The following is a 60,948-nucleotide window of genomic DNA, read 5'->3' as shown; positions in this document are numbered from 1 at the left end:
CCCACGGTGTGGAGGCAGGGGGGAGCAGCCCGCCCGGCCACTTCCACAGAGGCCGGGAAGCACCTGTGTTCCAAGACGGCGCGTCCACCTACAACCACATGACTGGGCCGGTCTTTGCAGATAGGGGGAGACTGAGATGAAGTCACACTGGAGTGGAGGCCCTAAATCTAAGGTGAAAGGACCTTGATTTCAGACTGTACCCCCAGTCGTGAGAGGGAGCATTTCTGTGGTTAAGCTGGATGGGAGCCCTGAGGGGCCACCCCCTTCCCCTAATACCTCACTCTTTTTTTTTTTTTTTTAAAGATTTACCTGTTTATGCACACAAGAACTGGGGTACAGGCCGGAGGTGGGGGGGGGGCTGAGAGGATTCATGAGAGACAGAGTGGGGAGCAGAACAGGCAGACGGACCGAAACACAGCGCTGAGGGCAGCAGCGGGGGATCACGGTGGTCTGCTGCGCCCTGTGGGTCGCTCCCTGGCGGGGGACGGATCGCGAGCTGCAGAGGCTGCGGACAGCTTCATGGGCGGCGCCTTAACCCCTTGCGCCGCCAGGGAGGCCCCCTTCCCCTCATACCTTAGAGCCCTTGAACCGAAGTACAATGCTGTGACCTGCTTCGTTTACTAAGCCCAGTCGAGGCTGGAAGGGGCGCGGGCGGGCGAGGGATGCCCCCAGGTCCATAATGGGCATGAACTGGGGATTCGGCAGCTTCCTGGAATGCAGGGCCCGGGTGGGGTGCTGAGCTTGGCGGCTGGCATCGCTGGCTGGCAGGACACCCCCCCAGAGGCAGCCACCCGGGGCGCCCCACATTCTGTAGGTGCTGGAGCTCCCCGTGCGCTTGCCTGTCCCATCTGCCTGCCGCCGCCCCCCCAACCCCCCTTCTCAGGCACCCATGGGGGCGTCACTGCTTCCAAGAAGCCCTGCTGGAGGCGCTGCCGGCGGGCCCCGCTAGCGGTGGGGTGGGGACGGGGTGAGGGGGCACCACGCAGTCCAGTGAACATGCCAAGGAAGCTGCTTGGGCGGGAATAAACGGCAGGCGGCCCGGGGGAGCCTGCAGGAGGCGGGAGGCGGCCCCAAGGGGGGGGGGCGGCCAGCGCCAGGACAGCGATTGCGCATCGGTCACCGCCGCCCCAGAGGGGGCCCGTCGGGGGGCCGGGCCCCCGGGCCTGCTTCCGCCAGCTGGACCCAGGAGGCGGCCCCTCCGGGCCCCGCCGGGCGGCCCCGCGCAGGACGGGTGCGCTCCGGGGCCCGGGCCTCAGCCCCCCGGGCCTCAGCCCCCTCCAGAGCCGGGCCAGGCCACCAGAGGCCCGGACGCCAGGCCCCCGGGGCGGCCGCACCTGCGGAAGGTGAGACGGCGCCGCCTCAGCGCCCGCGCCCGGGGGCTGCGCCCCAACCCCGGCTCGGGCTCCGCTCCAGGCCGCGGGGCCTCGCTCGGCCCAGGCCGGGCCAGCGGGCGGGCGCGCCGCGGACACCGCCCGGGGAGCCGGCGGGGCGGGCGGGGGCGCTGCGGCCCCGGGGGGAGCCCCGGGCCGACGCCCCCCCGCGCGGCCTCCCGGCGCCCCCGCCCCTCAGCGCCAAGGGCGGGGCGCGCGACGCAGACGTCCCGCTTAATTTGCATACGGCCCTGGGTCTGCGCGAGGGGGCGACGCGGCGCCCCTCGGAGACCTCTGATTGGTTCCTGTCGGCGGCCCCGCGGCGTAGTTGACGCGCGCCAAGCCTGCCCAATCGCAGCCGGCCTTGCTCACGGAGGGTGGGGCCAGGGGACTCGGCCAATGAGAGGCGCCGTTGTTGGCAGCCACGGCGGCGCAGACCGGGGAGCGACCGAAGGCCCCGCCGCCAGTGCCGCAGGAGGCGTGAGGTGCGGGCGGGCGGCCGCCGGGTAACGGCGCGGCGCGGGGCGGGGCGGGGCCGGGCGGGGGCCGCCGGGGGCATCCGGGGCGCGGGCGGGCGCGGGCTGGGCCGCAGGAGTCCGCCCGAGGTCAGGGGGCGCGGCGCCCCGAAGGTGAAGGCCGCCCGCGGGCTCCCGCGCCGTCAGGCCCTCGGCGCGGCGGGCGGGCCCGGGCGGGGGCCGGGAGTCGGGGCGCGGGGCCGGGCGGCGGGGCGGGACCGCGCGCCCCCACGTGCTCCGCTGCTGGCCGCGCCGCGCGGGCCGGGCCGGGCGCTCCCGGAGCCGCGTGAGCGCCGTGGCGGGCGCGGGCGGCGCGTCCCTCTCGGCCGAGGGGTCGGCGGCCGCCCCCCGCCCCCCGCCTCGCTTCTCCCGGCGGCCGCGGCCCCTGCCCGGGGGGCAGCGTGTGGCCGGCGCGCGAGTCCCCGGCGCCCCAGGCCCTGCCGAGGGGGCCGCGCCCCGCGCCCTGAGCGCCGCGCGAGCCGCTCGGTTCCGCAGGAAACTTGGGGCTCCGGGCGAGGGCGGGCCTTCTCCCCGCGGCGTGCGCGCTCCGGGCCTGCAGCCGCCGTCGCCCCCGGGTGGGGCCCGGGCAGGGGTGTGCGCGTTGCCGCGGCCGGACTCGGGGCGAGAGCCTGGGCCGGCGGCTGTCTCCGGCCCGGGGATGACCGCGCCGGGGGATGAAGCGCCCGCGGGTCGGATGCGAAGGCGGGTGTTTTCCAGAGATAAGAGCCCGAGGGAGCTGCAGCAGCCTGGGGTGCCGGGACCCTGTCGGGCGGAGTCCGCGGGGCCGGGGGAGAAACCTGGAGAAACGAGTCTTCTCTGGGTGCTGGGGCTTGTGTTTGTTTTTGGAGGAGGAGAGTTTCTGCCTCCATGTTCTTTCCCTTAAAGGTTTATTTATTTACACGGGAGCTGGGGCCCCGGTCAGAGGCGCGGGAGGGTGAGAGGATCCGCCAGGCAGAGCGGGGAGCAGAGCAGGCAGGCGCACCCCAAGCGCTGCTGGGCGCGCGGCGGGGAGGCAGGAGGGGCCGGCGGGGAATCAGCCCTCGCTGCAGAGGCTGCGGCCGGGCCGCTCCCCCCGCTGCTCCCCCCGGGAGACCCTCCGCTTTCACATTTTGAAGGTAAATTATATATTCTGCGGTTTGAACGGATCAGTAGGACTTTTTTGATCAGTAAAAAGACTCTCAGGTTTCGTTTTTAGAGTGACGACAGGGACCCCACGTGCAAATAAGAGTCGTAATTATCCCAGCTTCGCTTAAGGACCTTTACTAGAATTTTAAGTTTTGCGCTAAGATGAGGATAATTATTGTGTCCAGAACTGGAATCCCGGCGGCCAGGTAGCTCTCAGCAGGCGCTGTGCAGACACCTGGGACAGCACACCGGCCGCCCCCGCCTGCCTCTCAGCCTCAGCTGTGCGCTCACCGGTGCCTTCGTCATGAAACGACACCTGGCCGCTTGTGTGTGGATTTTGTATTTTTTTTCAAAACTTACAGACTAGCTGTTGGAGAGATGGGGTGGTTTCTGAGCGTTTTTGGCTTGATGACCTTGATAGACTGAATTTTGAAGAACGGGCCTGTGTGAGGGTGTCCTAAACGTGCAGACGCGCTGCGTTGAGTTGACAGTTCAGATCAACAGGCTCTTCCGTGCGGCTTTGAGTTGAGAGATTTTTATCTCTGCAGGCGGCGCATGTGTGCAGAAGTGGACTACGGGGCGTGTTCGTCACATCCATGAATCTGTGCTTGAGCCTTCCATTGACGTGGCTGTTGGCCTGCGGGGTGTTTGGCGCCCGCCTGACACTGGGCACCTTATTCCCTGGGCCTGCGGGGCTCCTGCCGCTGGGCGGGACTGAAGTCCTTTCCGTTTTCTGTGGCGCTGTTGCTCGTCTCATATCAAACACGAGGGCTGCTGTGCTGGCCCAGGTTAGGTACTTTAAAGCTTTTCTTCTTTTTCTGCATTTTTAAAATGGCTTAAAAGAGGGTTGTTTTAAGATTTTATTTATTTTTTAAAAATTTATGCACACAAGAACTGGGGTGCAGGCCAGAGGTGCGGGGGGGGGTGTGAGAGGACTCCCCAGGGCCAGAGTGGGGAGCAGCACAGGTGGATCCACCTGCCAGTGGCTGCATAGGTTGCGTCTTAACCTAGGAAACGCCACCAGGGAGGCCCAGTTTAAAAGTTTTGGTAAACTCATGTTATACTTCCAAAAAGTTTTCTAGAAAACCTGAATTTTTTTGTTATGGAAGAATAATTCCTGTGGGCAGAAGGGTGGTTCGGTTCCTAACGGCCTGTGGCCTGGGCTGTGTGAAACAACGGCCAGAGTGAGGCTGCTGGGGCCGGGCACTTGCGTGACCGGGCTCCCCGGGGCGCTGGCTGGGAGCTGTCGTGGGCCTGCCGTCTGGGGGTGCTCCCCTGTGTTGCGGGAGAGACAGCGGTCAGGGTGAAGGGCGAGACTGCTCGGCGGCCGCGCGGTCTGCGGCGGGCTCTCTGCGCTGCGCTGCCGGGCCCTGCCACTTCCTCGCGGGGCGGATACGCGCCCCCTCCCCAGGCACAGCTGAGGGGGGCGGAGGGTTGGCCTGGGCGCTAGGGCACGACGGCAGCGTGGGCTCTGGACCCGGCCTCTGCAGAGAAGAAGCTGCTGGCCGCTGAACTTTATTTGCATTTCTCAGAGTCTTGTCAGGAACGACAGCTCGCTCTGTGGCTGCGCAGCAACGGCCTCAGGCCGCTCCGTGCCCGCTGTCTGCCCTGTCAGGCCCAGCTGCCCTCGCAGGGGCACGGAGGTGAAATCGGGGTGGAAAGAGCGGGCTGCGCTTCGCATGCAGCGGGGCTTGGTCGTCTCAGGGCTGCCGCCCATCGGTTCTTCTCGCGCGCCCCGACAGCAGGCAGCGGGAGAAGCCAGTCCGCTGGGCGCACGTGCTTTTGAGGAGAAAAGTCGTGGGGAGGCACAGGCGGGAGGGGACGCCTTGCTGGCCAGTGGGGACGCTCTGTGGAGGGTCCGCCTCTCAGGGCTTGGCAGGAGGGAACATGGCGCTTGGCTAAGAAAGGAGGCGGTTTTTACCTTTCTCCCTGGAAACCGAGCGCTTGGTCCCTATCAAGTTTCTAAAGAGAGCCCAGTGTTTTGTGGGGGCAGCTCGATGGCCTAAGCAGGCGCCGGCCTCCAGCGAGCCTTTGCGACTGTCCGGGGAGACAGGTTGGCCTGGAGCCGCCGGCGGGTTCCTGCCTCTCCGGCTTTCCGTGCAAACACAGACGCGCGTTTGTCCTTCTTTATTGCGACAATGAAACGTTCCCCACGTGCACACGGAAGCAGCGCCCCCGTACCTGATCTCGAGTCAGGCGCGGGCGTGTGGCGTGAACGCGAGAGAAGGCGCGAGCTGGACGGCTGGCGGCGTCCGGCTTCAGGGCCTGCGAGCCCTTCTCTCTCTAGGGTCCGCGTGTCAGCGCGGGGTGTGTGTGGGGGGGGACTGAGTCATTCGCGTCAGATACGAGTTCACGCAGCAGCTGGAGCTGAACCCCGGGCGGTTCGCTTGCGGCACTAAGACAGGCTGGGTCGGGGTCCCCTGGCGGGGCCCTGTGAGCCCGGACTGCGGCGCTCGCGGCCGAGGCTTGTCCAGGGTCTCCTGGGTCTGCAGTGTAGATGGGAGGTGCTTCCTCAGCCTGTGCAGAAGGAACATGACCCCGTGCGCCTGGGGGGGGGGGCCCTGCGCCCCAGGCTGCTCCAGGGCCATCTTAGGTGGATGGGTCAGCAAGAGGAGCGAGGGCCAAGCTGTCCCACTGCCGGCCTCGTTGAACTCCCCCTCCCCCCCCCCCACGAGTCCCATCTCGTCGCGGGCTCCCCCGGTGGAAACCGCGATTGGCCAGAGGGCAGCTCTTGGGGGCACCTCGCAGAGACGGAGGCTCTTGGGCTGCAACCCCGTGATGCGTGCACGTGGCCGAGGGCCGGGCCTCCGCGGTCTGGGGGCGCCTGCCTTGGCTCCCGCGACCAGGCCCACCTGAGTGCGGCGACGCTAGCACGAGCTAAGTGGCTCCCGTTAAAATAAATTTTAAATTTTATTGGATAATTTGCTAGAAAAACGCTTCCCATAAAGAGTCCTTTGAGGGAAAAACAAATGATCCCAGAGGCGATGGGGAGGCTGGGAGGGCAGAGCGCTGCGTCGTGGCGGGAGGGCCCGGCGCGCTCCTGGCCCGGAGGAGCCTGCACCCCGCGTGCCTTTTACGTTCCCGGCCGCGCTGCTGCCCGCGGCCCTTGCGCCCCGTCGCTGGCTCGCGGGTGCGGCCCCAGCCTGCGTGTCCAGCGCGCCTCGGCGCCAGGCTGCGCACTCTCCTCAGGGAGCGGCCTTCGCGGCGCCGCCTGGGCTGCCCGTCAGGTGACAGAAGGACCCGGGCGGGCGCTGCCCTTCCGTGCCGGGTGGGTGGTGGGCTTCTCCGAGGGTCCGCCCGGTTTGGACGCGGGAGGCCCGGCCTCCACCCAGGCCACCGGCGGCGTCTGCTGCGGTCCGGGCACCGGTTCGTCCTTTTCCTTCCCGTCGTTTATTCCGCTCCATGTTCCGCTTGTCCCGACTTAGCTTGGGTGGCCTCGAGCTGCGTTGCCGTCGTGACGGCGGGACCTGTTCGGCCTCAGGGGTGGCGTCCGGGGAGGAAGGGGAACCTCTGGTCTGCACCCTCATTCGGCAGCGGGCCCCGGGCGCAGGCTGGGGGTCACTGCACGGCGGGTGTCTTGGGCAGGCTGTGAGCCGCGGGGCCGTCACCTGTCCGAACAGCAGCCTTGAAGTGTTCGGCTAGAGGCAGCAGGAGGGGAGTGGGGAGGAGGGTCTGGATGGGGGGGGGCTCACGAGCGTCCTCAGAAGAAAGACGCGGGACTGATGCTGCGGACATGCTTGGCGCGCAGAAGGCCGGACTCACCCTCCCACCGTGAGCGGCCGTCAGGAGCCTCTGCCCCTCTGTGCCCGTGGGCTTGTGGCACAGCCCCTGACGGATGTGCCCCTTTGCACCACGGCCCCTAGAAGAGGCCTGTGCCCCTGGGGGCTGGCCTGTGGCTCGCGGCCATGTGTGGCCCCCACATTGCAGCTCTGCTCCTCCCCAGGAAACTCGGTTTCTGCAGACCGTCTCGCCTCAGTTTGCCTGTCTCCCTGAGTTGGCAGCCCCTGAGTCCACCTCTAAGTGGCCGGCTGACCCTAGGGCCATGGGCTCGCAGTCACACGCCGCCCTGAGAGTGCACAGTGGGGGGGGCAGCGCAGGAAGGAAGGCGGTCCCTCAGGCGCTGTCGAGGCCGCAGCGGGAGCTGGGGGCTGATGGCGGTTACTGGCCAGCGTCGCCCCGGAGACCTGCCTGCCTTGCCGTCTGTGTTTGTAGCTCGTGGAAAGCAGAGCGTGGGCGTGGGGGGCCATCGGGGAGCGGCGCCCGTCGTGGGTGCGGGTTTCTGGCTCCGCGCATGGCGGGCCGGGCCCGCGCGTGCTGCTGCGGTTGCTCCAGTTGGCACCTGTCCCTCACTTCGCTGAGCTCTTTGGAGAAAGACAGTGACATTCCCGTCGCGTTTTGCATTTTAAAAATAATTAGCGTGTTTTATTTTGAAACAAGATGACGCAAGAAGAGTGCAGTGAAGTGCAGCACGGTGGCGTTGAGGGGGCGGGCCTGTGCTCAGGCGCCCGGAGCACCCGGGAGGCGCCGCCGTCCCTGCCCAGCTGCTCGCTCGGCGGGGGCTCTGCGGGGCCGGGCTTTCGCAGCGCGAATCACAGCGGGCTCCTGTTAGGTCCGGGGGACGGGCGCTGGCCTGGAGGTGGCGCGTGGCCTTGTCTGCGTGGCGGGCGCCTCCTGAGGCCTGGGCGCGCGCGCTGGGAAGATGGGGAGCCCGGGGATGCTGTGAATGCTCTAAAGCCACTGGCCCAGAATCCCTCCCAGAAGCCAGGCGGGCGGAGCCAGCGGTTGTCATCCGGACGCCTGGTCGCAGTAGAGCTACAGGCCCCTGGGTGTCACCCGAGGGCTTTCGACCCGGGAGGCCTGTGGACGGCCGCCGTGGGCGCGCAGGCCGTGCTTGGCGCCTGGCGGCTCCGGGAAGGGAACGGGCGACGCGGTGGCCTCCGCTGTGACCACGCACTTCTCGTTTCACTTGCAGGCGAGAAGGACACACAGATGGCCGATAACAGGTAAGCCGCGCCGGCCGCGCGGGTCCTCCTGCCTCCCGCTCACGTCCCGCGGTTGCGCTAGCCCGGTCCTGGCGTTCTGGGGGCCCCCGGGGTCCAGGGGGAGATTTCGTCAGTGTCTCATCCCAAGGCCACGTCTGGTTGTGCGCAGGGTGTTTGATGGGCTTTGGTGTTGGGGGGATGGTCCTGCCTGCTTTGAAGCCCCGTGTCCGGGACTCCCCACGGCTCCTCCGGGGGCCGCCGTGTCCTGGCAGCCGGGCCGCGGCCTTCCTGCACAGTGAGCGGCCCACTGGTGGGGCCTGCCTGTTGCTTGGTTAGCGGCTGGAGCTGGCGATGGGAAGCAGCCTCGCTGAGGAGAGAGGTGGCGGAGAGGAAAACCCAGACTCTGTGCCGGGGCTGGAAATGGGGCAGCGATGTTAACTGGGGGATTTCTTTTTTTTTTTTTTTTTTTTTTAATTAAGGTTTTGTTTTTAATTTATCCATAGACTAACTACGGTGTAGGCCATAGGTAGGGGGGCGGTGAGAGGACTCCCCAGAGACAGTGAAACACACTGCTGAGGGGAGCAGTGGGGAGACGGGAGGGGGCTGCTGCGCCCTGGGGTCGCTCCCTGGCCGGGGATGGGACTCGTGCTGCAGAGGCCGCGGACAGCTTCACAGTGCTGAGACTAACCCCTGCGCACCAAGGGGGACCCCGGGGGGATGTTTTCTTAGCCCCTCTGCTAGCCCTGGCCGCCTCCCGGGTCACGCCCTCATGCTGTCTGCCTTGGGCACTTTCTTTACAACAACTTTTTCTTTTTTCTTTTCTTTCTTTTTTTTCTTTTTTTTTTTTTAAGATATATTTATTTATTTACACAAGCACTGGGTATAGGCCAGAGGCGCGGGAGGGTGAGAGAATTTGCCAGAGCGGGGAGCAGAGCAGGCAGACTGATGAAGCACACTGCTGAGGGGAGCGGCGGGCGGCAGGAGAGGTCTGCGCGCCATGTGGGACCCTCGCTGGCAGCTGGGGATCGAGCGGGCGCTGCAGAGGCTGCGGGCAGCTTCACAGCCCAGCGCTCAACCGCTGCGCCACCAGGGAGGCCCTACAACAACAACTTTTAAACATTCTGTTTCAGTTTTCCAGATGGAGCTCCTTCAGATTCCTCGGAGGCTGCTAAAAATGCAAGTAACGCAGGTCAGTTCACTGTACGGGAAGAGGGTGGTGGAGAGTTGGGATGTGGCACCACCTTACTCTGGGGCTGGGCCCCCGACATAGGCGTGCGGTCACAGGCGCTGCCCTGGGGACCTGGCCAGCATCAGAGCGTCTGAGGCAGGACTCGGGCATTTACTGAGCGTTCTAGCTCGGACACCGCAAAAGCGAGCAGCCACACACGCCCCGCGCCTGCCCTGGCCCTCGCTCCCGTCGACTGACCGCTGACCTATGTGTCCTCCCCGGTCTGCGCGCTGTTCCCTGACTGTTCTGGAGGAAGTCCCAGACGAGCTCATGGGTGTATTATTTTTCTCCCCACTGAAAAGAAAGCGGTCAGCCTTGGTGTCTGTGGACTCCGCACCTGCGGAATCACCCCTAGCCATCGGAGCTCCGTCCGTGCTGCCTGGTCAGGCTGAGGCGGTGGCGTCTGTCCTGAACGCACAGAGGCTTTCTGGTGTTATCCCTGGTACAGGCCACAGCCGCCTGCGTGGCCCAGAGACCACGTTGCGAGATATGTGCTGGTCGCACGCCAGCGCCGTGCCCTTTCGTATCGGTGCTTAGCCTCCTGGGACTGGAGTGTGTGCACTGGTCCCGGGGCCGCCACTGGCACCAAGGGCGGTGGCATCTGCTCTCCTGCCTCCATTTGTTGGGAAGCAAGAGGTGCCGTTCTTGGCTGTTCTCCCTTAAAGTGGTTTAATGTACATTTCCTGAAACCCGAGGTGACTTCTCGGCGCCGGCAGCCCAACCAGGGCCTGCGCATCGGTGGTCACCCGCACAGCCAGTGTCGCGCCTCATGTTGGCGCCGCTTCTGCAGCTGTGCCCACGCCTGGGGCTCGCCGAGCCCCTGTTCTGCCCCTGCCTGGCCTCCCCCGTTGCTGGCCCCGTAGGGCCTGCGCTGCGGAGTGGCCCAGGGGTCCCTCATTAGGCTCAGGGCTCCCACAGCAGTGGGACACCGCCTGGGTGGCGATGGGCAGGAGGTGCATGAGGCCATGGGGGCCAGGGCTGCCTGGAGGGTGCAGGCAGTGTCTGCACATTCTCCGCATGACGCTCCCTCCAGTCAGTGAGCCGGAGACGTGGGAGCGCCCAGCACCCTCGCTGGGGTAGGGAGGCCGTCAGCAGCCCTCTTCCTTCTGCGCTGCTCCTGCAGGAGATGACACTGACAAAGGGCCCCACCCCGCACCCTGCAGACTTTTGCTGGGGTTCCATCCTGCCTGTCGTCAGCGCTTTGTCGTGTGCTCAGTGCCCTTTTGAGCCCATGGGTCCCTTCAGTCTGGCTGGGTCCTCCTGCTGCTGTGCCTGCTGGCTTTGAGTCCGCCAGCTGCATGGCACAGCGTTCCCCTTGCCCCGCACTGGGGACGGCCTCTCCTGGCCCTATTCCTTGTGGTGGGGGGAGCCCAAAGTGCAGGCGCTGGGCTGGAGGAGATGTGTTGGGCGCTGAGGACACAGCTTTGTCATCGTGGTTGTGTCCAGTTAAAATTGAGGGCATGCCTGCTGGGTTCACGTCTCACAGAAGGATGAGGAGAGCCCCCGGGTGGGGACGACTTTCTGGGTAAAGTGAGTGCCCTGAGCTTGTCTCTGCCCAGGCCAGGTGCCCAGCGTCCATGCCTGGGCCAGGTGTGGGCCGCTCTCTGCTATGCGTGGGGCGCACACACAATCTGCAAAAGCGGGGGACAGGTCTGGGCAGAGGACGGGGCAGGGAAAGGTGGGTGGCAGGTGCAGGTCTTGTGCCCCCAGGGAACCGGGCAGGGAGGCTTTGCTAGGCTGTGACCCCAAGGGCAAGTGGGTGCTGACTTACCCTGAGGAGCAGTGGCCGCATCCCAGCCTTGACTCTGTACGCCCATCGCAGAGCTTGGAGAGGGAAGGGAGGTGGCCAGAGGTAGACTTCCGGACTTGGGGTCCTTCTGGTGTCCTCGCGTTGGAGATTTGTTCTGACACCACTCGGGTGCCTGACAGGGAAGCAGGTGCCCTTAAGTACATTCTGAATGCTTCAAGGCATGCTTTTGAAAGCCACTGGCTGCATTTAAAAACCTAAAGTAAGTGAGAAGAGCCGGTAAATCTGCGTGGTGACTTTGTTTATTGGCCTTGTTTTTAACTGACTAGAAAAGCTCACAGATCAGGCGATGCAAAGCCCTCAAGTGCTGGCAGCGCTACAGGAACGGCTTGACAACGCCTCCCACACCCCTTCCAGCTACATCGAGACGTAAGTGTGCTTGAGTAACGTGTGCTTGAGTAACGTTTGGTACAGCTTGGGGACCGCGGGGAAGAGGCCACTCATTGCCCAGCTCCTACAGTGGGGGCGCGCGAGCCGGGCTTTAGTGCCGCAGGCCTTGGCCGCGAGAGGACAGCGCCACCCCGTGGCGGTGAGAGGGCTGTCAGGTCTGCTGGGGGCGGGGGGCATGCCCGGCAGACTGCAGAGTGCACTGGGCTCCTGGCCTGTCTTGGAGACTGGCTTGTTCAGAGTGCTGGGTGGGGAGGCACAGCGTGTGGGCAGGAGAAGGAGCCTTTCTGCAGGCTCGGGCGTGTTCTCGGCCCATCCGCCGCTGCCCAGCTCCCACACAGGCCCTGACAAGGCTTCCCGGGCTGGTCCGGCAGCAGGGGCTCGGACTTGCAGTGTCCACTTAGCTCCTTGTCTGAGCAGCCGCGCCTGGCAGGGATGCGTGCAGGTTGGGCAGGCCGAGGGTGGGCGGTCTGGCCGGGAGGGGCAGGAGCCCAGGAGACGCCGAGAGGGGACAGGCCATGGGGTGGGTGGTGCCGCGCTGGCTGCCCTGCCCAGTGGGGCTGACGGAACGGCAGACAGCTGGTGACGGGAGAGAGGGTCCTGGAGGCTCAGGGTACGGTGTTTATTTCTTCAGGAAGATTTGAAAAGTTAAAGAATTTGAAATTGTGTAGTTAACACAGAGAAGAAGTGGCACCCGGCATTTTACGAAGGCCCTGTCCCGCTGCCTCCTTGTTTCTGCTGCCATAGCCATCCTTGAGGGGTGACTCAGTTGGTGTCTTTGGTGGACCCCGTTCCCTGAGGGGCTCTGTATGGGGCGGACTGTGACAGAGGTCCATGGGGACCGGGCCCCCACAGGCCTTTCTGGACCGTGCTGTGTACACCTGCCTCGTCCTCGCCCGTGCTGGCGGCGACCAGCGGGTGTGCGGAGGGTCTCGTGTGGGGCGCAGGCCAGTGGGGCGCCATTTGGGCCTGTGTGAGGCCCAGGAACCTGCTCTTTTGTTGAGATTGTGGGGCGTCAGGGAAACAGATGACTCTGTTGATTAGTAAAATTGAAAGGCGAGCTGTCATCTGTGGTTGAGCGTCCGTGTTTTATTTTTGTTTTCTCTTCTAGCTTACCTAAAGCTGTCAAAAGAAGAATCAACGCATTGAAGCAGCTGCAGGTGAAGTGCGCCCACATAGAAGCCAAGTTTTACGAGGAGGTTCACGACCTGGAGAGAAAGTACGCGGCCTTGTACCAGCCTCTCTTCGACAAGGTGAGCCTCCAGGTTGACCCAAGGAGTCACTGAACGTGCTCGTTTAAGCCCTAAGAACTCAGGCTGTGGCCGGGCGTGGTGGCGCGCACCTGTAGTCCCAGCTACTCGGGAGGCTGAGGCTGGAGGATCGCTTGAGCCCAGGAGTTCTGGGCTGCAGTGCGCTATGCCGATCGGGTGTCCGCACTAAGTTCGGCATCAATATGGTGACCTCCCGGGAGCAGGGGACCACCAGGTTGCCTAAGGAGGGGTGAACCGGCCCAGGTCGGAAACGGAGCAGGTCAAAACTCCCGTGCTGATCAGTAGTGGGATCGCGCCTGTGAATAGCCACTGCACTCCAGCCTGGGCAACATAGCGAGACCCCGTCTCAAAAAAAAAAAAAAAAAAAAAAAAGAACTCAGGCTGTGGATGTCCAGATGGTAGAAGCATCTAGATGATAGACAGGTGTCATTCACAAACTTGGCTCAACTCGGGGTTTCCGGCTCACTTCGCACACCCTGAGGAAGCCCCCTTTTCCTTAGAGGAGGGAGTTCATCACTGGCGACGTGGAGCCAACAGACGCGGAGGCAGAATGGCACAGCGAGGAGGAGGAGGAGGAGGAGGAGAAGCTGGCTGTAAGTTTCCTGTCAATGAGCGTGGCCTGCTGGTGGTTTCTGGTCGTTGCTGTGACGTGATGAGGGAGCGGCAGAGCTGAGTCGGGCACGCTCTGTGGCGTCTGACCCAGGGGTGTCATTTGGTGGCAAGCCAGATGCCGTCTCCCTGGTCTATCGTCTGTGGCTGCCATACAGTCATGGGGTGGCGTTTGGGGCTGGAAGGTCAGCGGCGAGGTGTGTGTGCCCTGTGGCTGCCCGCCCACCCATCAGGACCAGCAGGGGCATAGGGCCCCTGCAGACGGAAGTGTGTCTGGGCGGAAGGTGGGGTGCTTTGGCCCTTAGAAACCTTTGACGTTGTGCCACCCGCCGGATTGGGGGGCACATTCAGGGAACGAGGGCTTCACAGTGCAGAGTTCCCCAGTTACGTCCTGTGCAGCCGTCGTGTTCCTGGTGAGCTTGTTGCTTTGGTCATCGGCGTTCTCTTCTGCACGCCTCCTTCTTTAGGCAGACGTGAAAAATAAAGTCGTCGTAGCGGAAAAGGAAGCAGCACCAGCCGAAGAGCCCAACCCCAGAGGCATCCCTGAGTTCTGGTTCACCATCTTCAGAAACGTGGACATGCTCAGCGAGCTGGTCCAGGTGAGCCCATCCGCCGTGGAGCGCACCCTGCCCTGTCGCCTGCAGCTGCCTGTAGGGGCGCGCTGCTGCCCGGCATCCGCCCAGGATATGTCTGTGAGTGACAGCTCAGGTGCGCTGGACCCCACCCCGGGGGTCTCAGACTGGAGCCCGAGCCTGCGCCCGTGTCAGCACCCTGGGAAGCCCGCGGACAGGGCCCGCCCGTCACTGTGAACAGGCGGAGGGGGCAGTCAGGCCGTGGAGGAGGAGTTGAGCTGGGTGAGGAGGCTCGTGCAGTCTGCTGGCTGCGTAAACACGTCACCGACTGCCGCAGTCTCGCCCTCGCAAAACTCTTAAAAAGGGAGGAATAGCCGATCTTTCTGGCTTCGTTTGCTTTGTTAACCTTTCTGTGATGAAATGGTGGGCAGATTAGAAGGTGGCAGGTTTGCTGCTCCCCGAACCAAATTACCATTGAAGTTCCTAGAATACAGAAGTGAGTCCTGCCTGACATCTCCCTGGCTGGCCTGCGTTTCTGTTGCCCAGACAGGCCCACACGTTGCAGGGTGGACACACGCTTCCCCCGTCTGAGTTACGCGCACACCCGGGGGGTGTTGGAGCTCGCACGGTGCTGCCTCCTACCTTGTTTAATACGTGTGAAGGCAGCGCTGCGCCCCCTGCAGACTGAGGGGCGGCTCGTGCCCGTGCCTCTCCTGCCCCATCGCTGCCCAGGGAAGGTGGGGGCGCACGTTCTGGAGGTTGCTGGGGAGTGTGGACAGTCTGTGTCGGAACCTGACTCACTCTGTTAGAGTAGCCTGAGCCACTTCTGAAACCCCACAGGCTGTCGGAGCCTCCTTACCCCCAGCCTGCATGAGGGGGTGCAGCTGGATGACAGCCTGGCCAACACCCGGGCGGCTGCGGCCGGGTCTCAGCTTTCCCGGGTGGCGGCAGGCAGGCTCTGGGCCTTGGGTCTGGTGGGCCTGCAGGTCTGCATTGTTCGCACTTGACTTGATTGGGGGACCAGCTGTTGGTGGGAGAGGGAGTGTTGGGCTTCGTCCTTCACATTTTCTCCGTTGGGGGCTTGTGAGTAGCACAGTTGGACGCGTGTTAAAGGAGTGCGTCACTTTCGTTTCCCTCAAAACCTCTTCGCTGGTGTCTTGCCTCAGCAGGAAGCGTGGCTGCTCTCTGCGCAGCTCTACAGCAGCTCATCCGGTGGCTTGGAATGCTCATGCCCGGGCATGCGGGGCGCTGGGCGCCCCTGGCACGCAGAGCCCAAAACGGGCTGCATCCTGAGTTGGTCCAGATCTCTGGAACCCTGGGCCCTCCGTGCAGCGGTCAGGACGCCCACTGCAGCAGGGCTTTGAGATCGGGCAGCAGTCCCCAAGATGCTTCCATGATGGGGGCCGGCGCCCTGGTTCTGAGTCAGGGTGGAGCTGCCTTCCAGGCCTTGTGAGGGCCTCAGGGTGGTGGCTGGGTGAGGAAATTAAGAGCATGTGGCTCCTTTGCTGATTGGGGGTGATGCTGGCGGGTGCTGCTGGTTGGCAGGGGTGACCTCGGAGCTCCTGGTGTTGCTGCTGGGCGGCGCCCGCACTGGCACAACAGCCAGGTGGTGGAGGCGGGCACACGGGCAGGGTCTGCAGCTTCCCAGCCGCTTGCCTCCGGCTCTGGAACTTGGGGTTTGGCCATTCTTACAGAGTGGCCCCTTTAAAAGCAGTTGGGCTACTGCTCAGCTAGAAACCTGCTAGAGCCCATTTGGTCTCTGATTTTTGTTGTTCCTAATGTCAAAAAAAAATGTCAAGTTGGGTAGTTGGTGGTTGGCAGGCGCGCTGGGGCCGGTCCCCACGGCGGGGAAGGGGAGACGCCCGTGCAGGCGCCTGAGCTGCCGTCACTGGTCCCGCCCTCCGGGTCCTTCTCTGACTTCTCACTTGGGCTTCCGAAGGCAACAGGTGGCGGTAGCTTGGCCTGAGCAGCATTGCAGCCAGCTCTTCTGCGGCGCCCCCGCGAGGCCCTGTGGGTGCTCTCATGCGGTCACCGTGTGGGGTGGGCGCTGGGCATTGACAGCCACGGGCCGGTGTGGGGCGTTGAGGCCAGTGGCTGGTCCGGGTGTTCTCCCGACTCCTTGGAGCTGCGGGGCCGGTGTCTCGGCTGGCAGCACTCATTCCCTGTGGGGCGGCGGCAGCTCACGCTGGGCACCTCAACTGCCACCCGAGACGGGGGGTGGGTAAGCAGCTTGGGGTCCCTTCCTGGGAGAGCACAGCCGACGCGTATGGGGTGCTGGGACAGCAGGGACTCGTGAGGGCCCAGGTGAGGTTTTTCAAAAGCCTCTAGAAATTCACCTCCTCTCTGTGTTCAGGAGTATGATGAGCCGATTTTGAAGCACCTGCAGGATATTAAAGTGAAGTTTTCAGACCCCGGACAGCCTATGGTGAGTACCGAGTGCCCGGGCTGGCCCGTGAGGCGGGGCGTGCCCGTGAGGGCAGCAGCCACTGCATTTTAGCTGTGAGGGTAACTGCTGATGAGACAGGACAACCTGCTTCCCGAACACGCCGTGCTGCCCCGCAGCGCCCCCGGGGGCCACCCCTGAGCCGGTCCTCAGGGAGCACTGTTCGTGACCCGTCAGCCTGGCCGTGGCTGGCGGGTTCCATTCCAGTGCCAGAGTAACCCCCGGGACTCATGACTGGCTGGCCGGCTGGTGGCACTCAGTCTCAGGCCCTGGAGACAGCTCCTGTGGGGGGGGCGTCGCCGGGCTGGGGTCGTCTCCCTCCCTCCTCACCAAGCCAGGCCCGTGTGAGCACAGCGGCAGGTGAGAGTGGGGCGCTCCTGTGTCTGTGCCCCCCGCTTTCCCCATTTGTTCGCCGTGGGGGTGCAGGGGAGGGCACAGGCACGGCCTGGTGGCACCCGCTCGTGGGCTGGAGGCTCCTCCTCGCCTTCACTTGCCCAGGAGCGAGCCCCTGTCCGCAGCACCTGGCTGGGGCTCCAGTGCCGGCTTTCTTCCCCAGGCCTCGGGGTGGGGGGCGCCCACTGTGGGACCACAAATTCTCTTGGGGGACATGCCGCTTTAAGGTTGTGTTGCTCACACGTTGCTCACCCTAGGCTCACCCAGACTGTTTCCCCTTATGGCTTCGTTTCTCTGGCTTCGTTTTCTCTGATTAGACCCGCGTGGGGCTGCGGGCTGCTTTCTTTGTCTCGCTGGTGGGCGCGGGAGAGAGGCTCGCAGTGCACCGCCCAAGCCAGGCTTGTCCGCCAGCGCCAGATAGCTGCTTGCTGGGCAAAGCATGGGCAGCACGGCCGTCCCCAGCTCGTCGGGTCTCCTGCGGCGGCCTTGGCTTTCCCTTTACTTACCAGGAGGCGTCTGACACGTTCAGGCTACGAGGGATGAGGAAAGCGCTGAGCTTTGAGCTTCGGGGCAAAGCATGGCCCGGGCTTGCCTGCCCCTGGGCTGCAGCGCTGCTCTCCAGGGCACCCTGTTGACACCTGGCACAGCAGGGAGGGTGGAGCAGCCGCCGCAAACAGAGACCGCTGCACCCGCTGGCAGGTGTGGCTGGGTCAGCATTGCCCAGACATGTCCCCCGAGGTGGCCGAGCTCTCCGCCATGTTACTGTTGGCCGTGAGGGCGCCCCTCATGTCCCAGGCACTTGCCACCCCACCCGCACTGCACCTCTCTGCACCACTGGGCCTCCCTCCACGTCTCAGCTATCGCTTGTGAGCACGCGTGTCCCTGTGACCGCTGCCGCGTGCCCGCCCACCACACTTGGCTCTTCCAAGTCAGTGCTGCCTGTGGCGTGCGTCCTGCCTCCTGGGGGCGGGCAGGAGAGATGCTATGGGTTTTTGGGAGAGCTCCCAAGAACACTGTGGGGCTCCTTCCCCAATTAAGTCACTTGTTGGTAAGTTTGCGCCGGTGTCTATTCCGACCGAGTATCGTCTCGTTACGCAGCCGTGCCCGGAGAGCTAGTCGGCGCTGGGCCTTGTGGCAAGGACGTAGTGCCCTGCGCTGGCCGTGGCCCCTGTGCCTGTGCCGTGCGCTCGGGCAGGGCGCTCACGCTTGGCCTCTGTTCTCAGTCTTTTGTGCTAGAGTTCCACTTTGAGCCCAACGACTACTTTACCAACTCGGTCCTGACGAAAACGTACAAGATGAAGTCGGAGCCGGACAAGGCCGATCCCTTTTCCTTTGAAGGCCCCGAGATTGTCGACTGTGACGGGTAAGGACGCGCCGCTCAACTCCTCTGAGGCCAGAGCTGTGACCCTGGACCTCGACGGGTAGACAGTTGGGCATCAATAAAAGGCCTCGAATCTGTTTAAAAGGCAAAGGGTTAAAGTCAAGGTAGTCTCTGCGCTTGGGGTGGGCTGCCAGGCGCTAGGAAGTGGCTTCACAGGTGCCAGGGTTTGAGGTCGGGGCCCTGTTCCCTTATTTGCACGGGGGGGCTGGCTTCTGGCCTCCCCGGAGAGGAAGTCGTGGGGGTCGTGCTATGAACCCGGTGCCACGGCTGGTTGCTGAGTCGGTGCCCGTGGAGCTGGTTGCTGGCTTTGGATGGGAGCAGTTTTCTCTGCTATCTGGCTGCTCGAGCTCCTTGGGTGCCCTTGACTGGAACCCCAGGGGGAATATGGTTTGGAACGCCTCCCTCTTGCTTGAGACCGTTTGGGAAACGGGTTTGTTCTCACATGGAAACAGTTATCCTTACTCAGTGGGCCTGCGCGCTCCCTGTGCATCTCCCTGTGATGGGCAGGGCTGGGCGCCCGTCCCGCCGGGCTCAGTGGCCGCGGGGTTCAGCCACGATCATCCCCTGGGCCGTGGCCTGCTCCCCTGCAGTGTGTGGGCCGGGGCGCCTTCTCCCAAGCGTCCCGGGTTCGGCCATGTCTGCCCAGTGCTGCGGCGCCTGGCCCAGTCTCCTCATGGGCTGACCTGCAGGTGTGCGATCGACTGGAAGAAGGGGAGGAACGTGACCGTCAAGACCGTCAAGAAGAAGCAGAAGCACAAGGGCCGCGGCACGGTCAGGACCATCACCAAGCAGGTGCCCAGCGACTCGTTCTTCAACTTCTTCAGCCCGCTGAAAGGTGCGCGGGCGGGGCGGGGCCTGCCGGGCATGGCTCCAGCTGGGTCTGGGTGGGGAGGGGCAGGGGAGGAAAAGAGCGGGGTTCGGGGAGGAAGCCCTGACCGGCGCTTCCGCACCCTGCACTCCTGGGCGCCCGCGAGTAGTGCTCCTGCCGATGTGCGCCCGCTGGAGGGGCTGCCCACCCCCAACCCCCCGGCCTTGCCGCGCGGCCCACACGGGGGGCTTGTGTGCTTTGGGAGCGCCAGCAGCCGGACTCCCACATGGGAGCCCTCGAGACGGCGCCTCTCAGCTAGGAAGGGCTCTTCTGACCTCCCTGGCGCTGAGGGAATGAAGGCTGGGCCCTGGCGGTGCTGACCCCGAGTGTGAGGAGGCCACGCCTCGCGTCAGAATCACGGCGTGAGGTCGGGAAATGCCGACAGCTGTGGGGGCCGACGCTGACCTTCCGTGGCCCCTGGCTGCGGCGGCTCCACTCCAGGGTCTGCGCCCTCACTGACCGGGCCTCCCTCCACCAGTCCGTCGTCCTCTTCCCCTCTCGCTGTGGCTGTCTCTGAGCCGGGAAGGCGCCGGCGTGTGCCCGTTTGGGCACAGAGCAGCCACGCTCGCGCCTTTGGTCTCCCTGGGACGGCCCCTTCCGGAGCCCGGCGTCGGCTCGCAGGTTGCCTGTGTGAGCTCACCCGGACGCGCCGGCTTTGAGCTTGAAGTCAGAGGCTTTGGGAGTTTTCTCAAAGCCGGGATCTTAAACCATCAGTAGCCCTTAAAGCCAGGGCCTGAGCGTGCGCGGGCTGTAAATCACTGACGCGGCAAGAGAGCGTTTGTGGGGTGCACCTGGGGCTCTGAAGCCGCGTGGCGATGGTGGTGACCTGGAACACGCCAGCGGCGGCCGCACCTCAGCGTGGCTTTTCTTAGAGGTATCAGGCGACCACGCCAAGCTCCAGAAACACACGCGAGGGTGATGGGGCCCAGGAAAAAGCCCTCGCGGTGGCGAGGTGTCCTGAGAGGGGAAACCTGGGGTGGCTAGTCTCCATGCCCTCCTCCCGCCCGGCAGACAGGCCCCTGTGCGCTTCCTGACCCGGAACCGTCCTGGGGTGCTGGCTGCTGGGACCGCCCAGTGGCCACCGCTTCGTGGGGTGAGGTGGCGCGGGGGGTGCGCGAGAAGGCCGGCAGCCTCCATCAGACGGTGCCCGTCTGCCCGGGCTCATGCCCACCTGGTCCCTCCTGTTGCTGCCGCGGCCCTGGGAGCGCTGTCCTGGAGGCTGGCACGCCCATGGGCCGTGTGAGCGAGCCGGGCGGAGGTGGGCCCGGCAGTGCCAGCGTGCGGGCGAGCCCGGCCTACCTGCCCGCTGAGCGCTCTGGGCGGCTCTGGGCGTCTGTGTGACATCGGCGTCTGCTTTTCCTTCCAGCATCCGGAGACGGAGAGTCGCTGGTAAGATCTCGTCCTTCCTAAACGTCCCGTCTGCCCGAGGGCTCCCTCTCCCTCCCATCTCGCCCCCTGAAAGCCTGGATCAGCATCGGGCGGCCGCGCCTAGGGTGAAACGCAGCGTCTGACCCAGGGTGGCCTTGGGAGGCGGGCCCTTGCGTCCTGCTTGCCCGGAGGCCGGGGTCCCGCGTGGGGGTGGGGGGCGGCGCTGCTTTTCCTGCTGAAACCGACCTGTGCTGTCTCCTCCCAGGATGAGGACTCCGAGTTCACGCTGGCCTCTGACTTTGAAATTGGACACTTTTTCCGTGAGCGGATCGTCCCGCGGGCGGTGCTGTACTTCACCGGGGAGGCCATCGAGGACGATGACAATGTACGTACTGGCCCGGGGAGCCCCGTCCGCGCTGCTGTGGGGTGTGTTGCTCCCGGCACCATCGGCCTATGCGGGGCCTCTCTCTGGTCACCTCAGGCCTGCGTGTTTGGGCGGCTCTCGGCACCAGGGAGGTCGCCGCTGTGCCGAGTGGTGACATGGAAGCCACTCCCCAGAGAAGCCAGAGACTGAGGGGCTGCTGTTCTGCCTGAGGGGGCCGAGCCCTCGCCTGGCAGGCCTGACTCGATGCCCCAACGCTCCAGCACAGTCAGGGCCCCCCTGAATCTTGTGTGGAAGAAAAATTTGCTTTATGGCATGTCAGTGGAAGTGTTTGATTTTTGATTTTTGTAATGGAAGTGGGTGAAGGCCACAGGTGTGGGCGTGAGCGCATTCACCAGGCCGTAGAGTGGCAGCACTCAGACCTAACTGCTGGGCCACTGGGGAGGCCCAACTGGGAAGTATTTTTAGATGGTTCCTAACTTTCCTCTTGCTTTTAGACCTCTTAGGAAAAAAGTGGCTCTTGCAGTCATCAGGGGTGGGGGGGGCTGCCTTAGGTTTCCTTCTGTATGAGGTCTGCGCCAGGGGCTGGGGGCTGCTGCTCGTGCGCGTCCTCCCTGCGGGCCCGAGCCAGGGCCCAGGCTGAGGGGGTGGACTCCTAACCCGCAGCTGGCCCCGGGCGGGGTGCGACATGGGGGCGAGGGTTGTGTCAGGGCACAGAGACGCTGAGGTGGTGGCTGAGACGTTAAGGTTTTGGAGATGCTGGTCACAGCATCGGGGCCAACGCCGAGGCTTGGCTTCCTCTGACTAGACTGCAGCAGAGGTCGTGGCTACTTGCTGTGCACAGTGGTCTTCACCAGCGGCCTCGGGCATTTCTGACCCCGGGCCCATCGAGTACCGCTGGACAGCGTGGCTTCAGTGTACTTGCGTAGAGCGGCCCGCAGCCCGCGTGGTGGCGAGCCTCTGCCTCCCGGGCACGCGGTGAGTGCGCTGCAAGGGTGCCAGTGTGGCGGGCAGCGGGCAGCACCACAGTGGCCGGAATGGCCTGCAGGGGGCGTTCTGGTTCTGGTTGTCTTCTGCACTTGGCCTAGTCGTTCTGCTCTGTGGGGCTCAGGTCCCCGGGAGCCTTTGCTACTGGGGCTTCGGGGCCCTGAGACAGCCCTGCGTCCCCCTCTGCTTTCTTTATTTTATTTTTTAAAGATTTATTTATTTACGCGTACAAGAGTTGGGGTACAGGCTAGAGGTGTGGAGGGGGAGAGGATTCACCAGAGACAGAGTGGGGAGCAGAACAGGCAGATTGACTGAAGTACACTGCTGAGGGGAGCAGCGGGGAGACAGGAGAGGTCTGCTGCACCATGTGGGTAGCCCCCTGGCCAGGGGATCGAGCTCGTGCTGCAGAGGCTGCAGGCAGCTTCATAGCGCTGTGTCTTAACCCTTGCGCCACCAGGGAGGAGCGCCCCCCCCCCCCGCCCCGTGCTTTCTTAACAGATGGGTCCATCCAGGTGTGGTGAGTGTCCAGAGCTTCAAGACACTGGCCTGAGCAGGCGTGCCTGCCGTGGGAGACGAGGCTGCCGCGCTGGCTGCTTCAGCCGCTCACGGGAGGAGGGCCGGGGTGTGCTGTTTGTTGTGGCGCCACCCTGCCTACCACGAGGTGCCTGGAGGGGTGCGGTGGGCCCCGGGCTGAGGGCCACTAGCTCAGTGGAGGTGTTGTGAGGCAGGGAGGCTCCCAGAGGCACTCCTCACCGAGCCTTGGGTTTTGCCCCTCGTGCCACACAGCCGTGGCGGGGGCTGTCTCGGCTGCTGTTGCTGCTGATCTGACGTCTGGCCCTTGAGCAGAGCCAGGCCGGCGATGTCTTTGAATGTGAAAGAACTGTCCGGCCTGCCTGGGGTGGGTTTTCCCAGGCTGTAGCCCTGGCTGGAGCGGCGGCGCCAGCCCCTTGCCTGGCCGAGAGCGGGCCCAGCCCCGCGTGGCCGTGTCGGGAGTCACAGTGCAGGTTGCTGAGGTCGGCGCTGCCCGGTTGGGTCTGGCCAGCCGGGTCCTCCTGCTCCCTCCGCGTCTTCAGCCCTTGGTTCACGCGGGGTCTGGGCCTGGCATCCCGGTAGAACACTGGGGTCGCAGCCGCCAGGTCAGTGCCCACATCTGCTGGCTGCCCAGCCTTGCCTTGGTCCTGGCCGGGCAGCACGGGGCAGGCGTGTGCTGGGGGCAGGAAGCACGTCCCTGCGTAGACCTCATTGTTTGGTTTTCTTTGCAGTTTGAAGAGGGCGAGGAAGGAGAAGAGGAGGTAAGGCCCGGCTCGCGAGAAACACTGTCCCTCCCGAGGTGGCGTTTCAGCTCTGCGCGCGTGGACGGGGCCGACCTCCGGGTCCCGGTCATCCCACGGCGGGGTGCCACCTTGGCCGCGGTCAGCCCTGGGAACCGAGGGGAGGCTCGAACGGTGCTGTGGCCAGCTTGACCCCGAAATTCGTTTATGAAAAGACAATCCTGGGCCCAGCTGAAGCCGCTTTGCCAGCGACCTGTGTCCAGGTTGTCTGTGGACATGGGAGTGGCGGGAAGTCGTAGGGGTGGTGGGAGGAGGCGCTTGGGCGGCGGCCAGTGACGGGGGGCTGCCTCCAGTCGGGGTGTTGCTCTGCCTTGCTGGTGGCTGGTGAAGCCTCGGAGTTTAAATTGTGCCCGTCCAGCCAGTTCTCATTCCTCTTCGTACAGGAGTTGGAAGGTGATGAGGAGGGAGAAGAGGAGGATGATGCCGAAATGAACCCCAAGGTGGGTTCCCAGGGGGGCGGGGGGGTCCTAGCGGACACGTGAGTAAGCCACTCCGAGAAAGGGGCGCGGGTTGGGGGTGTTTTAAATCGCCGGGGCCATTTTCCACTGGCTCTGGCACAGAGCGCGCGCACAGTGGGCGCAGGCCCGTGGAGCCGGCCCCGGAGCTTCGCCTCAAGGGAGCGGGTGCCCACGTCTCCCATCTCGTCTGCTTCCGGGACAGCTTCTCCCCGGTGGGCACAGGTCACTTGACAAGCAGAGCTGTGGGGTCGGCCCGGAAGTCCGCGTGTGTGGCGGGGCCACTGCCCTTCCCAGCAGCACCTCCATGCAGGGTGTGCAACGCACACCCTACCCCGGTCGGACCCCGATGGCTCTTGGCTCCCATGCGCCGGCCCTTCCTGCCATGCTGGCCGCTCCTTTCCAGTTTTCCCCGCGGAGGCGTGAGTTTTGTCGGTTGGCCGCACGGGCGTCCTCGCATCCGACTTCCGAGCCTCTGGTCTGTGCGTCACAGGCGCGCAGCTCTGGCCAGAGGGCCTGCGCCGGGCCCGCGTTCTGGCCTGGCTGTTCCTGCTGCCCTCGTAGCAAAGATGTCGTGGTGTGGTGCTTTCTCTTGGCCTCCAGAAAGAGGGCAGAGCCGGAGGCCTGGGAGGGTCACGCCCAGGAGGGCACTTCCTGAGGCCTTGGCTGTAGTGCGTCGAGTTCCCCCTTGGGGAGACGGCTGCAGGACGGGGTGGCCTCCCATCCTCTGGGCAGCCGTGGTGTCCTGGGCCCGGGGTACAGCAGCCCCTTACGGTTCAGCTGCTGGACTTGTGTGAGGGGCCGGGGGTAAAGATGGAGCTGCGTCTCTGCATGGGCGGGGTGCTGCGGGGCTGCCGCCAGCTCGAGGGCAGTGACAAGTGGGCCCTGCTGCCCGTGCAGGATCTCTGGTCCCGGGGAACCCCAACATGCCCCCATTGGTGTCTTGCAGTGGCCCTGGGCAGAAAGCCTGCCCCCGGGGCCTGCCGGGAGGCTGCTGCTCTCAGCATGTGTGGGGACCCATCCCCTGCGCGCGCACCCAGCCTCGGTTTCTCTCCGTCACCGAAGCTCTTGTTCTCTCGTTGACAGAAGGAGCCCAGCCAGCCCTCCGAGTGCAAGCAGCAGTGAGCACGCCCTGGGCGCCGGCCGCGCCGAGGCCCCTGCATGGTCTCCGCCCAGCTTCCCCCTCGTAGTCTTTTGCTTAGCCTGTACAGTGGCGCCTCGAGTGCGCGTGCGCAGTAGGAGGTTTCACGCCTGCACCCTGGACGGCCTGGGCCCAGCTCCGACGACTGACCGGGCCCGGCGGCGGCGGCGGCTGGGGACCCAGGCAGAGATGTGGGGTGGGAGCGTCTCCCGCAGCCGGACGGCCCTGGTTCGGGGGGGCGGTGGGGGGGCCCACGGGCCCTGCTGTTGTGCTCCGGCCACCGGCGGGGCGGGCGGGCCTGGTCTCCTCAGAGTGTTCTTTCTTTGGTTTTGTTTTCCTCGGGGTGGGGGGGTGGGGGCCGTGTGCACACTGACTCCAAGCGAATGCTTTTGAGGTCCACCCCGTATTTATTTATTCCTTCATGCTTGTAGGGGCTTGGGGTGCCTGCCGCTGCCCGTCCGCGGGCGGCCCTGGAGAGCGGGTGGCTCGGCTGGCGAGAGGCGGCCCCCGCCCGCTGCGCCGCGGCAGGGGTGCCTGCTGTCCCGACAGCTGCGCGGGTGGGGCCGGGGCAGAGGTGGGGTGTGGGCTCCCGGGGAGGGGCTGGGCTGGGCGCGTCTCCCGTAGTGTGTGTTTCGGCGTCTCGGCAGCGCCGGGCCGGCTCCCACCGGGCTGGCGGGCGGGTTCCGGGCCTGCGAGCAGCCTGCGTGCTCGGCCTCACCCGTCCTTTGTACCTGAAGACGTGTTTTCAATTTGTACAGAATAGTTAGAATATTCTATTAAAGTTGTGGGACGGAAGTGAGGTGCCCTGCGTCTGCACTGGGGTCTGCGACACTGAAGGCTGCCGTGGGGACCGGCACCCCGGTGGGCCCCTCCTGAGGGGGGCCTGTATTGCCCAGGAGGCCGGTCCTCGGGGTTGCAGGCAGCGCCTTCTGGAATGGACTGTGCACACGTGGGCCGCACTCAGTGGCCACCGCTGGCCCTGCCGTGGCAGGTCTTCCTGCCCGAGAGCCAGGGTGTCCAGGGCTCCGTCCTGCCAGCACGGCCCCGACGGAACTCCTTAGCGGGGACAGCGTGAGCGCCCCGTCCCCTGGGGCAGGCCATCCGGCCACAGAAGACCCTCTGGGAAGCCTTTGTCCCGCCCCGTGGGAGCAAGCACACCCACCTCTCCCCCCGCCATCACTGGAGGGGCGGACTGTCCGCCTCCGCAGGCCACTGTGGGGCTTGAGAAAGCAGGGTGCACGCGGCCTGTGCCCGCCCACAGGCAGCCTTCAGGACGGCCAGGTCAGCGGGCGAGTCACCTGGCACGGTCTGTGGAGAGGACGGCTGAGCCGTTGCCCCTCGGGCTAGAGCAGAGGGGGGGCCCCTGGGCTTGGCCTGTGGTGAGCTGGGTGAGACAGCACCCGGACAGAAGCGACACCATCATGGCGGAGGGCACAACAAAGATGGGGTGTCTGGCTGGGTGGCCCCTGGAGCTAGTGCAGGCCAGCACGGCAGCTGGCTACAGGGGAGGGCTGCCGCAGCGAGGAGCCAGCGCCTCGGGGGGCTCTGCTATCTGGTGGGTGCCTGCTGCTAGGGGTCTCCAGACTGCGGGCGGGCGGGGAGGGCACTTCCCGCTCCTTTGCCTGGTGCCCGGTGATCCTGGCCCGGCTGGAGGGCTGGCCCTCCCCGCGCGCCTTTCCAGGCCACTCCCCCCTCGTCGCTTCTGGGGCGCTGGTTCCCGAGGCCAAGGGGCCTGGGTCCGGACATGCCCACAGCAGCGGCCCGCTGCTCTTCTGAGCCCCGTCCCATGCCGGCCTCAGCACCCCGACTTCAAGGAGACGCTTCCACCCCAGGGCTGGGGCAGTTGGCAGGGGGCTCTCCAGGCTGTTCGGACCCTTCCAGCGGTTGAGAGAGTCCACACGCCATTATTGGGGTGCTGCAGTGGCACCGTGGGGTTGGAAGCAGGAGGGCGTGGTCACTCCCGCCCCCCTCAGCGAGTGTGCCGGGTGCTTGCCTGTGAGGTCCAGCTCCAACTGCCTGCCCAGAATTGGGGTGATGGCACTGAAGATTGTTCCTCTGAGGGAAGATGCCCCCCAGGTTGCCTGGCCTTGTCCGGACCTGTGCCAGGTGGGCACGTGGCAGGTGCCCTGGTCTCATCTGACCTGCCGTCTGCTCTGCTGCTGGCCTCGGCCCCTCTGGGCCCAGCGTTGCCCAGCTGGGTCGGCTCCTGCCGCTGGCACACCTTTGCCCTGCCCGTGGGGAAGCCTGGGGGGCTGTGTCAGCGCCCCCTCTGACACCCTGATGGGTCCTCTCCCATCTCTTGGCACCGCTGCCCAGGGGGTGCCGGGGGGCTGCCCCAGGAGCCGTGGGCGAGGTGTCCCCCCACACCTGGCCCCCTCCAGCTGCTGCTGTGATGGAGCCGCTGGCCCCGCGGCCGCATCAGCGCCCACCCAGCCCACAGCCCAGAAGCCCTTCCCCTGGGCGTCCGCCCCTCCCACCCGGGGGCACAGCCATCCGCGGGGAGCCCAGGGGGCCGGACCCCGCATGTGCGGCCCTGGCGAGGAGCGGGCCCCAACTGGTGGGCCCCAGGGCCCTGCTCGGCTGGCGCCTCGCGCCCTCTGAACTTGGGTTCCGTGCGCACCTTCGGTCCCTGCGGCTGGAGACCCGGCCGGCCCCGCCCAGACGCCCCCTCCCAGGCCAGTCATCCCGGGGCCCTGGGCGGGGCCCGCCGCCCTGATGTCACCGCCCGTCACCGCCGCTGCCCTGGCTGACTCAGCCGTGGGAGCGGAAGTCACTTTCCTTGACCCCGCAGCCTGGCTTTCTCCCCGACTGGCCCGGGGGGTTCCCAGGCCCGGAAAGGGCCACACCTGCGGGCACCCTGGAGTCTGGGGTGCCGGGTGAGGCCCAGCCTTCCCGGGCCAGCGCTCCCCACTACCCCTCCTCGCCCCCCGCGCGTGCAGAGCAAGGCTGGGGCGCCTCGGCGAGAGGCCTGTGCTTCGGGGAGGCAGGGCACGTGGGGGGTGGGCCACGGGCATGGGGCGGCCCTTGGGTCTGCGCTTCTGGGGCCCGGAGGAGGGTGGGAGGAGCCAGGCCGGGCCCCTGGGCCAGGTTCCCCTGTCCTGGGCCCACCCGCCGTCAGCAGGGGCCCCGCGTTGCCAGGGGAGCAGCCTGCCGGAGCTGGTCACGAGGTCCCCTGGGCCCGCCGGCCCCGCCCGCCGGCCGCCTGCTGTTCTGGGCGCCTCTGCCACCAGGCCGCTCGGGCCGGGCCGGTCCTGGGTCCCCCCACAAGTGACCGCGCCTGGCAGCCTGAAACCACAGGGTTCTCGGTGGCTTCCCTCCTCTGGGCCTTGGGGCCCCGTCGCGGCCCCCTCAGCCTCACGCCACGGCCGCGTGCCCCCCCCCCCCGTGCCTTCCAGGACCGTGGCGGCTCTGCGGGCTCTGCGGGCGCCTCCGACGGGCGCCTCCGACGTTTCCTTCCGCGTCAGCGCAGCTGTGATTTTGATCATTTCTTCAAGTCGGAAAAGCTTGAATAATACACACGGCGGGCCCTGCCCGCCCCTGCCCACGAGAAGCCGGGGCCAGGAGTGGCCGCTGCCTGCGGGCGGCTCAGCTGACCACCCTCCAGGGGGGCGGCCCTGCTGCGCCTGGGCCATCTCCCCCCCGCGCCGCCTCCGGGCATCATGGAGCCCGCGGGCTGGCGGGCCTGGGGAGTCAGACGCCCCGGCGGTCAGGTTTAGGGGCCAGCAAACAAGTTCCCCACTTGCTGGCCAGAGCCGGGCTGGGGCAGCGAGGTGGGGTGCTCGCCAATTTCAGCTGCACTTACATTTTCTGAGCGCCAGGCTGGCCCCGGGCCCCAACCCCCAGACACCCCAGAACCTCTGAACAGGGCGCTGAGGGATAGGTCGGAGCTGGACAGGGTGCCGGACGGGCGGGGACGCAGGACACAGCCCGCAGTGAGCCTGAAGCCCGGCGTCCGCCTCCGCCGTCCCCTCAGCTTGCCGCCAAGAGGAAGGCAGCAGGGGGGGCCGGGTCACAGGGCCAGCTGGGCTCAGGCTGCCTGGTGCAGGACTCCCCCCAGGCCCCCCTGTATTGTGGTTGGTGGGAGGCAACTTGAGGGGGCGTCCCGGCAATCCAAAAGGACTTCCTGGAGGAGGCGAGAGGACCTCCCGGCTGCCCCGAGCACCTCCGCCCACAGGAAGAGGGTGTGTGGCGCCCCGGGCTGGGCCGTGACGCAGTTGCAGGGCTGGTTGGGCAGGAGCCCGGGGCTCGGCCTTTGTGCGCTGTGGAAATGACCTCACGAGAGTTTCGAAGAGGCGCCTGTCCTGCCCTGGCCACCCACCCGCCGCCGGCAAGTTCCTGGCCGGGTGTTCGAGGACGAGTCTGTGCTCTGGGCTGGGGGATCCCCTCAGCCAGGCTCCCGCAAATGCTGGACGCAGCCCTGGGGGAAGCACCAGCTGGCACGGCCGACAGAACAGCCCCGCTGCCCCTTCCTGTCCTGAGGCGGGACCAGCACCCCCCGCCCAGCGCCAGCCAGCGCGGGCTGCCTCCTGCCCGGACCTCAGGGTGCCCCAGAGCAAGGCGACCGCGTGCCTGCCGGGCGTCTCCCACCCTGTTCCCTGCAGATCCAAGAAAGCAACCCCAAAGCCCCCACCTCGTGGGGGGGGGACCTTGAGGGGGCCCCTTGCTCTCCGGCCAGCAGCCACCTGCAGGGAGCCCCGGGGGTCACTGCTCCTGGGTGTCCGGTGGCCTGGGGAAGGGTTCCCCCAAAACATCGCACTTGGGTTGCCAGGTTAGAGCCCTCGTCCTTGTCCCTCCCAGCTCCTGGCCCCCACGGCCAGAGGGGCACCCAGACAAATCTCAGCCTGTGGGGGTGCTGCCGGCAGGTCTGCCAGGCTCCAGGTTCCTGCTGGTTTGTGGGAGCAGCTGCTGAGGCCAGAAGTGAGCCCCTCTCCGCCCCGCCCCCGGCCTCCTGTAGAGGAGCTGCCTGGTTGGGCCCGACCCCTCCGAGACGGAGGGCCAAGAGCCCGCGGGCGGCAGCCCCTGGGGAGGGCGGCGGGGAGTCAGCCTCCCCGCCCCAGGCCCCCCCTCAGAGCTGGGCCCCCACCCCCCAGCCCCGGCTGCCAGTCCCCCAGCGGGGAGATGTGCTGGGCGCCCCAGCCGGCTACACCCCCTTTTCCTACTCGCAAGCCTGTCTGTTCCTGGCGGGCCGGGCCTGTGAGGGGCGCAGGGGCGGGCGCAAGCCGGGCACACAGGGCCCCCGGGCCTCCTGGGGACCCTCCTCCGGAGCTGCCCGGGGCAGGCAGGGCTCCCCTGCTCCGCACGGCCGCGCAGCAGCCAGGCAGGTGCACAGTAGGTGCTCAAGCAGGGCCAGTGCTGGCCGTGTGCCCGGAGCCCGGGACCCCCTGGCCACGCTGCTGGGCATCCTGGAGGGCTCAGGGTGGCGCACTGGGCACCCAGTGGGCTCCTCGAGGCTCCTGGGGACAGTGGCAGCCCGTCCCCAGCCGCCTGGCCTGCTGTCCCAGCGCCCCGCGGCCCCGGCGCGCCCCGTCCCCCTCCCTCCCTCCCGGCGCGCCCGCCCCGCGGCGCCTGCACCCGGCGGGGGTCGCCGCGTTGCCGCCGGGCGCGGGCGCGGGCGCGGGGAGGGCCGGGGGGCGCGGGAGGGTGGGAGCCGGCGCCCTCCCCGCCCCGGGCGCCCCGCGGCCGCGGCCGCTTCCTGCTCCTGGACACCCTTAAAGGAAAAGGGTCAATGGCGCCGCCGGCCGGGGGCGATGACTCAGCCGCCCCCGCCCCGCGCCCCGGGCCGGCCCCGAGGGCGAGGCTCCGGCCCCCCCAGGCCGGCGCGCCCCGCGCCCGCGGCCCCGGACCTGGCGCCCTCCGCGGGGACGCCCGGGGCGGGCGGGGCGCTGGCGGGCCCCACGGCGCGCGGCCGGAGCGGCCGCCCCGCCGCCCTCGCCCCCACCCAGCTGCGCCGGGGGCGGCGCCCCCCCGCGCCTGCCGTGGGCGCCCCGGCCCGAGCCGCGGTGCTGCCCCCTCGACGGGAGAGGCCGGGCCGCGCCCGAGGACAGGGGGGACCTTCGAAGGGGGGACCTCCGGGCGCGGGAGCCGCTCCCGCCCTGGGCCCGGGCCCGCGGCGCCTCCCGGGGCGCGCGAGTCACGGCGGGCGGGGCCCCGAGGACCCCGAGGACCCCGAGGAGCCCCGCGCCGCCGGCGGGCGGGGAGGCGGGGAGGCGCGGGCCGGGGCGGGCCGGGGCGGGCCGGGGCGGGCCGGGGCGGGCGGGCGGGGCGCGGGGCGGGCGGGGCGCTATAAAGGCGAGCCCCGCGCGCCGGGGCGCAGAGCCGCCGCTCCTCGCGCCGCCGCCCCCGCCATGAAGACGCCCGGCGAGGTGCTGCGCGAGGGCGAGCTGGAGAAGCGCAGCGACAGCCTGTTCCAGCTGTGGAAGAAGAAGCGCGGCGTGCTCACCCCCGACCGCCTGCGCCTCTTCCCCGCCGCGCCCGGCGCGCGCCCCAAGGAGCTGCGCTTCCACTCCATCCTCAAGGTGGACTGCGTGGAGCGCACCGGCAAGTACGTGTACTTCACCATCGTCACCACCGACCGCAAGGAGATCGACTTCCGCTGCGCGGGCGAGAGCTGCTGGAACGCGGCCATCACGCTGGCGCTCATCGACTTCCAGAACCGCCGCGCGCTGCAGGACTTCCGCGGCCGCCGCGAGCGCCAGGAGCCGCCCGAGGCCCGCGCGCCCTGACGCCGCGGTGAGCGCCCGGCCGACCCCCGTCCCCGCGGGCCCCCGCCCGGCTGACCCCCCTCTCCTCGTCGGGGCCCCGCGCACCCGGCTGACCCCCCTGTCCCCGCCGGGACCCCGCGCGCCCGGCTGACCCCCCTCTCCTCGCCGGGGCCCCGCGCGCCCGGCTGACCCCCCTGTCCTCGCCGGGACCCGGCGCCCCCGACTGACCCGCCTCCCCCCGCAGGAGCCGCGCTGGAGCCGGACGCAGGAGCCGCGCTGGAGCCGGACGAGTCGGGACGGGACGCGCTGGACGCGGGAGCCCGGGGCGCCCGGACGGAGGGAGCGCGGGGCCGCCACCCGCCCGCCGGCCGCCCGAGGACAGGACGGAGCCGGCGCTGGGGCCGCGCGCCCGCAGGACCTTCCGCGAGCCCGGAGCCAGCCCCGCTGCGCGGGCGCCTTAAGTTATTGAGCTATCTATCTATCTATCTATGTATTTATTTCCGTGGTTGTTTTTTGGCAAATCATGCTTTAATATTCTGTTTTTACGCCAGTGTGCGCGACCCGAATAAACCAGCCTTTTCTACCCCCGGCGTGACGCGGTGGTTCCTGCGGGCCCGCCCGGGAGGCGTCCTGGGGCCACCCCACCCTCGGGCCAGGAAGCGCCGCCCCGCCCTGGCCCAGCCCTGGCCCACTTCCCATGCGGGATCCGGGCGGGCGTGACCTGGGGTGGCGCGGCCGGGGCTTCGCCAGCCGCCCTGCTGGGACCCGGCATGTGCCCATCTGAGCTGCCCTGTCCCGCAGCCTACGGGGAGGGCCCGCGCCTCTGGCTGCCCGCCCACCCCTCGGGACCCGGGCCCCGGCTGGCCAAGGCGGCCTCCTGCGGCCCTGCTGCCAGGCCGTGGGGCGCAGGCCCAGCGTGGGGCCTGCCCGGGGCGCGCGGTTGCTGTCAGGGCAGGGCGAGGCGTCCCGGCGGCAGGGGCAGCCCAACGCTGTGATGCCCACGCCCCCCCTCACGTGGGTAAATGACCTCGGACAGGGGTGAGACCAAACGTGGGCAGAATCCGGACTGAACTTTGGGGCTGGGGGGCCGGCGGGTCTGGGTCTGGGCCCCTCCAGCTGGGCCGTGGGGTGCTGGGGTTGGGGTGCCAGGCTTTAAGTCTCTTGTCAAGGCGGCCTGGGGAGAGGCCTCGGGCATCTGAGACTCTGCACTGGCTGGGATGCGGTCAGGGTGCGAGCTGGTGCCCCCACTCGGCCCGGCTGCCCAGGTCTGCCCGCGGGCCCCCCGCACGGAGCGAGGAGGCTCTCCTCGGCCCCTTCCCAAGTCTCGAATCCGGGATTTCGGAAACGTGTCCGTCCAGGAGCGGGACCGCTGGGGAGGGTGAATGAGCGTGTTGGGCCGCGCGCTCAGCCTGGGGCTGGGGTCAACGGGGGGCAGAGCGGGGAGCCCCTCCACACGTCTGTGGATGGATGGCGGGTGCAGGGCCCTCACGGGGGACTGAGGTGGGTGGTTTTACCCTCCCGGGAGTCCTGGGCCCCAGCCTCGTGCCTCCTCCTCCGGGAAGACTTCCGGCCTCAGAAGCTCCATCCTCCACCCCAGACCCTCCCCGGCCCGGGGCCTTGGTGGGAACCCCAGAAAGCAGGCAGGAGAGGTTCCAGCGAGTTTATTGCCAGTCTGTGCCGGAGGCCGCCGTCACCGGACTTTGTCCACCTTCTGGAACGCAGGCTGCTTCCAGAGGACCAGGAGGACCAGCAAGTTAACAGCGAACTGCACGTGCCCGAAGATGGAGACACCAAACCTTCGGTACAGGAGGCCGCCGAGCGTGGGCCCCAGGGTGCGGGTCAGTGGCTGCACGGCGGCGCAGAGCCCCAGCATGGTCCCTGCGGGGCAGGTGCCGTCAGTGGGGCAGGTCCCTGGCCTGACTGTCCCTGACCCCTCCTCTGCCCCGGCTGCCTCGCCCGTGGGGCTGCTCCCTGTAGACCGCCCAGCCGCATGGGCAGGGGCCAAAACTGGGCGCTTCCGGTCGTGGGGCTGGGCCTCCTCCTGCTCTGGAAAGTTCCCAAGCACAGCAGGCGCCTGGGAAGGAGGCCACAGGTCACGGCCAGGCCCCGCCCTCCCAGGCCTGCCAGGGAGATGGCGTGAGGGGCCCCCGTGTCCCTCCTGAGCCCCCGCCATCCCCCGCGGGGCTGGGGAGGGGCTTTGGAGGCACAGGAGGGGCCCACCTAGCTGCCTGCACCCCCTGACCCGACCCCGCACCCACACCCTGGCAGCTGAGCCCTGTGTGGGCGAGCCCGTGTGTGTGGCTGCCGACACCGCAGGCCGGGGCTCCCGGGCTCCCGAGCCAGCTCTCTCCGGGCTCGGAAACCCCAACCCCCATCAGGGCAGCTGGGAGCAGCCTGACAGCCCGCCGTTTCAGAGGGCCTCTCCCATCGCCCACACGCCCTGCAGACACCAGGGAGCAATTACCGCCCCCTCTGTGGTCTGGTTCCCAGGCTGTCCTGGGAACCAGCTCCCGGCTCCTGAGCTCAAGGGCGGTGCCTCGGGCCGGCGCTCGCGTCCCCGCAGGCTCCCCTTCCTCCTTCCCCGCACCTCGCCTGCCTTGTTCTCCGGCTCCCTCTCCCGACCTCCCTGGTGCCAGTCCACACCTCCAGGAAGGCCTCCAGGACCAGCCTGGCCTCCTGGGACCAGAGCCCCGGGTCCGGCAGGCCAGGGAGGCCCCGCCGCAGCCCTGGGCCAGGCCTGGCCGGGGTGCCGCCTGCTCGCCCGCCTTGGTGCGTCCCCCAGACAGGCAGGGCGCTCGGCTGCTCTGCAGCCCCGAGATTTGGGCCCTGCCGCTGGGACCATCTGCTCGCAGCCCCTGGGCCGCACGCGCCACCTCTGGGACAAGAGTCTGGACCCCCAGCCTGGATGGGAAACCCATAGGTCTTCGGAAAGAGACCTGGGCAGCGTCGGGGGGGGGGGGGGGGGGGGCATGTGGCGCTCGGCCGCGTGGCTCCTCCACTCACACCCCCGGGGGCGCACCTGAGCAGGGCAGCGTGGCGGCTCGGAGGACAGCAGGCCGCATGCGCTCCCGTCCTTCTCAAGGTCAGCGGCCCCAGATCCACTCTACTCTGGTCCTGGGAGGCCAGGCTGGGCCGGGCCCACTTGGCCGGCCCACTCCCCCGCCCCTGGCCGGTGAGGTCCTGCCCTCCTTCGAGCCGGCCAGACCCGCCTGCCCTGCGCAAGCCTGGCCGGCCGGCGTGACAGACGCGCTCACCCGTGTCGGCGGCCGAGACGGCCTTGGTCAGCATGCTGTCGGTGACCACGTGGAGGGCGCACAGGCTGAAGACCAGACCCGGCATCAGGAGGCAGAAGTGGAAGACACTGGACATCAGCGCCTGTGGGGTGCGGCCTGGTGAAGGGGCTGCCGGGCCCACCGGGCGGGGAGGGGTCAGGGGCACCCCCGGCCGGGCAGAGGGTCGGGAGGTGAGCCCGGGGCCCTCTTTGGGGGGCGGCCGAGGGGCACTGCTCACCATGGCCAGGCCCACCAAGCAGAAGACCAGCACGCTGGCCCGCAGCAGGGCCCCCTCCGAGAAGTGTCTGCTCAGCCGCCCGATGACCAGGCCCTGGATGACCTAGGAGGGCGGGGGGGGGCACAGCTGAGACCTCCACGCTCCCTGCCCACCCCCTGACAGTGCCAGGCCCAGGGCGGGGGAGGGTGGCCCAGGTGACGGCAGGCGGCAGGCTCCTGGGGAGGCGGGGCGGCCTGACACCCCCACACACAGGCCACACGCCTGCGCCCAGCGGCGGGCCGCGGGGCCGAGCCTCCGTGCAGGGGTCCTCGACGCTGCATCAGGAGGGCCGGCTCACTGCTGCCAGGCGGGCGGCCCGGCTCAGGGCCCACGCGCCCTGAGTCATTTGCAGATGCGCAGTGGGGCCCTCCGGGGGCGCGGGGTCCCTCCTCACCAACAACTCTTCCTCAGCGCCCCCTTAGGCCTGCCCATTGCACAGACTGGGGTCTGGGAGCAGAGGGGGTGGCCCGGGACCTCTGCCCGCTGGCCCCCCGCAGCCTGGCCCGGGCAGGCAGCCACTGCCACCAGGGCCACCCCGGTGTGCCCACACGCCCAGGAGCCACCACAGCAACAGCTGGCAGCCTGAGGCCAGGGGCTCCGAGCACTTTCCAAGGTCCATGGCTGGGGCAGTGGATGGTGGGGCCAGAGCACCGGTGGGGGAGGACCAGAGGCAGGGCACAGCCCAGAGAGGCCTCGGGTGACCCCCAGCCCCTGTCCAGTCCACAGTCCAGAGAGCAGCTGAGGTGCAGGCCGGGCAGGCGCTTCCTCGGCTCCCCTCTGTGGGTGCGGGCGAGGGCAGCAGCAGGGCCACGGTGACTCAGCAGGCTGGCCCAGCCCCGGGCGGCTCCCAGGCGGGTCGGGGTCCCTGTGCCCAGGACGGGGCTCCCCATGCCCTGGGTGGGGCCGTGCCCTGGGCGGGGCTCATGCCCTGGCCTCCTTGCCAGGCAGGCAGGAAGTGCCCTGGCCTCTGGGAGCACTCACCGCTCAGCAGGGCCCAGGCCAGAGGCCCAGCCCGGTGCCCGCCAGACCTGCAGAACCGGACGGGCCACTCCCCTCCCACCCACAGAACAGAGTCAACCCACAGCCCAGAAGGTCCTTCTTACCACCCCCCCACTTCCGGGGCCTCCCTGGGGGTGCAGGGGTTCAGTCTCCGAGCTTTCAAGCTATCGCAGCCACTGGGCCAGAGTTCGGTCCCCGGCCAGGGGGCTACCCACAGGGCGCGGCAGACCCCTCCCATCTCCCCGCTGCTCCCCTCGGCAGTGGATTTCAGTGGGTGCCCCTGTTCTGCTCCCCGCTCTGTCCCTGGTGGATCCTCTCACCCCTGCATCTCTGGCCTGCACCCCAGCTCTTGTGCGCATAAAAAAAAAATCTTAAAAAAAAAAAAAGGACCCTGCCTCAGGGCTCGCTTCATCTTGGGTTTTTAAAGGCGTGGTGGTGGGTTTCTCTCAGGGCCAGGCGGCAGGGGAGCCCGGGCCTCAGGCCAGCCGGCTCCCCCTGAGCCCCAGAAGGCCCGGACGGGCATCTCACTGGTCATTTCCCGAAACTGGAGGCGACAACACAGCAGCTCCTGTCACCCCTGCCCCCAACCAGTGGAGAGGCCCCCCAAGCCCCATGGAGAGCCCCATCCTCCTGCACCCACCCCCCCATCCTGGCCCAGGGACCCTTCAGGACCTTCCTGGAGCCCCAGCCCCCCTCGGAGGGGAGCCAAGCCCTTCCTGGCCCTCCAAGCCACCCCCACCTCACCCCGGCCACTGGTGCCCCCAGCCCAGGCCCCGCCTCTTAGCCTGCAGCCCCCCCCCCCCAGGCCGGGGCCCCTCCAGGGCCATTTCAGGGGGGAGACTGCACCCCCCCTTCTAGGTACCAGTCACCTGGTAGGCAGGTGCAGAGGAGGGGTGACCCCCTCACCCCACATCACTTGGGGCCATGCCTGGGCCCCAGGTGAAGACCAAGCGGGCGGGGGGAGCACGCAGGAGGGTCTGCAGGGACCAGTGTCCTCTGTCGCTAGACCAGTCGGGCTGCCACCCCTCCCTGACTCCCAGGAGCCCCCCAAACAGGGAGCAGGGGATACTGCGGGCCCCTTGGGGCCAGGCTGCAGCCACTGCCTGGGGGGAGAGGAAACGGTTGGTGGATGCTGGCCTGCAGCGAGGGGGCTCCCTGACCCTGAGAGCCAACCCCATCCCCACGGGAGGCGCCTGGGCCCCCAGGATCTGTGTAGGAGTCGCCTCCCTCCCGGAGGGTGCTCCCCGTCCTGGCCCCCCGCCCCTCCCCCGCTGCTCCCTTCCTAGTCATGCGGGCCCTGGCCCCAGGGGAACGGTCACCCTCCAGTGCCCCAGCCCAACCACGGGGTCCCGGCATTTGTCAGAGGAGGTCCAGGAGTCCTCCTGCTTCCGCAGCGTCCAGGCCGGGCCCCCTCGTGTGTCCAGGCCAGGCCCCACCCCCGCCCCTGCAGGCAGGGAGCCCTAGAACAGGCCTCAGGGGCCCAACTCTGGGGAATTGTTCTTGTTTTGCTTCGGTCTGCTTTCCCCGACCCTCCGGCCTTCCCTGGCCCCGAGCCCGGGCCCTCTGGCCACGGGTGGGGGCCAGGCCCTCCCAGGAAGGACTAACTTAGCACCAGGGTCTGGGCCAACCCCCGGCCCCCCCCCCCCCAGACTAGCCCTTCCAGCCGCCACCTGTCCCCGCCCCCCACGACCACCTGTCCCCGCCCCCCAGGACCGGCGCAGACGCCCAGAGGGGCAGGGTTGGGCTTGACCTTGTGCTGGGTCCAGGGGGCTGGCTGACAGGACGCTGCCCCCTCAAACTGCTTCCAGGGCACCCCTGGACCCAAGTTGCCAGATGCAGGGCACCCCACAAAGACAGCAGGGTGCGGGGTGACAGCCCCTTAGGATCCTGACGTCCCTGCGAGCCTCTCCCGCCCAAGGCCAGGAGCCCTGGTGGACACTGGCATGACCCTGAGCCTGAGGGGTGCGGAGGTGGGTAACGGGGAAGGCGGGTGTGCAGGGACCCTCGCCCCGCGTGCGGCACACTCACCATCTGGAGCACCCCAAAGAAGGACCCGAGGTAGCCAGCCTGGGCGGCCCCCAGCTGGAAGAAGTCCATGGAGATGATGGAGAACATGACCATGAAGAGCCCTGGGGGGGCAGGAGGTCAGGGGAGCAGCCCGGCGGGGGGGAGGGGCCCTGGCACAGCCCCCGCCCGGGCCGGGCTCACCTGAGGGGAAGCTGGACACCACCTTGACCAGGAACACCGGCAGCACGCCGGGCAGCAGCAGCAGGCGGGTGATGGCCTTCAGGTCAAAGACGCTGGCCCTGCTCCCCCCTGGGCCGCGGGGGGCCGTCAGAGCCACGGAGGCCGCAGGCCCCGGGGCGGGCATCTGTGCCCCCCGCCCTGCTGGTGGTCGGGGCCTCCGAGCTGGGCTCCTCTGTCCAGTCCCCCCGCTGCTTCTGCCGCAGCCTCCCTGGGCCTCCAGCCCCAGGGGTCAGTCCCAGGCAGAGGCCCAGGGGCCGCTCTGGCCGCACACGCGGTGGGCGCCGGTCCCTGCAGAGCGTCAGGGAGCCCAGCCCGAGGCCCGGGTGCCGGCTGGTGGCCGCGGAGGGCCCGCGCCTCGCCCTGGCATCTGGGGGCTGGGGGCGTGCCTGGGGGCTCACCTGGTGGGGCCGCCGGGGCCTGCGCCCCTTTGGTGCTGGCGGGGATGCAGGTGACGCTGAGGACGGCGCCCAGGAGGTTGGCCACAAAGGCCAGCAAGGCAGGACACTGAACCCTGGGGCGACAGGGGGGGCGACCGGGGCTCGGTCCAGGGCCCGGGACCACCCGCCTGCGCCTCTGGTCACACGGAGGCCCCGACGGCGGGGAGCGGCTCACGCCTGTCCGCACGGGCCGGGGCCGGGGCCGCGGGGACACGTCTTGGCGGCCGCGCAAGGAGTGGATGAAACGCGCGTCCGGGCAGCCCCGCGTCCACAGCAGCGGCCCAGCGGCGGGAGAACCGGGCCGGGGACGCCCCAGGCAGTGCTGGGGGTGGGCGTGGGGTCTCCCAGGAGCAGCGTTCTGGGGGGCACGGAGGTGGGGCTGCCCTGCTGCCCCAGGGCCCCTCTGCTTTGCTGGGCCTGGGGGGACTTCGGCGCCTGAAGGCCGATCCCGCCGGCCCCCTCCTGCCGCTCCGCCCTGGCCCGGCGCTTTCTCTTCTGGGGAAGCGTTTTTCCGCCGTGAGTCACCCCAGGAACCTGGGCCCTCGAGCCCCGGAAGGGAGGCCCCGGGCGGCCGCTGTGCCCGTCACCTCCTCCCGCGGCTGTGCCCCCACCGGGCCGCCCCCGAGCCGCCCAGGGGGAGACTCCCGTGCTCCGGGGCCTGGCCCGCCTCCCGCGGGCACCCTGTCCTCTGAGAAGGGCCGCTGGGCCGGGAGGGCCCCCAGGCGGTGCGCAAGGCCCTCCCAGGGACGGCCCCAGACCTCGCCCGAGCCCCAAATCCAGGAGACCCCCCTGCACTTGTAACCGGGGCCCGCCCCACGCTGTCCTGGGTCCTCCCGGGCGTTCGAGGAAGGCTCCGCGGGCCCGCGCCTCGGCAGCGGGGAGAGCCGCACGCAGAGCTCCAGGGAGACGCGGGCGGAGGCCCCGGGGCGGGCCCCCGGTCGCCCTCACTGCGCAGGTGGGGACCCCTGGGCTCGCGTGGGCTCGGGGGGGCTGGCACTGCACGACCTGTGCTGCCCCCCCCGCCCCCGTCGCTGACCCTCCCGGTCCCCCGGCCCAGGGCGCTGCCTGGTCAGCTCTCTGGCCCCGGGCGTCCCTTGCCTGGCGGGCTGGAGGGTCTGGCCCAGCAGAGGGTCGGGCGCAGCCCCACAGCCCCCCGGCCGCGGGAAAGGCCTGTGACGCGAGCAGGGCAGCAGGGGCAGGACGGGCCCCCAGAGGCCGCACGTCACTGCCCCGGGCCCGGCCGGCAGAAACAAAACCTGCTTTCTTTGCCGCATGCCCGGAAATGTGTGGGTGCAGAGGCGGCCACTTAGAGGCTATTTTGGGGGGCTGGTGACCAGCCAGGGTGGGTGGCAGGGAGCCAAGCCCCTTGCCTTACTCGCGCCCATCTCTTGGCTCGTGCCAGGGAACAGACGGGCACAGGACCCTGGGGGGCCCGGGCGGGTGTCGGGGCCCGCATGTCCCCCAGGGGAAGTGGGGTGTCGTCCCCACTCCATGCTCTCTCTGCTGCCCCCGGGACAAGCTGCCAAAGAGGAAGGGAAATGGCGGGCAGCGCAGGGGCTTCCTCAGCCTGTGCCCCCACCCGGCCCGCCCGGCCCCCGAGCTCGGCCACGTGCGGCGCCCTTGCCAAGCTGCGCCAGGCTGTCCGGCCTCCGGCGCTGTCCCTCGCCCGACGGGTGAGTCACCGCTGCCCGGGGACTGTCCTCGCAGCCCCAGTAGCTGCTCATTAACTGGCGGGGAAGCTGGGGTGTCGCCGCCGGAAACCTGCCAGCGGGATAAGAGCTTCCTGCTCCCTCGCCCAGACCAAAGGGCCCCGATAAGGTCCGCCCGGGCCTGCAGATAAGAGGCGGCAGAGGCTCTGTCTGCTGAGTCACCGAGGCCGGGCGCGGGTGGGCCACTGGCCGGCCAGCTGATGCCCGGGGCTCGCCCGGGGACACCCGGAACCAGAGGCACCCACCCTCCTCAAGGCAGGCAGCGGACGCTTCCCCAGCCCAGAACCCCAATTCTCCAGGCGCATGCGGGGGCCTGCCGAGGGCGTCTGCCCCCATCCAGACCCTCTGGGAGGGCAGAGCCCTTGGGTGCCGGCCACCCGCAGGTGCACCCAGGACGCGCAGGTGGCCAGGGCCTCGGCACTCGGGGGTGGTGGTGGGCGACAGCCCCAGCACCTGACAGCCGGCTCCCCACGCCAGCCCCGGCTGCCTGGGCTCCTGGCCCCCCGCTGCGCCGCAGCTGGCCCTCCGCTAAGTGACTCAGGGCCCGGCCGGCCTCGCGGGAGGGGCTCCCGGCCCGAGCTCAGGCGGGCCCAGGCCAGTTAGACCGGTGCCCGGCCCAGCTGCCAAGGCCACGTCCTTCCTCCACCTGCTCCAGGCAGCTGGGGCAGTGCAGGGCTGTCTCGGGGTTCGGGCATGGGGCGGCAGGTGTAGGGGGTGGCGGCTGAGGAGACCTGCTGTGTGCAAGGGGAAGGGCCGCTGGGGTGCAGGGGTCCCGTCTCGCCCACCCTGTGTCTGGAGTGGCAGGAGGCCAAGAGGGGAGCGGGCGCCGGCCTCGCCGTGGGGCGCTGGGCCGGAGCCGGCTCTCCTGGGCCTGCGAGCTCCTGGGGAGCCTCACCCTCTGCAGCACCTCAGCTTCCCCATTCATCAAAGGAGAGGCGAGGTTATAAAGCACCTCAGCCCTCAGTGAGAGGCAGGAAGCTGATGGAATGTTCTGGGGGGCAGGGCAGGAGTGGAGGTGATCTCGGGGTTCTGGGAGAGGGAAGTGAGCGGTGCCTTCTGGGTCAGCAGCTGGAGGAGGAAGAGGCAGGAGTGGGCATCAGCGGTGTGTGTGGTGTGTGTGGTGTGTGTGGTGTGTGTGTGGTGTATGGGTGGTGTGGCGTGTGGTGTGTGGTGTGTGCGCGTGGTGTGTGTGTGGTGTGTGTGGTGTGTGTGGTATGTGTGTGTGGTGTGTGTGGTGTGTGTGGTGTGTGTGTGGTGTGTGTGGTGTGTATGTGTGGTGTGTGTGGTGTGTGTGGTGTGTGTGTGTGGTGTGCGTGGTGTGTGTGGTGTGTGTGGTGTGTGTGGTGTGTGTGTGTGGTGTGTGTGGTGTGTGTAGTGTGTGTGTGGTGTATGTGTGGTGTGTGCATGGTGTGTGCGTGGTGTGTGTGGTGTGTGTGTGTGGTGTGTGGTGTGTGTGGTGTGTGTGGTGTGTGTGGTGTGTGTGGTGTGTGTGGTGTGTGTGTGGTGTGTGTGGTATGTGTGTGTGGTGTGTGTGGTGTGTGTGTGGTGTGTGTGGTGTGTGTGGTGTGTGTGGTGTGTGTGTGTGGTGTGTGTGGTGTGTGTGGTGTGTGTGTGGTGTGTGTGTGGTGTGTGTGGTGTGTGTGTGGTGTGTGTGGTATGTGTGTGTGGTGTGTGTGGTGTGTGTGGTGTGTGTGTGGTGTGTGTGGTATGTGTGTGTGGTGTGTGTGGTGTGTGTGTGGTGTGTGTGGTGTGTGTGGTGTGTGTGTGTGGTGTGTGTGGTGTGTGTGGTGTGTGTGTGGTGTGTGTGTGGTGTGTGTGGTGAGTGTGGTGAGTGTGGTGAGTGTGGTGTGTGTGGTGTGTGTGGTGAGTGTGGTGAGTGTGGTGTGTGTGGTGAGTGTGGTGTGTGTGGTGTGTGTGTGGTGTGTGTGTGGTGTGTGTGGTGTGTGTGGTATGTGTGGTGTGTGTGTGTGGTGTGTGGTGTGTGTGTGGTGTGTGTGGTGTGTATGTGTGGTGTGTGTGGTGTGTGTGGTGTGTGTGTGTGGTGTGCGTGGTGTGTGTGGTGTGTGTGGTGTGTGTGGTGTGTGTGTGTGGTGTGTGTGGTGTGTGTAGTGTGTGTGTGGTGTATGCGTGGTGTGTGCATGGTGTGTGCGTGGTGTGTGTGGTGTGTGTGTGTGGTGTGTGGTGTGTGTGGTGTGTGTGGTGTGTGTGTGTGGTGTGTGTGGTGTGTGTGGTGTGTGTGTGGTGTGTGTGGTGTGTGTGTGGTGTGTGTGGTGTGTGGTGTGTGGTGTGTGTGTGTGGTGTGTGTGGTGTGTGTGGTGTGTGTGTGGTGTGTGTGGTGTGTGTGTGGTGTGTGTGGTATGTGTGTGTGGTGTGTGTGGTGTGTGTGGTGTGTGTGTGGTGTGTGTGGTGTGTATGTGTGGTGCGTGTGGTGCGTGTGGTGTGTGCGTGGTGTGTGCATGGTGTGTGCGTGGTGTGTGTGGGGTGTGTGAGGTGTGTGAGGTGTGTGTATGGTGTGCATGGTGTGTGTGATGTGTGTGAAGTGTGTGTGTGGTGTGTGTGGCATGTGTGCGCGGTGCATGTGGTGTGTGTGTGGTGTGTGAGGTGTGTGTGGGGTGTGAGGAATGGGGTTTGTGGGGTGTGGGGTGTGAGGTGTGTGTCTGTGTGTGTTGTGTGTAGGACGTCTCCCCTCACCCGCAGGCCCAGAGCCCTGATGGAGGCGGCTCCCTGCCGGCTGCCCTGTCAGGGTGGACGTGACTGGATGAGGCACAGGTTGTGGGCTGGGGGGTTCCCGTCTCTGGGGGCAGATAAGGAATGGGGGGCGGGTGGTTCTGGGGGCTCCCTGCCTGCCTGCCTCTCTTCCCCTGCGAGCTGGCCCTCCTGGGGACGCCCCTCCTGGGGACGCCCCTCCTTGGACGCCCCTCCTGGGGACGCCCCTCCTTGGACGCCCCTCCTTGGACGCCCCTCCTTGGACGCCCCTCCTTGGACGCCCCTCCTGGGGACGCCCCTCGTGTGGACGCCCCTCCTTGGACGCCCCTCCTTGGACGCCCCTCCTGGGGACGCCCCTCCTTGGACGCCCCTCCTTGGACGCCCCTCCTTGGACACCCCTCCTTGGACGCCCCTCCTGGGGACGCCCCTCGTGTGGACGCCCCTCCTTGGACGCCCCTCCTGTGGACGCCCCTCCTGGGGACGCCCCTCCTTGGACGCCCCTCCTTGGACGCCCCTCCTGGGGATGCCCCTCCTTGGACGCCCCTCCTGGGGACGCCCCTCCTTGGACGCCCCTCCTTGGACGCCCCTCCTTGGACGCCCCTCCTTGGACGCCCCTCCTGGGGACGCCCCTCCTTGGACGCCCCTCCTGGGGACGCCCCTCCTTGGACGCCCCTCCTTGGACGCCCCTCCTTGGACGCCCCTCCTGGGGACGCCCCTCCTTGGACGCCCCTCCTTGGACGCCCCTCCTTGGACGCCCCTCCTGGGGACGCCCCTCCTTGGACGCCCCTCCTGGGGACGCCCCTCCTTGGACGCCCCTCCTGGGGACGCCCCTCCTTGGACGCCCCTCCTTGGACGCCCCTCCTTGGACGCCCCTCCTGGGGACGCCCCGCTCACGGGGCCCGAGGCCCAGCCCCCCAGTCCTGCTCCCCCGCAGAGACGAGCACGGGGCTGCAGGAGCCGCGGGGAGCGGGACTGGCCGCCGTGCCCCGACGCCTCCCTGGGGCTCGGTCAGCACCTCCTGCCTCTGCCGCCGCAGGCTGGTCGGGGCCCTGGGGGCCCGGGCCCGGGCTGGCAGGCCCGCGGGACGAGGGCTGGCCAGCCGCTCCCTGGCCCGCGGAGGGCGCCCGGGCTGGCCCCGGCGGGCAGGCGACCACCCGCGCGGGCGTCCGCAGGCGGGGCAGGGGCCTGTGACCGCACCAAGGCCCGGGGTCCGCCAGGGCGCAGGGCGCGGGGCCCACCGGTGAGGAGGCCGCTGGGAGTGGGCGCTGGGCCTTTCCCCAGAGGGGTGCGCGGGGGCACTCTGGGGCGCCGGCTCCCAGTCTGGGGGGGGCCGGATGGCCTCCCTGGCCAGGTGGGGTCTCAGCGCGGGGCGACGGCGCCCCCTGCCGGCCGCGCCGCCTCCGGCCCCACTGAGGGCACCCGCGGGCGTCCGCTCCGAAGGGAGGCCCCGCCGCCCCGCCCACCCGGTGGCCCCGCCCAGGCTCCCCGCCCACCCGGTGGCCCCGCCCCGCCCACCCGGTGGCCCCGCCCATACGCCCCCGCCCACCCGGTGGCCCCGCCCATACGCCCCCGCCCACCCGGTCGCCCCGCCCCTGCCGGCCAGCCCGCCCCGCCGCTGGGCACCCCCGCCGGCTCCCAGTCCCTGAAGGCCCCGACACCCCCAGCCACTGCCCACCCCACTCGCCGCAACCGCTCCCCCGAACTCTGGCCCGACCCGGGCACCCGCTCCCGGCCCCTCTCCGTGCCGGCCCCGCCCCTCCAAACTAGGCCCCGCCCCTCCCGTCCCCGCCCACCCTCCCCGCGGGCCCCGCCCTTCAAACCAGGCCCCGCCCACCCTCCCCGCGGGCCCCGCCCGCCCGCCCCGCCCACCCCAGCTGCTCCGAGCCGGCGGGACCTCGAGGCGCAGAGCGGGGCTGGGGCCGGGCCGAGGCCTGAGCTGCAGCCGCGCGTGACCCACCGGCCCGACCGCGCTGACCGGCGCCCGCGCCCTGCCTCGCCGGCGCTCCAGGGGCACGTGCCCCGCCCCTCACCCGCACGAGGTGCTGAGGGTCCCGCCCAGCAGGGAGCCGAGGATGACGCCCACGCCGAAGCACAGGCCGAGCCGGCCCAGGGCCGAGGGGCGCTCCTCCGGCGTCGTCAGGTCGGTGACCACCATCTGGGCGGCTGGGGGCGGAAGGGGGCTGAGGGGTGCGGCCTGCGGGGCCCCCACCGCTACCTGGCCCGACCCCATAGGTCACGTCCCCTGCACGAGACTGGAAGGCCAGCAGCACGCGCGCCTCCGGCCCCGCTCCCCGAGCCCCATCACTTTTCTGACCTGCCCCCACCTGGCCAGGCCCCACACCACCCCTCCGGCGCCCTGACCTAGACCAGCACCCGAGGCCCCCTCCTGCCCCTGACTCAGGCCGGCCGGCAGCCCCCACCCCGCTGCCCGCCCGCCCTCCACGGGCGCCCGCCTGCCTACCTGGCAGCGTGTGCATGAACACCGAGGGCAGGCGGGAGGCGAAGAGCAAGGGCAGGCCGGGGAGGGCCGGGCTGCAGGCGGCCACCAGGAGCAGGTAGAGCGCTGAGGCCGCCAGGAAGGACAGCGTGAAGGCAGCCCGCGCCCCCCGCTGGTCCGCGAACCTGGGGGACACACGGGAGCTCACAGTGGACCCGTGATGCCCATTCTGGCACTGCCCGGGGGCCGGGCCCACGGCCCACAGCCTGGCCAGGGAGGTGGCTGTGAGGATGGTGGGGCCCAGAATGGCTTTGCTTTTCATCGCTGGCCGGACCCCAGCTCTGGGGGGGGCGCACTGGGCTCCTCACCAGTGAAACCTCTCTCTGGATGTTGTGGGTGGGGGCGCCTGGGGCAGGGTGGCCGAAGCTCTCTCCCCAGGGCCTCAGAGGGCCTGGGAGCTGCCGCCACCCCAGTGGGGCCCAGTGTGAGGCCCAGCAACCTGGCGCGACCCCGCCCACGGCCCTTGAGGGGCCAGGGCCCCAGCCTGCCCCTGCACATACCTGCCAAACACAGGGCCCCCCAGCAGCTGAAGCACGCCAAAGGTGGTCTGCAGGTAGCTGAAGGCCATAGAGTCCAGGCCCAGACTCCGGGACAGGTACTGCAACACAGGGGGGCAGTGGGTAGGACCCCAGGATCCAGAACCTGGGGTTCTTGGCGGCCATGCACCGGGGACTTGGCTGCTGGAGGCCTGAGTGGGAGGTCAAGGCAGTGACCAGGGTCCCTGCAGAAAGCCCAAGGAGTCAAGGACCCCTGCCTATCTTGGGGCCCCAGTGGCCCGGCTGCTCCTTCCTGACCCTGGCCTCTGAGTTCCTCTCCCGCCTTCCAGAGACCCCACTTTTGAGGGCTTGACTGTGCCCCCAGTAAAAGATGTCACCTTCAAGACTCAGACTGAGCCCGCACAGAGGCCACGAGGGGGGCCCAAGTGTGGCCAGTGGCCTGTGTCAGTCCCTGAGGGGAGCCCATGGGGAGGGACAGAGGCAGGGGTGGGAGGGAGGTGGGCACAGCCCAGGACAGGATGTCACGGAACACCCTCAGAGGCAGGCCTGGGCACCCAGCATCCCTTGGGCTCCGCAGGGAGGCTGGCCACCCAGGACTTGGGCCTCGGCGTGCAACCGGAACTCGGGCTGTGTTGCTCTGTGCTGAAAGGAATTCCCCTCCGAGGCTCCCTGGTCTTTCACTTCCCTTGCTCCTCCCCAGGAGAGGGGCAGACCTCCTCCTCCAGGGAGCCAGCAGGCGCTCTCCCTGCCCACCGGGAGCCTGTCCCACTCTACCCCACCTTCTCTCCCTCAAAGTCTGCCTCCAGCCTCCAGCCTCCTGCCAGCCCAGGCTGCCTGCTGCCGTGGCTGGTGGGCTTGGGCCGGGCCATTCCGTGGGTCCAGGCAGACCCCCAGGCCCAGGCTGCTCAGGAGATTCCTGGGGAACTTTGGAAAGTGCCCAGCCCTCCTAGACCAGACAGAGAAGGACCCGTGGGGCTCTGGGGGCTCCCAGAGGACTGGGCGCTCTTGTCTGCGGGGGGGTGTGGGGGGGTGAGGCTTGGCCTGTTTTTTTTTTTTTTTTTAATAGAGGCATGGGTTTTCATTTATTTATTTATTATATTTGTTTGTTTTGTTTATACATGCAGTGGGTACAGTCAGAAGCACGGGAGGGTGAGAGAATTCACCAGAGCCAGAGCGGGGAGCAGAGCACGCAGAAGGACCGAAGGACACTGCTGAGGGGAGCAGCGGGCGGCAGGAGAGGTCTGCGCGCCATGTGGGACCCTCCTCCTGTGGCCGGGGAGCAGCCGGGGATCGAACCGGCGCCGCAGAGGCCGCAGGCAGCTTTGCAACCCAGCGCTCAACCGCTGCGCCACCGGGGAGGCCCCTTTGGGCCTGTTTTTTTAAAAAGATTTATTTATTTGGGGCCTCCCTGGTGGTGCAAGGGATTAAACACCACATTATGAAGCAATCTGCAGCCTCTGCGGCAGGGAGATTCCCACATGGCGCAGCAGAGCTCCCGTGACTCGCCCGCTGCTCCCCTCAGCAGTGTGTTTCGTCAGTCTGCCTGTTCTGCTCCCCACTCTGCCTCTGGTGGATCCTCTCACCCCCGCACCTCTGCCCTGTACCCCAGCTTGTATGCATAAATAAATAAATCTTAAAAAAAAATTCCTTAAAAAATATTGATGCACACAAGAGCTGGGGTGCAGGCCAGAGGTGTGGAGTGAGAGGACTCCCCAGAGACAGAACGGGGAGCAGAGCAGGCAGATCCACTGAAACACCCGGCTGAGGGGAGCAGCGGGGAGACAGAAGTGCCCTGTGGGTCACTCCCCGGCCGGGGATCGCTCGCGTGCTGGCACACAGCCTCACAGTGCTGCGTCTTAATCCCTTGCACCGGGAGGGAGGCCCCAAGGGCTTGCTGAGTGACTAAACAAGGGCAGGAAGTGTAACAGTGGAATCTCCCAGGAGAGGGAGGTCCCAGGTTCACTGCCAAGGAAGGGAGGAGCTGGGAGGGAGGGGAAGAAGCAAAAAGAAGGGGAGAAGGACAGAGAAAGGGGCAGAGCAGAGCCAGACAGGAGCCCTGGAGGAGGCACGTGGGGCAGAGACGCAGGACGAGGCGCCGGTTCTCCGCCTGGGGCTCGTGCAGGGACCCCTGGGACGTGGTGAGGGACGTGGGGAGGCGAGGGGGGGCCTTTGTCTTGACTTGCACTTTGATTCTGCTCCTTCCCTCCCAGGCCTGCCTGGCCCCCCGCCCTCTCCTGCGGGTCCCCACGGCAGGCGCCCTAGGCCGGGGCAGGCTCTCGGCCTCCGCTGCCCTGCTCTGGGCGGCCCCTGGGTGTTGGGGACCCTACCCCTTCTCTGCTCCCTCTCGCACGCCACCTGTATTAAAGTTATGTTCCACGGAAGGCCCATGTGCTCGGCGGGTGTCTTTCTGCAGTGGATGGCAGGGCCTATTTAGAGTTAGGGGGTCCAGGGTGCCCCCCATTCTGCCTGCTAACAGAAGGGTGGGGGTGGGGGCGGTGATTGGATGGTGGGCAGAGTTCCAGAGGAGGGGAGAGGGTCCCCCTTAGCCCTGGGGGGGATGAGAGAAGGTGGGGTGCAGGGTGTGGGGGTGGTGCATGGGCATGACTGAGCAAGCAGAACTAGGGTGCAGGGAGGTGTTGCAGGTAGCAGGCGGGTGTCAGGGAGCCCCATCCAAGGAGGAGCCCTGCGGGAGGCCCACGTGCAGGGAGGAGGTGAACTGAGCAGGTGTTGGGGGCACCTCGGGCAAAGGTCCCCCCGGGGGGAGCCACAGCAGTCGAGGGGGAGAGGTATGGCCAGGGCCCCTCAACGTGCTAAGCTCCAGGGTACAAGGGACTCTGGACCGGAGGGCCCCCACTCCCCTGGGCCAAAGGGAGATGTGGGCTCCGGGCCCCCGCTGGGCGGCTGCGGGGGGCACTCACCGGCAGGGTGGAGAACTGCATGAAGAGGCAGGTGAGCTCCAGGCCGGCCAGCACGTAGGTGAGCAGGATGACCCGGGGCCGGCCCAGTGCGCCCAGCCCGCCGGGGGACAGGCCCTGGCTCCTGGGGGCCCTGGCTCCCTGCATGCTGGCAGGTGCCGCCGGGACACAGGCGGGAGCCCAGCGGAGGCGGGCGGGGAGGGCGAGGGCCGGGGCTAAAGTCCCGCTGCTCCGGGGAGGGTGCTGAGTCACCCGAGGGGGCGGTGGCCCTGTCACGCTGGAGCTGGCCCGTGGGAGAGGCCAGGGTGCAGGAACCAGCCCGGTGGCTTCTCCAGCCCCTGCCGGGGCCTCGCAGGGAGCGCCAGGGGGCCCAGCTCTCCCTGACCAACAGGTCCCGGGCGCCCGGGCGCAGGGACGCGCCCCCCAGCCGGCCGGTGCAGGCCTGTCTCACACAGAGGCATCGGCACCCGTTAGGGGGAGACTCGGGTGCCGCGCGGCTGGTGGGTGCTGGGCAGGTAGGTGCGCTGCAGACCTCTGGTGGGGGGGGAGCTTCAGGAGGCGTCTGGGGGGCGCAGAGCAGGCCGGCAGCCTCACCCTGCAGCGGGGCCTGTCTGCCCGCCACCCCCCAGCGCAGCAGCCCTGATTTCGCCCAGAGGAGCTTCCTGAGCTGTGGCCAGACTAACAAGGGACGGGAGGGCTGTGCCGAGGGCGTCCCCTAGCCCTGGGCTCCCGGGACAGTGAGGGGGCCTAGCCACGCCACTGCCCTCCTGGCGCGCGGTGCCGGAGGCTGGGCCGGCTGAGGTGGCGCCGCCCTCCCTGCTTGCGGGGAGGGTGGGGGGGGGGGCGAGTGGGGAGGGGACGCGAGCTCCTGGGCCTGCCCTCCAGGCCAGCTTGGGCACCCGTGTGGTGCGGGGCGCCCTCGGGGGGCGGGTGCGGGGCCGGCCCTTCCGGGTCTGGGCTCAGCACCGCCCTCGCAGGCCTGAGACTCGGCTTCCCCGGGGCCTGGGGGATAGGCCTCCCCGGGGTGTCCGGAGACTTGGCTCTTCTAGGGGTGATCTGGACTCCGGCCTGGGGGGGCACGGGGACTCCTGGGGTGAGCTCCAGCCGTGCCCCCGCCTACTGGACGCCCGGCAGGGCCAGCTTCCCACTGTCGCGGGGCGGAGCCCAAAACGCTCCGGCGTTCCCGCCTCCCTCCCTGCCCCGGGCCGCTGGCCTCTTCAGTGGTTCCCCCTGCTGGGGGGCGCTGGCCTGGGGGGGGGGGAGGAGAGGACGAGCAGGAGGGGGGTCGCCCAGCTGGGCCCCTGCCCGGGGTCTGCACAGGGCCGGGGAGGAGCCCAGAACATTTCCAAGAACAGCTCCTGGCCGCCCGCCCCCAGGCCCGGAGGCTGTTGGGAGTGGCTGAGATGCCAACTTCCCCATCTCGCACTGCCCTGGGGCCACCAGACACCCGCTATCTGCAGGGCCCAAGACCTCAAGCTGGCACCTGGGGAGCCCACGGACTCCCACAACTCCCCAGAGAAGCGAGCAGATGGGGGGCCAGGACTCAGCTGCCCACTCCCAGCCCAGCAGCGGAGCCACAGCCCCAAGTCAGCTGCAGTGGAGAGAAAGCAGGGAGCACCCCCGGCTTGCAGGCTGTGGGGACCCAGCGCCTCAGCAGTGCCCAGGGTGGGCAGGCCAAGGTCCAGGCAGTTAGGGAGCCCCGGAGCAGCCGTGGGGGCCTTGCAGGAGGCCCCACACGGTGGCCTGCTCTCCCGTGCGAAGGGGACTCGCGTCTGCGCCTGAGCCTGGAGGACGACCCCATCCGCTCCCTGCCAGACTCGGGAGACCCTGGGCCCGAGCGGGGACCCCGAGCCCGAGCCGGGGCCGGAGGGTGGCAGGGAGGATGGGTGCGGGAGGCAGGCAGTCTCAGTCTCAGAGCCGGGACTGGGGAGAACTGGGGTCCAGGAGCTCTGATCCATTGGGGGTGCAGGGACGGGACAGTGCTCACGAGGTGCCAGGCCCTCAGGGCTCCGGGCTGCTTGGCTCCAACCTGGCCAGGGGCTTGGAGCTTCATGGCTCCTGGGAGGGTGGGAGAGTGAAAAGGCAGGAGGACTGGCCGGGGCGGCAGGGGAGGGGGGAGCAGGCCCCGGAGGCCAGGGCCAGGGCGCTCTGGAGGGGCTGGCCCCCCTCCCTCCCCCCGGGGGCGCCAGGCCTGCGGCAGGGGACTGGCAGGAGCAGGAAGCGATCCGCCTGGTCTGAGGGTTTGTCCCCACCTGGCTCCAGGCGGGCCGGAGCCTGCTGGTCCCAAACAGCACGGGACAGCGGAAGGCGGGGCCCCCGGGCCTTGGAGTCGCCCCGTCTCCCATCAGGGCAGGCAGCTCCAGCTGGGGCCTGTGCCACCGCCTCGTGCACTGGGCCCTGGGCCAGCACCTCCTGCCCCCAGGGCCACTGCCAGCCCCGGGCTCTCGGGGAGACCCGCCTCCCAGGCCAGTGGAGGCTGGCGGCGGCGTCTGGAGCCGGGCCCGGGAGGGGGGCTTCTCAGCGGCGATGGCGCCGCCTGTGCCGTCTGAAGGACGAGCGCAAACTGGCAGGGCAGGGAGGGCAAGCGGGCCAGAGGGCACAGCAAGGACGGAGGCCGAGCTTGGGGTCCTCGGGAAGCCCAGGAACCCTGAACGGAGGAGACAGAGCCTTGCAGTGGGTGAGGGGGCAGGGGAGGGGTGGGCGCTGATTCTGGGGTCGCAGGAAGGCCTTGCGGAGCCCGAGGGCTGGAATGAGGGTTTGGGGGGCGCGGGGTCCTCGGGTTCCCTCTGGGAAAGGCCTCCCCAGCTCCCGTTTCGGCGGCAGGCGGCGAGGCTCCCCGGGGAGCTTCTCCAGGAGGCGAGGGCGGGTTTACCAGGGAAAGACACTTGCGCAGACACCTGCGGGCAGGAGGGGCTGCCCCAGAGGGAGGGGTTCGCGGAGAGAGGCCTGTGTGGCCGCGGCGGGGGCCTGAGGAGAGCTGCGCTGCCGAGGAGGCCCGTGAGGAGAAGCCCCGGCAGGCGGCAGGCGCAGGGCACGGCAGGCAGGAGGCCGCTGCCCTGCGGAGGGAGAGAGCGGGTGAGCAGAGGCACCTGCACAGGCCCGGGGCGCAGAGGGGGCGCTGCCCCGAGCCTGCGCCGATGGGGTTCTCTTCTCCTTGGGAGGGGCTGCTCCTGTGAGCCTTCAGCGTGTGCTGACGTGGGATACCCTGGCCAAACCAGGAAGGGACCACGGGTTCCAGGAGGGACCCGATCTCCATGTCTTTCCCCTCAGGCCCGTGCGCCGCTCCCTGGAGCATCTGACCCGGCTTGGGCCCTAAGCCTTGTGACACGGCGCTGGCGCCTGAGGGTCCGACCTCTCCAGCTGGGCGACTCCCCCCTGCCCCCACCTCCTTGTGAGTCGGGTTCTGGTCTTGGGCACCTCCTGTCTAGTCTTTCTATTCTTGTCCTCCATCAACTGCAAGGGGAGGGGCGGGGCGTGCCCCCGCCGAGGGTGGCACCAGCTGAAGCCTGTTGGCGGGTGAGCCGGAGCTGGAGGGTCCCCACACACGCCGGCTGCCTGGGCGTCTGCTGGTGATGGGCCATGGAACGCCAGCCTCATCGAACCCATACACTTAGCGAGCACCTACTGCGTGCTGGGCTCAGGCCCAGGTGCCCGGGAACCGCCCACAGAACGCACTGGCCTGGAGCTGCTTCGCAGTGCGTGTGTGTGGTGAAGGCTCAGAGGAGGGAAATTTAGGTGCAAGGCTTGGTGGCCGGGAGCGGGGTGGGGGCGGGGAGAGGAGCGGTGGTTAGACCCGCTGTGGAATCGGAATCCTGTGAGGTGGGGTCAGAGGATTATTTGTTGAGAAGAACCAGCCCCACCAGAGACTCCCCAGGAAGAAGCCGGGACACCACGTGGGCGCCCTTGGCCCTCTGTGGGTCCGCGGGCCCCCAAGCCTGCCCAGACGCAGCCCCCACCCCCAACGTGTGGCCGCGCAAAGTCGTCAATAAACTCGCCTGAACGGGCCTCTGCCGAGATCTGTCTGGAGGGCAGGGACCCCGCCCGGCCCCGCGCCGAGCCCGTCCTGTGCCCACCTGCGTGGGTGCGCAGGGCTGGTGCCCGCGGGCTGTGGGCCAGGGCAGCACGGCCTGCCTGGGGGCCTGGGAGGGGCCTTGGCTCCTGTGGCAGGGGGAGGCTTGGCTGGGAGGGGAGGGTGTGCGCACCTGGGGAAGCGCCGACCCCTACAGCCAGGGCCAGAGAGCCCGGAGGGCGCCTGAGGAGGTGGGGGGGAGGTGGGGGGGCCGGGAGGGGGCCGGCCTTGCCCTCGGTGCTGGCCACCACGCAGGGGTGGGGGAGCAGCGAGGTGGGGGTGCGGGTCAGCCCTGGGGTCTGGCCTGGACAAGAGGGGCCCGGAAGTGGGTTGGCGAGGGGTTTTGTGGGAAGCCCTTGGCACCGGAGGATTCCGGGGGGCCACCTCCCGCGTCTCTTCTCCAGGGACCCTGTGGGGGGGGAGGGAGGGAGGCGGCCTGCGGGGTCCGGCAGTCCCCGCGGGTGCGGTGTCAGGCCTCGGCCGGCAGAGGGCGCGCGGAGCCCACGGCAGCTCCAGGCCGGGCTCCTGGCCTCTCAGCAGCTGCCCCCACATTCAGGGGCTGGGCAGCAGCCACCTCCCCTGCGCTGGCCCCGGGAACTGGCTGGCATCTCCCCTATGCCCCCCACCACACCCCGGCCAGGACCCCCATTTTCCTACTCGGCTCTGGGGCACCTGGATCTGGGCACTTGGGTGGAACTGACAAGAGACCCGAGCACCCCGGCCTCTCGCCCTGCCCCTCGCGCTCTGGACGTCCCCGCGCGGGGCTCCCCGCCCGAGGCCTGGGCCTGGCTCGTTCACCTGCCCGCGCCGGACGCCAGAGGACTCGCAGCAGACGCCCCGTGACGCGGCCCGATCTGATCCTCGCAGAGCGGTCGTCACGGCAGTTCATGCCGCCCCGGGGGCCACGCGACGTCCAGCGGGCAGGGCGGCTTCACCGCCCTCCTTCAGTCGGGGCGCCTGGAGGGGTGCTCAGCAGGGAGGCCTCAGTGGAAAACTCTGAGGAGCTGGGCACACGGGGGCCGCTCACCCTGGGATCTCCAGGACTCCCCAAGGGACAGCCAGGAGGGGAGGGAGAACCCCACGGCAAGCGTGGACACGGCGACCGGCCGGGCCGGACAGTGCAGGCGTGGAGGCCGGGGCCCAGGCACCCGCGGAGGCTTGGGAGGGGCCGCATGGAGGAGACTGCTGTGCTGGGCGCAGCCTCACCCGGAGCTTCACCCAGGCCGGCTCGGAGGCCCGGCACCTCCCCCGGGGCCACACAGCCAGGAGTGAGCAGGCTGACGGCCTCGAGGCGCAGGACAGCAGGGAGTGGCTGGAGGCCACGCCAGGGTCTGCCCTCAGGGAGTGGGCCTCTGGCTCCCGGGGGGCGCCGAGCGCTGTGGCCAGCGAGAGCCTGCTGCCGCCCGCCCCGTCCACACTGCAGCGCTGTGGAGGCCCCAGGCGCCTCCTGCCCTTCACCCACCCGCGTGGGAGCGTCCGGAGCCCTCCCGGGCCAGCCCCTGCCCGGCTGGCACTAGCATCCTGCCTGCCTGAGTCAGCCGCGGCCTCAGCTCCTGCCCCCTCACGCCATCACGGGACCCCGCGCCCCGGCTGGCGCCCCTGGTCTCCCTGGCGCCTTCAAGAGGTGGTCGGTTCTGGGGCCGGCCTCAGCGCTCACGCAGGCCCTGACCTCCGGCGCCCCGTCTTCCTCAGCTCTCCTCTGGGTTCCTGCCCTTCCTGCGAAGCTGGGGAGCCCGGGTGGGGCTGCTGTGTCCCCTCTGCCATCAGTCCACCATGGCTGGCCCCCGGCTGTGGGCCGCTGGAAGGTGGACTCCCCGCCCCCAGGGCTCCCTGAGGTGCAGGTTTATTTTGGGGGTGCAGGACACTGAAGGGGGCTTGTGGGGTGCCTACATCCTTCCCCCCGCTTTCTTATCTGTGCTCCTGCTTGGAAGGGCTGGTGCGGGCTCTGGCCACTGCCGGGGCCCAGAAGCGGGGGTTGGGGTGACCGTCTGGCCCCGCTGCTGGAAGCGGAGGGTGTGCGCGTCCCCGCCGGAGCCCAGGCCGGCCGCGGCAGGCAGGGGCGCCAGGGGCGGCCCCACGGAGAGGCCCAGGGGGGCCTCGACCCGCAGCCCGGGGCCTCTGGACAGCGCAGGGCGGGCGGGGGCGGAGGCCGCGGGGGGCGAGGACAGGAAGGGGAAGGGGCGGGGCCGCCGCGGAGGAAGGGGCGGGGGAGGGGCAGCCGAGGGGGGAGGGGAGGGGAGGGGAGGGGGCAGGGAGGGGGCGGCCCCCACCTGGGGCCTGTGGGCTCTGGGGCCCCCGCCCCTCTCTGCGCCTGCCCCCCGCCCCCCATTGGGGAGCGACCAGTCGCTATTTCCCACTTAGGTGTGAGTGACGGTCCCGCCAGGGGTGCTGGGGTTCTGGGGTTCTGGAAATGGGGTGCCCCCTTCGCGGCCACAGCGGGCAGGGCCCCTCCCCCATCCGAGACTTGAGACCAGGAGGCCGGGCCCGGCGCGGGGCGCGGGGCGCGGGAGGGGGTGCGGGGGGGTGCGGGGGGGGTGCGGGCGGGGCGCGGGCCTGGCCAGCGGGGGGCAGCAGACGCCCGGCTGGGGCTGCGGGGCCGCGGCTGGCGGGGCGGTGCCTGGACCGCGGCGGCTGCTGCCACCTCAGCCCCCTCCGGCCCGTGGGGGGGTCGGGCGCCCCTTTGCTGAGCCCCGGTTCTGGGCACCTGGGAGGACTGGCCGCCCGGCTGCGCCCCGGGGAGGGTCGGGGGGCGGCGGGAGGGGACCCCGTGCTGGCGCGGGCGGGGGGGCCAGCGGCCGCTCGTCCCGCGCCCCCCGCGCCCTGGGAGCCGGCCGGGTGCCTCCCCGGGCTCCGCGGGGCCCCTCGGGGCGTGGACGGGGACGGGGCCCGCGCGCCCACGCGGCCTCCCCGGAGCGCGAAGCCGGGCCGGCCCCGTGGGGAGGGCTCCGCGCCCCCGCACCCCCGGACCCCCGTGGGGGTGTCGGGAGCGGCGTGGGTGGCGGGTCCCCGTGCACCCCGCGGCAGAGGGCGCTGGCTCGCGGGGTCCCGGGCGGGGGCCGGGCGGGGCGCGCCGCCCCCGAGCCTTTTCCTCGCGGCTTCTCGGGGCTGGAGCCGCGGGAGGGGGAGGCCCCGCGGGAGGGGGAGGCCCCGCGCGCCCGCTCCCCGCCCCCCGCCCGGCCCTCACTGCGCGGTCCACGCGGCGGGGGTGGGGGCGCCCCGCCGCCCCCAGGCAGCAGCCCCCCGCGGTGGGCCGGCGCCCTCGCGGCCAGCTCCCGGCGCCCCTCCCCGGGCCGGCGGGCGGGCGGGGGCCCGGGCACAAGGCAGCCCCTGTAATCGGAGCTTCCCGCCCGCTGCGGCCGGGGCGCGCGTCACGGAGGGGCCGGCACCTGCGGAGGACGTGCCTGGCAGCCCCCCAAGAACAGCCCGTCCTGGGGGGCCCGGTGGGGGCGCCCGGGGGCGCGGCGAGGGGGGCGCTCGCGGCGGGGTGCTGGGCCCCGCCAGGGCGCGGGAAACGCCTGCCCGCGGGTTAATCGGTAACCCCGGCGGGGCCCGGCCGCCCCACGGGGGCGAAGCTCAGGCGCCGGCGCCCGCCGGGTCCTCGGGCCGCGCCGCCCCACGGGCGATGAGTCGGGGCGCGGGCCGGGCGGGCGGCCGGAGTCGAGGGGCGCCCCCAGGCCCGCCCCGCACGCCGGGGGAGCCGCGATCCGTGCGGGCCTGAGCCCGGGGGCGCGGGCGGGCGGACGGGGGTGCCGGAGCTCACGACGCGCCGGGCCCCGCGCTGGCCACTCCCGGGCAGCCCCCCCCCCCGTCTCGGCGCAGGGCCGGGGAGGCTCGCGGCCCTTGCACGTCCCCTCTCGCCCACTCGAGGCCTCGGCCCCGACAAGAGTGGGGCTCAGGGCCGGGGCTGCGAGAGCCACCCCGCTGCCGGGGCGCCCGCAGCAGATGCTCGGCCTCTCGGAGCCGCGGGCTCCGGCCGCGCCCTTTGTGGCTTCTTGGAAAGCCGAGCCCGGGCCGGGAGCCCGGCGCGGAGCCGCGCGGGGCCTGGGCGCGCGTCGCGTCCTGGAGGGCGCCGGCCCGGCGAGCGGGGGCTGGGGGCGCCCGCACCCAGGCCCCCTCGCGGGCTGCCCCGCGCGCGGCCAGGGCCGGGGCCGGCACCCCCCGCCCTCGCAGGGCCAGGTGAGGCGCGCGGCGCGGCCGCCGGGGGGCAGCATGTGTCCGCGGACGGAGCCGGCGGCCTTCTGGGCGCAGCCCCGGGCTCCGCGCTGTCTCCACACCCAGCCGGGGTCCTCACTCGAGACCTGCAAACTGGCTCCGAGCCGGGGGGTGCACCGTGGAGGGGCTGTTATGGGGCCACCTGCCCTTTCCTCTTCTGCAAAATGTCAACCACACCTGCCCCGGCCAGATGTGCCACAAGTGGACCCCAGGTTTTCGTGGCCGGACGGGGAGGCGGTTTCTCACCCCCAGCACTGCCGGGGGGTGCACAGAGGAGGCTGCTGTCCTCAGGGGCCTTCCCTGCACCCCTGTCTGGCCAGAGATGGGGCGAAGGCCGGCGAGCTGGCCCGGAGCAAGGGTCGGCACGTCTCACATTTCAGGCCCCAACGTGCCTCCCGCTGGGCACGCTCTTTCTGTGCTGGCTCCGAGGGGCCTTTGCAGCTTCCCGGCGGCGGAGGGTGGACACACGGAGGTGTGGTTGTGGGGCGCCCTCCCGCCGCCCTCGTGGGCTCCTGGATCCCATCCAGGCTGGAGCCGGGGCCCTCGGCCTGGCCGCTGGCTGCAGCAGAGCTCAGCCGCTCCTTTCCTCCCCCTCCCTCGAGCCGGGCCGAGGCCGAAGCCAGGAAAGTGGCTGGTGTGGGGGCAGGGAGCAGGGGCTTGAGGGTCGGGGCCAGGGAGGGCCGAGCAGGGCCCCTCTGGTCATTTGCTGATCCAGAACTAGGTCCCTGGCCTTCAGGGGCTTAGAGCAGACGGGGGCTCACACCGCCCCTCTGCCCCAGTCAGGGGGGGCCAGGCGGTATCACCCCACCTGAGGGCCCACGGCCGGAGCCTTTGTCAGCCCCTCTGCATTTCCGGAAGACAAAACGTGGGGCACTGGAGCCGGGTGCACAGGGAGCCGCAGCCCCCCAGGACACATCTGCAGCACAGCGCTGGCCGGGGGCGGCTCCACCCACCAGAGGGAGGCCTGCTCCGCAGAGCTGGGGGCTGGGGGCTTATCCGCCAGGCCTGGGCACTCAGGGCCTGGCCACCCCCTCCGGCTGCCCCTGGTGTGGACGGGGCTGGGGGCACCTCCCAGCTCCCCATGTCCGGAGGGGCCGGGCCCAGGGGCCGCGCCTCAAGCGCTGGTCTCTCCACCTGGCTGGGCTGAGGCCTCAGGCCGGAGGGGCCTGCTCCAGGGAGCTGAGTCAGAAGGGGCTCGGGCCTGGTCTGACCAGCCCATGACCCCTGGCCAGGTCCCTGCTTTCCGCGCCGGCCTCCCTGGCCGAGACACAGACACGGTGGCAGGACCCCCAGCGGGCACGTCGTGTCGCTCCTGCGGTGTCCTTCCCCGCCCACCGTGTTTCTGGGGCTCACTGAGGGGTCCCCGCGGGGGGGGGGCGGGGTACGACAAGAGGTTCAGGTCTGCGCGGCGCAGGGCCTGTGGGTGGGGCTGGGGGCTGCTCACCACCCCCACCCGGGGTTCCCTGTGTGACAAGGGGAGGCCAGGTGAGCCCAGAAGCTTCTGGTGCCCGTCCAGGGCTCCGCAGCAGCACAGGGCCCAGCCCCCGCTCCGTCAGACGTGGACCCCGCGGCTGCGGCCAAGGGGCGCTGGCCCCCGTCGGGGACGCCACGGGCACAGGCGGCCCCCGCGACCGCTTGGGGCTTGGGCGGGGCTCTGGGGGCCGCGGGCCGGTGTCCTGGGGTCCCTCTCGCCCTCCGCCCCCCGCCCGAGGGTCTCGGGGTCGGCAGGTGTGTTGGGGCTCCAGGTGCGCCCGGCCCGGCGGGGTCCCGGTCCGGGCGCACGGGGCCGCGCAGGGCAGCCGGAGACCCCGCGTCGCGGCCGGGCACGAGCTGGCGCCCCGCGGAGCCCCGCGAGCTGGCGCGGGAGGCCCCGCGGCGGGGCGAGCTTGGGGGAGGGCGCGGGGGGGGCGGCCGGGCCGGACGCCGGGCCCCTCGAGGGCCTTCGCGCGGGGGAGGGCGCGCCGGGCCGAGGGGGGCGCCCGCGCCCCCGCGGGCAGACAAAGGAGGTGGCGGGGGGCGGGGGCGGGGGGATGGGGCGAGGGGGCGGGGCGCCGCGGTGTCACGTTACCGCCCGCAGCGCCCTCCACGGCGGCCCCGCCCCGCCCGCCCCCCGGGCCCGCCGCCCCCCCGCCCGCCGCCCCGCGCCCCGCGCCGCCCCGCCAATCAGCGCGCCCCGGCCGCGCGCCCCGCCCCGCCCGGTGGGTGTGTGCGCGGGGCCCGGGGGCGGCGCGCGGGGGCCGGCGGCCGGCGGGGCGGGGGGGGGCGCGGCGCGGGCCAATGGACGCCGTGTTGTCGGAACCGAAAATACTACATTATGCTAATCGCGGGGCCCGCGCGGGGGGGCGGCGGGACCCTCGCCTATAAAGGGGCGCGCGCGGACGGGCGTTCCACAGGCCAAGTGCCCTGCGCTCGGAGTGCCAGTCCGGGCAGAGCCAGCCGGCCAGCGAGGACCCGCACGCAGGGCGCGGCCCGACCCGACCAGACGAGCGAGCGAGCAGCAGTCGCAGCCCGCGCCAGACAGCCAGGTAGCCGGGCGGAGGCGCGCCCCGAGCGCGGGGTCCCCTCGCGCCCCCGACCCTCCCCGCCCGCTCTCCTCTCCCCGCGCCCCGCCCGCCCTCCCCGCGGCCCCGGCCACGTCCGACGTGTCTCCCCGCAGCGCCTTGGCCATGGAGCGCCTGGTCTCCCGCCGCACCGTCCCGCTGCTGGTGCGCAGCAGCGCCTGCCGCAGCCTCTTCGGGCCGGTGGACCACGAGGAGCTGAGCCGCGAGCTGCGCACCCGCCTGGCCGAGCTGAGCGCCGAGGACCAGCGCCGCTGGGACTACAACTTCCAGCAGGACGTGCCGCTGCGGGGCCCCGGGCGCCTGCAGTGGACCGAGGTGGACAGCGACTCCGTGCCCGCCTTCTACCGCGAGACGGTGCAGGTGGGGCGCTGCCGCCTGCTGCTGGCGCCGCGGCCCCGCCCGGCCGGCGCGGGGGAGAACCCGCCCCCCGCGCCGCCGGCCGCCGAGCCCCTCGACGGCCTCGGGGAGGCGCCGGCGCCGCCGTCCAGCGACCCGGCCGGGGAGGCCGGCGCGGACGGGGCCGCGGCGCCGCCCGAGAGCGACGAGGAGGACGCGGCCCCGCCGCCGCCGCGCGGCCAGGAGACCCTCGCCGAGCAGCCGCCCTCCGGGGCCTCGGGGCGCCCCGCGCCCGGCGCGGCCGCCGGCGCCGCGGCCAAGAAGCTGCCCGGGCCGCTCATCTCGGGTGAGTCCCGCGCGGCCCCGCCCCGGCCCGGCCCGGCCCCGCTTTGTCCGGCCGGCCGGGCTCCCTGGCCCGAGGGGGGGCCCCCCCCTCGGTCCCCGCCGCCTCCGTGGCGTTAAAGGGCCCGCCGAGCCCGGCGCGGGGGCGCCCGCACCCCGTCCCGCCCCGCCGTTGCGCTCCCGCCGCGGGGGGAGGGGGGTGGCGCGCGCGGGCCCCCTCGGAGCGCGCGCCTGGCCCGGCCGCGGCGCCGAGGGGGTTAAGGGGGGGGCCCGGCCGCGGGACGGGGAGATGCTTACACAGCACATCGCGCAGCGACGTAAACAAAGCTGACCCCCGCGCACCTCGGCGCCCGCGCCCGCGCGCCCTGACCGCGCCGCTGTCGCCCGCAGACTTCTTCGCCAAGCGCAAGAGACCTGCGCCCGAGAACAAGGCGTCTGGCGAGGTGCCCTCGGGCTGCGCGGCCTCGGGCGGCGCCCCCAACGTGGGCTCCGCCGAGCAGACCCCGCGCAAGCGGCTGCGATGAGGAGGTGAGCGCCCCGGCGGCGGGCGGCGCGC

At 69.4% G+C, this 60,948-nt stretch overlaps 4 protein-coding genes across 5 annotated transcripts; 3 read left to right on the top strand and 1 right to left on the bottom strand.

Annotated features, from left to right (window-relative positions):
- Positions 1-7,999: 7,999 nt before the first annotated feature.
- NAP1L4 (nucleosome assembly protein 1 like 4) lies at positions 8,000-24,830 on the top strand (the record flags this gene model as incomplete). The annotated part of the gene is made up of 14 exons (XM_084252989.1): positions 8,000-8,013; positions 9,123-9,181; positions 11,297-11,396; positions 12,526-12,667; positions 13,186-13,278; positions 13,762-13,893; positions 16,220-16,291; positions 17,926-18,065; positions 18,773-18,918; positions 20,318-20,340; positions 20,585-20,704; positions 22,951-22,980; positions 23,403-23,459; positions 24,561-24,830. 14 exons carry the CDS (start codon positions 8,000-8,002, stop codon positions 24,597-24,599), a joined length of 1,167 nt encoding a protein of 388 aa, XP_084109115.1. The 3' UTR covers positions 24,600-24,830.
- A 6,129-nt stretch (positions 24,831-30,959) lies between these two features.
- On the top strand, positions 30,960-31,337 carry PHLDA2 (pleckstrin homology like domain family A member 2; the record flags this gene model as incomplete). The annotated part of the gene is made up of 1 exon (XM_084250318.1): positions 30,960-31,337. The coding sequence occupies one exon, from the start codon at positions 30,960-30,962 to the stop codon at positions 31,335-31,337; it is 378 nt and encodes a 125-aa protein (XP_084106444.1).
- A 1,669-nt stretch (positions 31,338-33,006) lies between these two features.
- On the bottom strand, positions 33,007-49,019 carry SLC67A1 (solute carrier family 67 member 1; the record flags this gene model as incomplete). 2 transcript variants are annotated; one of them, XM_084235864.1, is made up of 10 exons in its annotated part: positions 33,007-33,194; positions 34,571-34,691; positions 34,827-34,928; positions 37,893-37,993; positions 38,073-38,180; positions 38,510-38,622; positions 44,994-45,126; positions 45,425-45,585; positions 45,961-46,058; positions 48,876-49,019. In XM_084235864.1, the coding sequence occupies 10 exons, from the start codon at positions 49,017-49,019 to the stop codon at positions 33,007-33,009; spliced, it is 1,269 nt and encodes a 422-aa protein (XP_084091990.1). The 2 variants fall into 2 exon arrangements, with proteins under 2 accessions (XP_084091990.1, XP_084091991.1); XM_084235865.1 differs by lacking the exons at positions 44,994-45,126; positions 45,425-45,585.
- A 10,797-nt stretch (positions 49,020-59,816) lies between these two features.
- On the top strand, positions 59,817-60,916 carry CDKN1C (cyclin dependent kinase inhibitor 1C; the record flags this gene model as incomplete). The annotated part of the gene is made up of 2 exons (XM_084237521.1): positions 59,817-60,396; positions 60,783-60,916. The coding sequence occupies exons 1-2, from the start codon at positions 59,820-59,822 to the stop codon at positions 60,914-60,916; spliced, it is 711 nt and encodes a 236-aa protein (XP_084093647.1). The 5' UTR covers positions 59,817-59,819.
- Between the last annotated feature and the right edge of the window lie 32 nt (positions 60,917-60,948).

The sequence above is a fragment of the Talpa europaea genome (assembly GCF_964194135.1).
Source record: "Talpa europaea genome assembly, chromosome: 1".
Classification (NCBI taxonomy): Eukaryota; Metazoa; Chordata; class Mammalia; order Eulipotyphla; family Talpidae; genus Talpa; species Talpa europaea.
Note: the sequence above shows the minus strand (reverse complement) of the source record. Positions and strands in the feature narration are given on the sequence as shown.